At 40.0% G+C, this 72,089-nt stretch overlaps 7 protein-coding genes across 7 annotated transcripts; 2 read left to right on the top strand and 5 right to left on the bottom strand.

The window, feature by feature from the left end:
• The first annotated feature begins 10,126 nt into the window (after positions 1-10,126).
• On the top strand, positions 10,127-11,068 carry LOC103111423 (olfactory receptor 8D1-like). The gene has a single exon (XM_007520701.1). The coding sequence runs from the start codon at positions 10,127-10,129 to the stop codon at positions 11,066-11,068; it is 942 nt and encodes a 313-aa protein (XP_007520763.1).
• A 9,442-nt stretch (positions 11,069-20,510) lies between these two features.
• LOC103111422 (olfactory receptor 8A1-like) lies at positions 20,511-21,482 on the top strand. Its single transcript, XM_007520700.2, has one exon. The coding sequence runs from the start codon at positions 20,511-20,513 to the stop codon at positions 21,480-21,482; it is 972 nt and encodes a 323-aa protein (XP_007520762.2).
• A 10,737-nt stretch (positions 21,483-32,219) lies between these two features.
• On the bottom strand, positions 32,220-33,188 carry LOC103111421 (olfactory receptor 8A1-like). The gene has a single exon (XM_007520699.1). It carries the CDS (start codon positions 33,186-33,188, stop codon positions 32,220-32,222), a length of 969 nt encoding a protein of 322 aa, XP_007520761.1.
• Positions 33,189-43,013: 9,825 nt separating this feature from the next.
• LOC103111420 (olfactory receptor 8D2-like) lies at positions 43,014-43,979 on the bottom strand. Its single transcript, XM_007520698.2, has one exon. The coding sequence runs from the start codon at positions 43,947-43,949 to the stop codon at positions 43,014-43,016; it is 936 nt and encodes a 311-aa protein (XP_007520760.1). The 5' UTR covers positions 43,950-43,979.
• A 10,490-nt stretch (positions 43,980-54,469) lies between these two features.
• Positions 54,470-55,411, bottom strand: LOC103111388 (olfactory receptor 8B8-like). The gene has a single exon (XM_007520668.2). It carries the CDS (start codon positions 55,400-55,402, stop codon positions 54,470-54,472), a length of 933 nt encoding a protein of 310 aa, XP_007520730.1. The 5' UTR covers positions 55,403-55,411.
• Positions 55,412-63,074: 7,663 nt separating this feature from the next.
• LOC103111387 (olfactory receptor 8B3-like) lies at positions 63,075-63,995 on the bottom strand. Its single transcript, XM_007520667.1, has one exon. It carries the CDS (start codon positions 63,993-63,995, stop codon positions 63,075-63,077), a length of 921 nt encoding a protein of 306 aa, XP_007520729.1.
• Positions 63,996-70,130: 6,135 nt separating this feature from the next.
• LOC103111386 (olfactory receptor 8B8-like) lies at positions 70,131-71,066 on the bottom strand. The gene has a single exon (XM_007520666.2). The coding sequence runs from the start codon at positions 71,061-71,063 to the stop codon at positions 70,131-70,133; it is 933 nt and encodes a 310-aa protein (XP_007520728.1). The 5' UTR covers positions 71,064-71,066.
• Positions 71,067-72,089: the final 1,023 nt, after the last annotated feature.

Here is a 72,089-nt window from a genome sequence, read left to right as displayed (position 1 = left end):
AATGAGTGACTGTACTAATAATCTGAATGTTTGTCTCTGTAGTCAGCACAGCCAGGAAACAACAGATAATCTCTACTGTTTTATTTTTATTGCTTCCAGGGTTTTTGCTGGGGCTCAGTGCTGGCACTATAAATCCACCACTCCTGTAGGCCAATTTTCCTTTTTTTTTTTTCTTTATAATTTTTATTAGCTAGGCTAGAGAGAAATCGAGAGAGGATAGAGAGATAGAGAGAGGGTGTGACAGACAGATAACTGCAGACCTGCTTCCCCATCCATGAAGTATCCCTCCCCCAGGTGAGGAATGGGGGCTCAAATCCAGGTCCTTTGTTCAGGTAATATGTGTGCTTAACTGAGTACACCACCACCCGGTCCCATCTCTACTCTTTTATGGTTTTGAATTTTCTGCTTGCCGAAAGACCTTAGTACTTTTCCCCTAACAATCATTTGTATTTTTCTCTAATGAGCTCATTACAAGAAGCTTCCTATTCCAATATGGAAAATAAATAAAGAACAGGGAGAAAGGGTTGATGGGTAGAGAGAAAGATATCGGTTAAAGAAGAGGTGATAGGAAGGGAAGCGGATGTTGGGCAACTAGGGGGATGTGGGAAGAGGGAGGTGGTGGGTAAAGAAGGGGGAAACAGGCAGAGAAGAGGAGGCTGCGTAAGGCAGGGGTGATAGGAAGAGACGGCATGAGGTAGAGTCAAATGTTCTTATTTCTTTTTGCATGGTTGTTCACTTAAGGCATCTGCCAGATTGAACCAGCCACAGCACTACATTTAGGGTCTCATTTCATGGTGGTGAGAAGATGCATACGTCTTTTTTTCTATTTTATTTATTTATGTTAATGGAAGAGATAAAGAGAAAGGGGGAAAGAGAGAGAGAGGCCAGAGCACTGCTCAGCTTTGGCTAATCCTGATCGTGGGGACTGATCCTGGGACTTCAGAGTCATAGGCATGACAATCTTTTTGTCTAATCATTATGCTATCTCCCTAGCCCAAAGATATGACTTTAATTTTCTCTGGCAGAAGATAAGTATTTCCATAATCCTCAGATGGACAGTATTTACTATTATCATTAAAGACCCAGCAAAAATATAAAACCTACCTAAAACTTTCCTGGTCCTAAGCAGAGTATAGTTCCCATTTTTCTGTATTTTCAATCTGATGCCACAAAGTCCTCACTCTATTTGGGCTTATACAGTGATATACATACTATACAGTATAATAGAATAGGATATAATGTATATTTATGGTGTGATATTCCATCTAAATAATTACCCTCCTCCAAAATGGCAATATATTCAGATTCTTCTATAGCAAAGGGGTCACAGTATGTTGGGCTTATAGAGTGACTACATAGAGTCAGCCAGGTCCAGAGAAGATAAGATCAAAGATAGAGTCAACTAAGGATGACAGCACAGAATTCTCAGTTTATCTTTTGGACAGATGAATTTCTTTTTTTTTCTTCTTTTTTTTTTAAATTTCCTTTTGTTGCCCTTGTTTTATTGTTGTAGTGAGTGTTGTTGTTGTTATTAATGTCTTTGTTGTAGGGTAGATAGGACAGAGAGAAATGGAGAGGTGGGGGAAGACAGAGCAGGGGAGAAAGACACCTGCAGACCTGCTTCACCGCTTGTGAAGTGACTCCCCTGCAGGTGGGGAGCCGGAGGCTCGAACCGAGGTCCTTATGCCGGTCCTTGCACTTTGTGCCACGTGCGCTTAACCCACTGCACTACTGCCCGACTCCCTGAGAAATGAATTTCTGAATCTCAGATGAGTTGTGGAGGTAGTGGGTGAAGCAGAACCTCAGTAGCTTCATAACTGTCGTTATTTTGTATTTGTGAGGTAGCTCCAGATTCTTGAGATCAGATTCTTATTCTGGTTCTTGGGGGGTAATGCTTCAATGAGTCACAGTACTGTGTTTTGAAGAGATTCTACCCAATCAAGAAAACATAGCAGCAGTCATATTTTATATTAATTCCACAAATAAATATTTATGAAGTCTTCATTTAGGTTCAGTGCAGTGCAGTGTCGTGCAGTGAAGAAAGAAGGTCCTGTTAGTGAAATGACAGCAAAAGTTCAACAGATACCAAGGAGGCCAGGAATTTTCATCTAATTGCTTCTAATCTAATTAATATAACTTCCTTCAAAGGAAAGTGTTCATTAAAAAAAAATCAACTTATCATTTACAAAAATATATTACAATATACATATAGAATTGGTTATACCAGTTATAAACATTCACAATAAAGATATAATTTGTGTAATTATATAAAATATAAATCATGTAAAACAAATAATTTTATAATGTACAAATATATAACTATACTATTATAAACTATATAAATATATACAACACTACAATAAGATATCTAAGTATATGTATGAGAAAATGAAAAGAATTCTTCCTCCCTTTTACTAATCAAAAACCCTCAAAGTCTGAGAATACATGAATTTTTTACTTTGCTTCCATTTGCCAGCAAATCATGTATGCTGAGTTGACTCCGTGCTCAGGCCTCTCCACAGGAAATGAGTGAGTCATGCAGATGCATTATACAAGGTCTACTAGCACATAGAGTTCTCTTTTGCAATTAGCATATGACATTCAGTTAATGGGTTTATCTTCCAAGTAGCATGACTGCAGCAGGTGTGTGATAATCCCTTCAAGTGTCCTGATTGTGCTGTAATTAAAAATTATCATTCTGTTTGCACACATCTGCTTGTTAAGCTTGGTTACTATCAAATGCACTCCCAAAAGAATGATTTCCTGTCTGTGCAAAGAAAATTGTGTTTCCAAGCTGGCAGACTGAAAGCATATTCCAGAGTGTGCTTAATAAACCAGGAAGGTGACTGCCACTCTGTGCAGTCTCAGGCAACAGGTTCCTTTGATACTATACTTTTCTATAGCACAGAATCTCTACACAATTACAGTCTAGCTGGGGAAGAAAAACATCAAGGCATGGGATGATGTAACTACTATAAACTATATAACTATATACAACATTATAATGAGATAGCTAACTATTTATAGGTGTGAGAGGATGAAAAGAATTCCTCTTCCCTTTTACTAATCAAAAAACCCTCGAAGTCTGAGGATAGATGAATTTCTACTTTGCTTCCATTTGCCAGAAAATCATGTATGCTTGACCTGACTCCGTGCTCAGGCCTCTCCACAGGGAATGAGTGAGGAAACCTGTTGAGGGAATCTGCCAGCTTGGAAACACAATTTTCTTTGCATAGACAGGAAATCATTCTTTTGGGAGTGCATTTGATAGTAACCAAGCTTAACAAGCAAGTGTGTGCAAGTCAGGTTTTCTAAGTCTTGGTCCTACCCTCTTTTGATATCTCTCTTGACAGACCATCTATAAGTAGAAACAGGACATGAGAAGGGAAGACATTTAAAGTTGATGTGATTAGAGTATCTTGTTTTATATTCTCTTTCCTAGTTCCTTTGCAATTTTCATTGTAACAGCTGTTCAACATCATATTTTTAAAACAAATTTAGGTCTTTGCTTAATTTTTTCTATCACATTTTCCTAAGCCTACCTGCGACTGTCCCTGTTTATGATTTGAGAGGCTCTTTATTGTTTTTCTCTTGGTCATTTAAAACAGAATACCTTGAGTCTATCTGTGAGGGATTCATGGGTTTGTTATCATTCCTATATAGACTATAAAACTGCATGTAGAAATGTGTGTGGTGTATATAATATATGCAATATACTGTGAGAGGTGATACATAATATACAGTATAATAGAACAGGCCATATAATGTATATGATGTTCCATCTAAATAATTGTACTCCTCCAAAATGCCAATATATTCAGATTCTTCTGTAGCAACGGGGGTCACAATCATTAAGCAGACATCTAGCTTCACATCTCAGACCCCCAGTCCCTAAAGAGGAAAGTATGCCATCAATGTCAAGTCAGAGAAATAATAAATGCTGGTAGTGTCAAGTCTGTAACAATCTGGAGCTTACTCTGCTCATACTTATGAAATATCCTACTTTCACAGTGATCCTGTTGAAATGAAAATGAAAAAAATCCATAGGCTGCTGGTGGACGTCCACTTCTGAATTCCAGTATCAGCATGGCAGGCTCTGATTGTAGCCAACCTGCCATAACCTTTATTGTCAGCACCTTGATGGGCTCTGTTTGTAACAAAACAGCTGTTTTTTTGCCACCCCCAGTTTGAAACTGATAAAAGCTGGGTGCTATGGGGCAAGCTTGTGCAGGTCTGGTAGGACTCAAGCCTGTAATCCGTTAATGTAAAATAAACCTAACTCCCTGCCCTCCATGTGGCCTCAAGTCTCATTCTTTGGTTACTTTTGAGCTATATTACGGAATTTTTATTATATTTTATCACAGGAAGTGATATGCTTCACTGACTGCTTCACTGATAGGAAGAATACCATTTCAGAAATTACTAGAGAGCCATATTTTCCCATCTTTCAACATAGAGTCTTTATTAAGAATAAAGCTGGAGACTAAGGGCAATGGTTAGGCACAGCACTCAGAATCCTTAAATTTGGTATCTGAGTCATAACTTCTGGCTGATACTCTGAAGTTAAATTTTCTCTACTGAATCATTGACCATGGGACTTTCTTGTTGGGAAATTGTGAGGATGTGGTTGAGCTTGCCAGGACTTGACCTAAGGAGTGCATTTATCCTGTCAGTCTCTCTCTCTCTCTACTGAGAGGTTGAGCAAAAAGGGACAGGAATAACCGTAAAGGTGTGCCTCGTCCTATCAGACTCCCTGCCTCACAAAGCACCTCACATTCCTGATATTATGGCCATTTTTATCTAAAGAAAGGGGGAGATGTCGGGAAATTGTGAGGAGTCTCACAAAGCACCCTGCATTCCTGATACATTGTTTTGCCTGAAAGATCCCCACCCATTCCATTCCTTTGATCTATCTTCTTTCTACCCTTGAGACCCTCCCTGCCTACAGGGTAATATTAATCCTATCAGTTAAAACCCTCACAACAGTTGCTAAGGAAGTTTCTACCTTCCCAGCCCCTTTTGCCTTTCTCCACCCCTTTCCTAGCCATTTCTGTTTCTGACTTGCCACTTCCGGGTCTAGTCTTTAAAACCCTGGGCTCTCTGATCAATAAAGAGTATTGCATTGTCTCACCACGTGTTTGGTTCCTGAGTCATCTCTCCCACATCACTGAGTGAGTAGCAGCCCAGGCTGGCTCCGGTCGAGTTCTCTCCAGCCTAGAGAGTACGTGCCTGGGAAGAGGCACCCCCCCATGCTAGCCTGGCACTTTCTGTTGTTAAAAAAAAATGGCTGTGCATATTCTTTGACTGTTTAACTATTAAGTTGTTTTATCCTTCCTATTAATCTTCATTCATTCATTTCTGGATATTTGTGCTTCAAATAGTTTTTTTTTCCTAGTTAGTAGTCTGTTTTTTTAGTTCATGTAGAAAGCCTTAGTATGTGCTGGGTTTAATGTAGCTACAGCTATGCATCATGTGCTGCAACACAGTGCTGCTTACTTTAGGGACATATAAGTTTTCTTTAATATTATCACCAGTTTTAGATAAATGCACATAATAAACAGATATAAAATAAGGATATAATTCTAAGAGTTTCAAAAACAATGTTCATGAAAGCAACTATATACAGATAGCTCAAAAAAGTTCAGAGTGAAAGAAAATCACCTGAAATTTGGACTGGTCTGTCCAAATGTATTCTTTTTGCTACTTATTCCTTTTCTGCATGGACACTCCTCCTAAAATTCCAACTAACTAAGAATTAAAAGATGTTCCTATGTTTGAAGATGAGAGAATGGATAAGGAAACAGTATTACTGCTGTGGTCATATCAGAGGAGTTCAGTGTTTAATGTGGTGTTAAAAAGACTTGCCCCTTACTTGCCCCTTACTCCCTCATCTCCTTTTTTTTCAGGGAAAAAAGTTTTGTTGTTTTAAATACTCCAGGGAGAAACAGGAATGCCATTATACTGCCAACAAATACTCTTTGTAATTGTTTCTTCCCTTTAGAGTCCAGCTGCTGTGATAGCAATCCCCTAGGGGCAACTCTGGCTCACAAGTATCTGCTTCAGGTGCAAATAAACCCAAATAGCATTGCCTTCAATAGAGGGCTATGGATCAGTAGGATTACTTTTCTTGCTCTGCTTAGTTGGTCTGAAAACACTACTCTTCATCAATATTGCAGAATCAACTCTATTATACTGCCAAATTCAGACATATTTTGACTACTATCATGTAAGTATGTGTGACAGAAAGTGAGTGAATGAGTGAGTGAGTGAGTGAATGAGTGAGTGAGACATCAAAGTTTAGAAACCTCAGGAAGCGGGGGGTTCGGTGGTAGCACAGTGGGTTAAATGCACATGATGCAAAGCACAAGGACCAGCTCAGGTATCCCAGTTCAAGCCCCTGCCCCCCCACACCTGCAGGGGTGTTGTTTCACAAGTGGTGAAGCAGGTCTGCAGGTGTCTATCTTTTCCCCCCTTCTCTGTCTTCCCCATCTCTCTCCATTTCTGTCTTATCCAACAACAATGACAGCAACAATAATAATAACATTGATAGTGATAAACAAGGGTAACAACAACAACAACAACAAAATAGCCTCCAGGAGCAGTAGATTCATAGTGCAGGCACTTAAGCCTCAGCAATAACCCTGGAGACAAAAAAAAAAAAAAAAAAAAAAAAAGAAAAGAAAAAAGAAAAAATTCAGGAAGGACAAGTGTGTTTGGCTTGGTGATAATCTTCAAGTAAGTCACAAGATCCTCTATGTCTTTGATAAGGTGCTGCCATTGTAACTGAATGTTGGGAGGCAGTTAAAACTTCTTTGTAACCATGGCAGTGTTTCACACCAGTGAGGGAAGACTGACTCTTAGTCAGGGAGCATCTCCTTCCTGTTAGATGTGTACTTTGTGATGTGTGGAGACCATTTCCATTTCCTCTGACTCTGTATCTATTCTTCTGATCTATCTCTCTCTCTCTCTCTCTTCCTCATGACCAATCTAGTTACAGTAATAATATCACTTATGCTGAATCATGTATTTACTCAAAGGACCTATTCTGAATCATCTCTGAATTAACAATGGTTCAACCTATGGGTGGAAACAAGCTCCTGACTCCTAGATCACCTCACAAACTTCTGTATTCAAGGTAAAAGCATCATCTTTCCCATGTTTTGTTTTTACAACAAGCTAACCTTAAAAATAAAGACCCAGCACTGTCTCTGGCACCTTCACTCTAGGTAATTTTTTCTGCCTATTCTTCAGGTTGCAGTAAAATTAAACTAGATGTTCTAATACATGGCAAGTATTTCTTTTCTGAGGTCTAGACAGTCCACAGATGTCTTCAAATATGCACACCCCTCATCCACGCCATCATCCACATTCCTCATGTGTACTAAGAGATGCCTGTGAGACTTTATGTCTAATAGTGTGTTGAGGAAAGAAAGATAACATCATTTTTTGTTAGTATCAGGAATATGTTTGAAATACTTGTTGGAAGTGTGTCAGATTTGGAACACAGCATTGTATTAAATCTCGTCCCTGTGTATGCTAGTCATTATTTAAATTTGTCTAAGTAAAGGTAGAAGTTAGAGAATATAAATGCAGTCAAAGCAGAGAATTAAAATGAAATACAAAATATTTCTGTGTCTGCCTAAGTACACTGCTTTCTCTGGAAATTGTGAATAACTGAAAGAATGGGAAGTCAATAGCAAGAGAGCAAGGATAACAGATTTAGGCTGCAGAGTGACCATCAGTTCTCAGGTTTTGTGCTAGGTGTTTCCAATTCACTATGACACATGGCCAGTTGAACTGTAGTTATGACTATATATTATCAGCAGTAAATACACCAAGATGAAAGTAACAGTAAAAGAAAGATGGGGTTCTAAGAATTCTTAATTTCTACCTCAAAATCTGGTAATAACAATAAAAATGTCCAAGCTAAAATTAATTGATAACTTTCTGTATATCAGGCTGTGCTGAAAGGTCTTTGCATAGTCCATCTAGTTCATTTCAACTGGTCCCTGGTTTTAACATCACATATGCACTGATGATGCAGAAAATTATACCCAACCTAGGTCTCTGTGTTCAAGTTTCAAATATTCATTTTCCTATACAGCATATCCTTTATATGCTGTTATATATAACAGACATCTTTTTAAATTTACTTCTCCAGGCCAACTTTTTCTGGGTAGAGACAGACAGAAAGATGGGAAGTAAAGGGGGCTGGGTAGTGGTGCACCGGGTTAAGCACATAGTACAAAGCGTAAAGACTGGTGCAAGGATCCCAGTTCAAGTCCCAGCTCCCCACCTGCAGGGGGGTTGCTTCACAAGCAGTGAAGCAGGTCCATCTTTCACTCTCCCTCTCCCTTCCCCTCCCCTCTCAATTTCTCTCTGTCTTAGCAAAAAAAAAAAAAAAATCAAAGAAATGGTCAAAGGAGCAGTGAACTGGTAGTGCAGGCACTGAGCCCCAGCAATAGACCTGAGGGGCTGGGGAAGATGGGAAGTGACATCACAACACCAAAGCTTTCCCCAGTGCCCAGTCCTCCCTTCCTTGTGATGCTGGGGCTGAAATTAGGGGGCATGCATGGCAAAGTAGGAGTCTTACAATGTAAGCTCTCTTATCAGTCTAAGACAGGAAACCTTAAATGTGCAAAGTAGTAAAACAACCTTCAAACCTGATTCTCTACCACTACCACTGATGCAATCCAAGTTCCATATCCCTGACCTAATTCTTGTCTCTCTTTCCAAGTTACTCATACCCAATTACAGACAAATACTAGCTAATTCAGATTAACTTCCTTTCTTACTGTCTATTATCACCAGCCTGGTCCAAACTATCACATCTTAACTGGGTCACATTTTGTCTCCAGTTTTATTTTCCTAAATATACTCCTTGGGCTTGAACCAGGATCCTTTCCCCAGTCCTTGCACATCACACCATGTGTGCCTAACCTATTTCACTATTGCCAGGGAGGGGAGTGAAGCAGGTCTGCAGGTGTCTATGTGTCTCTCCCCTCCTCTCTGTCTTCCCCTCTTCTCTCCATTTCTCTCTGTCCTGTCCAAGAACAATGACAGCATAAAAAACAACAAGGGTAACAAGGGCAACAAAAATGGGAAAAAACATGGCCTCCAGGAGCAGTGGATTCATAGTGCAGGCAATGAGCCCAGTGATAACCCTGGAATCAAAAGAAATAATTAAAACAAATAATTATAGTTATACTTACTATTTGTGTGGCTTTGGAGTGTGTACATGAGTAAAACAGCGAGCCAAATACAGCCTTTAAATATTTCAATTTAGGGCTAGTAAATCACTTCTCTGTCTCTTAGTCAATCTATAAAACAGATAATAATATCTAATTCAGGGTATCTCAGGAAGATAAAGTAAGGTCACAAATAAAATGAGTTTAACACTGCTCCTGGCACTTAGTAGTTAGTTGCTCAACTAACACAGGCGAAATGTTCTGCTACTGTTGCTCTTCTTCCTTCTCAGTTTCCCTGAGCACTTTGCACCAGATTCCCTGCCTTACTGCCCTCTGCCAACTATCTAGTTTATTCTTATTCCACTTCCACTAGGTAGTAACTTGGGTGAGAGAGTAAGATGGGAAAGTCAGCACCAGTAACTCAGAAGAGAGTTGGAGAGCTTGGAGGAAACCAAAGCTCCCTGTGATTGAAATTAGGACCTAAAGAAGTAAACTGAAAGTCAAAGGCACATGGATAAATCCAGGGATCATCAGTATGGGAGAGTTGGAGCTCTAAAACATCAGAGAGATCGCAGACTTTTGAGACTGAAAACCAGCACAACAGGGCAGCAGTTCTGCATGTTCTCTCTAAAGGTGACTGAATAACAGAGCATTGCTGATTCTTATTTCTAGGAATATAAATCTCAACTTGTGGAGACAAAATGCTGTTGGATTCTAAATACCACAGGGGAGTAATAAAAACCAAAGCCAAATGAAGCACAAAGATCGTCGTAAAAGTTTTCCCTAATAGTCAGTTTCACCTGTTGGTTTCCTAGAATTCTGAGCCAGAAGTTATGTTCTTAATCATATCATGGATCAATGAATCCTGTTAGAGGGCGGTGTGTGTCCTGTGAGACTCTCGTACCAGAACCACTCAGCCAAATACATCTGGGGGGAGAATGGGTACAGGAAATGATTCTTTGGTAACAGAATTCATCCTTGAAGGCTTAACAGACAAGCCAGGTCTCCAGCTCCCCCTGTTTTTTCTTTTTCTATTCATCTACATGACCTCCATGGTGGGAAACATGGGCTTAATCCTTTTAATCAGGATCAGCCCTCAGCTCCACACGCCTATGTATTACTTTCTCAGTAACTTATCCTTCATAGATCTCTGCTACTCCTCTGTCATAATTCCCAAGATGCTGGTAAACTTCGTGTCTGAGAAAAATTTTACTCCTTTTCCTGAGTGCGTGACCCAACTCTTTTTCTTCTGCTTCTTTGGTATCGATGACTCCTACATGCTGACAGCTATGGCTTATGACCGTTATGCTGCTATCTGTAACCCTTTGCTCTATAATGTCACCATGTCCCCCAGAGTCTGTTTAATATTGGTTACAACTGTGTATATAGTGGGGGCATTTGGTGCCTCAGTTCATACCAGCTACATATCTAGTCGGTCCTTCTGTGGAACTCAAGTCATCCATCATTATTTCTGTGACATCCTTCCACTTCTGAACATATCTTGTGCTAGAGATTACACCAAGGAGCTTATGGTGATGATTTTGGTTTCATTCAATGTATTTGCATGTGCAATAGCCATCTTCATCTCTTATGCCTTCATTCTTTCCAGCATCTTGCACATCCACTCTGCTGAAGGCAGGTCCAAAGCTGTCAGTACCTGCAGCTCCCATCTTGTAGCTGTTGGAGTTTTCTATGGCTCCATCATCTTCATGTATTTTAAACCATCTACTAGTGATACCACACAGGAGAAGATGGCCTCTGTGTTTTATACTACAGTGATTCCCATGCTTAATCCTCTCATCTATAGCCTTAGAAACAAGGATGTCAAAGACTCTATAAAGAAAGCTCTGAATGGTAGGATACTTTCCAAGTCTGTGTAAAAAACAAAACTTTCAAGTAAGATAGCAATTTCAATTTTAAGGTTTTTTTTTTCCTTTTGTTTTTGCCTCCAGGATTATTGCTGGGGCTCGGTGCCTGCATTATGAATCCACTGCTCCTGGAGGCTATTTTTTCCCCTTTTGTTGCCCTTGTTGATTATCATTGTTGTTATTATTATTGTTGTTGCTATCAACGTTGGACAGGACAGAGAGAAGTCAAGAGAGAACGGGAAGACCGAAAGGGGGAGAGAAAGACAGACACCTGCAGACCTGTTTCACCACTTGTGAAGAGACCCCCCTGCAGGTGGGGAGCCAGGGGCTCAAACCAGGATCCTTACTCTGGTCCTGGCGCTTTGTGCTATGTGTGCTTAACCCACCGCGCTACTGCCTGGCCCCAATTTTAATGATTTTTTTAAGTTTGCATATTTTTATATTTATGGATATTTTTAGTAGAACTTCAAGAGAGTCAAGTTCCTAGTAAATATGAATAGTACTTTCATAGACTTCCAGCAATGATTATAATAATAAAGTATCTTATCTTTGTTGAGAGGTTTCAAATCTAGTAGGTGATGAAGTAGGGGAATAGCAGAAAGGAACAATGATTTTTAAATAGTAATTTTTGACTAGAATTTAATTTACATATTTGTTTCCAAGTCATTTCATACTTCTTTAGGTTGAATCTCAAGATGACTTCCTATAGGCTGAATTCCTTAGTTCTTCACAATTCTTCTTCCTGCTCACCAGAAGAACCCATGAGACTCACTCTACCACTGTAATTGATTCACCTGGGCAACCAATCAGTAGACATTTGAAAGGTGACTATGTGCTTGGTAAACATAAATTTCACCCATTCATTAAGAAAACATGTACTATATGTAATGGAGATAAGTGCTATATAGTACATTAAAGAACAGAGGACTGGGTGCTGGGCTGAGGGAGATAGGATTCTTATAAACATGAGTGTCAGAGAAATTTGATATTTGAAAAGAAGGTAAAGATGCAAAGGGTCTTAAAGCAAATGTAAATGGTTCAACTGTTTCTCTATGTGAAATGCTAGACCAATGGAAGGCTTTCAAGCAGAAGTGTCTTGATCTCAATAAATGTTTCCAAGTTGAATCCAACAATTAAATGAATCAGACAATATGATCAAGTGGGACTTATTCTACAGATGCAACATGGTTCAGCACATGCAAATAAATCATTGTGATACAGTACAACAGCAAAGTGACAAATAAAAGTATGATCATTTTGATGCAGAAAAAGTTGTTCATACAATTCAACGCTAATTTTTAATTTAAAAACAATAAAATGGGTTTAGAAGAGAAAAACTGTAACATAGTAAGACAAACATGACAAATCTATAGCTAGCATCACACTGGATAGAGAAAACAAATAAGTAAAAGTGATCTTCTAATGTTAGGAACAAGACAAGATAGACAAGATTATTCCTATTATTCCACATGGTACCAGAAGTCCTACACAGAACACACAAAAAATAAAAGGCATCCAAACAAGAAAACAGTTAAACAGTTAAACTGTTGATATTTCAAATATGATTTCATACAGAGTAACCCCTAAAGACTCTACAAAAATCTACTCGAAACAGTGAATGACTACAGTGAAATTGCAGACTGTAATACCAATATATACAAATCATTTGCGATCCTATACACAACAAAGAAAAACTAAGAAAACAATTGTGCTTACAAACCCACCTAAAATAGTAAAATGCCTAGGAATAAATTTAATCAGGAAGCTAAAATACATGTACACTAGAAATTGTAAGACACCATGTAGAGAAAATGATGTAAAAATAATTCTTAAAAGTTTTAAGCTCAGTGGGGGTATAGCATAATGGTTATGCAAAGAGACTTTCATGCCTGAGGCTCTCAAGTCCCAGGTTCCATCCCCCACACCACCATAAGCCAGAGCTGAGTAGTGCTCTGGTAAAAAAAAAAAAAAAGTTTTGAGTGCATGGACTGGAATAATTAATATTGCTACAATGTCTATTTTACATACTGTAATATACTGACTGGATAATATGATTAGTAAGTTACTCTTACTCTTCTCATTGAATTGGCCTAAAAACCACTAAGTCAAGGTAGCAAAGACAATTTAGTGATGATTTGGTCCCTAAACATTACATCCTTTACCTATCAGGACTTCCTGGAGAAAGGCAAGTTCTAAGATGAGGTATATAAAATTCAAGATAAGCCTAGAATACTTTATTTTTCCATATGGTACATAAGTCCTTACATTTCATGGAGTTATACCAAAAGGAAGGCAGATTTCTTAAAGAAAAATTATTATTACCTTTGCTTATTTATTGGATAGAAACATCCAGAAGAAGAGGGGAGATAGAGAGGAAGAGAGACAGAGAGACACCTGTAGCACTGCTTCACCACTTGTGAAGCTTCCCCCTTCAGGTGGGGATCGGGGACTTGAACCTGGGTCCTTGCACTGTAACATGTACGCTCAATCAGGTGCATATCACTTGACCCCAGAAGGCAATATTTTCTTTTTTGCACAAAATGGATGGCTTATGCTAGTCTATGACTACTTACAAATATAAAATTCACTATGACAGCAATAAAATGTGCGTGAAAAGGGAAAACTCCTTTCTAGAGAACAACACCAACTAATACATGCAGTAGGGATGACAAAAGTAGAAAATCATCCCATTGCAATGAACACAACAATAACTGATTTAGATCAGATCATAAATGCAAAATAAAACAAATCTTGTGGAAATAAAACAGATACACAATGTTGAACTATCATGTCATCCACAGATTTGCTTATCAGGAGCCAAGGACAGAGAATCCTAGTAACAGTGAAACTTAAAGGAAATAATATTAAATTCAATGTCAATGGTGGGATAGATACACATCACATGCCTTTTAATGTAACTTTCTGGTGAAAAGATGACACAGTGTCATCTATGTAAGCACCCAAGTTAAAAATTTAATGTGAATTTAAACTTGGCCTGAGGATAGTCCCAATCACATTACATGCTCCTATCTTCCTCACAGGACATTTACCCTGCAAACAGACAGTGCCAAATCTAGACAAAAAATCTAGACGATGGACTAATGCTGAATATTACTGGTGCTCTCTGTCTAGTGTTAGAACTTTAAATGTCAGAGGAGTCTCATTATAGAGGACTTAGAAAACTGGGTAAGTCTCCAAAAACAGCAGCGTGGTCCTGGTCCTGGACAGCTTTCTCTGGATTGTTAGTTTTTTTCCTTCCTTCCTTCCTTCCTTCCTTCCTTCCTTCCTTCCTTCCTTCCTTCCTTCCTTCCTTCTTTCTTTCTTTTTTTTACCATCAGAACACTGCTCAGCTCTAGTTTATGGTGGTGCAGGTGAAATGAACCTGGGATTCCTTGCATAACCATTATGCTACCTACCTCCACCCAACTAATTATTTTCTTATTTCAAGTTCCTAGGAATTACTACATAAGACCTTCTGTATTATGATTTTATAAAAACCTACCTATCTCTTCATAACACTGAGGCTTTAATTCACACTTAATTTTGACAACAGTAAGAAAATCTTGTCCATCCCTCCAGAATGTAAGTTTCATGTCACTATGTATGTGTTGTACACCATTCTATCTCTAGTACCTAATACAATGAATGGCATATAATTGTTCCAATACTATTTACTGAATATACTTTTTATTTTTATTATCTTTAATTATTGGATAGACACAGCTGGAAATCGAGAGGGAAGGGGATGATAGAGAGGGACAGAGACACCTGCAGCCCTGCTTCGCCACTTATGAAGCTTTTCCCCTTCAGGTAGAGACTGGGGACTTGAACCTGGGTCCTTGTGCTCTGTAACATATGTACTCAACCAGGTGCACCACCACCTGGCCCCCTGAATACATTTCTATAAATGGAAACTATAAGCCAAGGACATGGACACAGAGTGCAGTAGAACACCAGAATGACATGAAGCCTAGAGGCCCCAGGTTCAATTCCACCATAAACCAGAGAGAAGCAGTACTCAGGTCTCTCTTTCATGAAAATAAACCTAAAAAAATAATTTTGAGGAATAAAATAGTAACACTGTGTATACTATGGTGATAAAGTCCTAGATAACACATCCATCTCCTGTGGGAATGTCCCTTTTAGTCTTTGGCACTCACAACTTTACTTTGGTCCAAAAAGGTCTCCTGGCTGCCTGAACAGGAAGTATGCAGGTTTCTAGACACAGAGCCAGCAGGTGACTGGCAGGAAGAACCAGTTCTTATTCAGCAGGTGAGTTTCAATAATAAGAGTAAACACTAATTCAATTCTAATATATTAATGCATATTCATTACTAACTGGTGAAAAAGTTATGCCCACCAATAGTTTTATATAAGTTGTCTCGTCCAAAAGTCAAAATTGGCTTATTTTTCTCATGTTGTATAACTGGGCAATTCAAACTCCAAGACGCTAAGTAGCTTGTCAGAGTATGTGTATCTTTTAATGAGCAAAACAAGAATAGATTCAAACCATTACTGTGTGCTTTCAGAGTCCAATTTTCTGTATCAAATTGATTAAAACTTGGTTGTTTTTGTTTTAGAAAAATTAAAGAAATTCCTTTAAACTATTTTATTGTCTATCAAACACCCAACAAGTGGTAAAACTAGAATTTAAACTCACATTTTTTTAATAGTCAGGTCCAGGAATGCTTCCACTATACCACACTGTCTGTAAAGCAGAGCTCATAACCACCACTGTCATACTGACAGGGCTGAACACAAACTTTTACAGAAGGGTCACAGTCAGTAACACATTTCATCCTAAGTAGCCACTGACCTACACTGTGTAAATTCTTAGTCAGTAATGCACCCTCATCCATACACCCATGCATCAATGTTCTTATTATTTTAATTTTATTTTATTTTATTTTTTATTTTTTTACTAGAGCACTGTTCAGTTCTGGCTTATGGTGATGCGGGGGCTTGAACCTAGAACTTTGGAACCTCAGCATGAGAGTCCGTTTGCATAACCATTACACTATCTACCCTCTGCCTGAATCAGTGTTCTAAACACACAGTCTACTGGCTATATCCCAGATCACTAGAAAACTTTTAAAATTAAGAACATCATATTTCCTAATAACATAGAGGAACCAGATCATCAGTCTCACATATGCAATGACAGACAATAGGATCCCACACAGGCACACCCAGCACTCCAGTCTCCACACACCTCTCAGGCCACTATTCTCAAACTTCTTTATTCATGCTGACAGGTTTCTTGCTGAGGTTTCACACTTACATAATTCTACTGCTCCCAGTGACTTTTTTTTCCAAATGGGGAGTAAAAGGCACAGCAGGAAAGAAATAGAGTCAAAGACAGATACCAAAGTATTTCTTCACTGCTTCTCCACAGTACAATGTAAAGATTCCTCACAGTACAGTGCTCCCACTTGGAGACCAGGGACTAGAACTGCATCCTCATGTATGGCAAAATGAGCGCTATCTCCCAGCCACCTTATCTAACTTATATTTCAGCTATCTGCAATGCTTTAGTATCCTAAACCAAGACTGTTACATGACAGTAATTTGATGGTGGTATTCCATCTTAAGTTTCACCTCCCCCCCAAAAAAAAATTACCTGACACTTAAAGTGATCTCACAAATCCCTACCAGTTTGGTAGTATGTGTGTATATATGCATATGCACCTTCTATTAGTACCACACAGTTGATTAACTAATCTGTTCTTATATCTTTATGTGAGGTTTATGAAGGCAAGGATTTGTGTATTTATTTATGGTTTTTTATCTTTATTTATTTATTGGATAGACACAGCCAGAAATTGAGAGGAAAGGAGATGGGGAACAGAGGGAGAGGGAGAGGGAGAGGGAGAGGGAGAGGGAGAGGGAGAGGGAGACCTGCAGCACTGCTCCACCACTTGTGAAGCTTTCTCCCTGCACGTGGGGACTGGGGACTCGAACCTGGGTCCTTGCTCACTGTAACATGTAAATTCAATCAGGTGCACCACCACCCAGCCCCTTATTTATGTTTAATTATCATTTAATTAAAGAAGTGTTGGTATACAGGAGTTTTCTCATGGATGTAGTTTTACATCTCCCAAGACATATGTGCACATCTCTCTGACTACCAAACTTTCATCTCCCTTAATTATAACTCTTCTTGTGCTTTCAGCTTGGATCTGCTGAAATACACAGCAGTTTATTGATGCTTCTCCTGGTATTTTCCTTCCTTTATTTCTTAAGTCACACCTATGAGTAAGATAAGCCAGTATTCATTCTACTTCTGGCTTGCTGCACTTAACATGGCTTCCTCCAGTTCCACTCATGTTGAAGCAAGAGGGATGATCTCAACTTTGATTAGCATTCCACTGTGTGCATAGATCACAACTTCCTTAGCCATTCATCTGCTCATGGACACCTGGGTTGTTGCCAAATCTTGTCTTCTACAGATAGTGCTGCAATGAACATAAATAGGCACAGATCTCTTTAGGTAAGTGTTTTTGTGTTCTATGGATAGATAGCTAGGAGAGGAAATGCAGGGTCCTATGGCAGGCATACTTGAATACTTGCAGGAGTTTCTAGACTGTTTTCTTCAGGTTTAGCCAGGTCCACAGCCCCACTAACAATGTAAGAGCACCTTCCGGACCATACTGTCTCCAGCACTTGTTACTCCTGTGCCTCCCCTTTGTTTTTGCCTCCAGGGTTATTGCTGGGCTCAGTGACAGTACTACAAATCCACTGCTCCTGGCAGGCTTTTTTTTTTCTCTTCAATTTTATTGGACAGGACAGAGAGGAACTGGGAGGAGAAGGGAAGACAGAGAAGGAGAAAGAAAGACAAACACTTGCCGATCTACTTCACCACTTGTGAAGTGAATCCCCTGCAGGTGGGGGGCCTGGGACTCGAACCAGGATCCTTGCATAGGTCCTTGCACTTTGTACCATGTGCGCTTAACCCACTACCCTTATGCCCAGCCCCCTTCCTGTCCCTTTTAATGTATAAAATTCTCACCGGTGTGAGGTGGTATCTCACTGTTATCTTGATGTGCATTTTTCCAATAACCAATGAAACTGAGCATTTTTCATGTGCTTGTTAACCACCTCAATCTCTATCTTTTCTTTTGTCTTTTTTTTGTGTGTGAAGAGTCTTAATAAAGCTGTTTGTGTTTAATTGCTGAGTTAATTGCTGAGTTATAGACTTTGGTTATTAGCACATTATCTGATGTGTGGTCAGTACAGATCTTGTGCCATTCAGCAGAATCCCTTTATGTAGACGATGATTTCTTTTGTTGTGCAGACATTTTCTAGCCTGATGTAATCCCATTGGACTATATTTGCTTTTGATTTCCCTGCTGCTGGACCTGAGTCTCCAAAGACTTTGCTGAAGCAGGCATTGTGGAATGCTCTGTCAAAGTTTCCTTCCACTTCTTTATGGTTTCTGGCCTAACAACTGGTCTTTGATGTACATTGAGGTGACTTCAGTGCATGAGAATATGTGGTGATGCTAATGCATTGCTCTCCATGTAGCCGTCCAGTTTTCCCAGCATCCCTTACTGAGAAGACTCTCCAGTTTACAGGAATCTAAAACAACTTAAATGTGTCATTAGCATAAAGCATCTAGTTTTTTATCACAAGTCAGATGGGATCATTGAGCGGCCCCTATAAACTCTGGTGATAAGGTTGCATCAGACCCTATAGACTATATTGAGAGGAAGGGAGGCCCTTCCTAATTGGGTCAAAATTGATACTGCTAGAATACACACTCACTACTGGAGAAGAATAGATCTTAACGGACTTTGATGAAGACAAAAGAATTAGTTATCTAAGAACAATTATGGATTGTATCGTGGAAGTGAGATTGAAACTTCTGCTCATTAAAGTATCAAATGTAAAAAAAACTCTCACTAAATTGCTACAGATATATTTTATAAAGACTGTACAGTCCCAGGGGGTCAGGAGGTGGCACACTGGGTTAAGCACATAATATGACGTGCAAGGCCCTGTGCAACATTACTGTTCTCTGCCTGCTGGTCTGGTTTAGCCTCTACTAATAACACCTATCATGATAAAACGGCACTTATTGGAAATGGAGAAGTCTTGTTGAAGTGAAGCCAGCCCGGATAAAACAACAGAGAAGAAACCATCCCTGCCTCCACCCCCTTCTTACCATTTCTAAAGCAAGTCCATATGCCAGGATTCCAGTTTGAGCCTCTAGTTCCCCAACTGCGGGGAAGTGGTGAAGCAGGTATGCAGGGATCTATCTTTCTCTTCCTCTTTATCTTCCCCTCCCCTCTCAATTTCTCTCTTTACTATCCAATAAAAAAAAGCCACCAGGAGCAGTGGATTCATAGTGCAGGCACTGAACACCAGTGATAACCCTGGAGGCAAATAAATAGTAACAATTTTACAGTTCCCCCACCAGCAAGGGGAAAGCTTCACAAGCTATGAAGCAGCGTTGTATCTCTTTCTTTCTCTCCCTCTCTATCCCCCTTCCTTCTCAATTTCTCTATGTTCTATCAAATTGAACAAAAAAATTTGAAGACTTTGAAAAAATTATACAGTCACTCCATACTGGAGTCATTTCTATGTCCCATGGAAAATCTTCATGATTCAAGAAGAAAGATCAGATATTTTATTCTAGACACTGATAATACTACCTGTGTGCCATTATTCTAGATGCAAACATAACATATTAATTGTCTATTATTTTCTAAGGACACTTTCACCTCTAAGCATCTTCCCTGAGTGATGTGGTCCTCAGAGAATACTGTACTCACTCATCCCATGGAGGTCAAACACCTACAAACAATGACTTACAAAGTATTCCCTTGATTATGAAAGGTAGCATAGGATATGGGAATGGTAAGGGATTTCATTATCACTTACTCCGTGTCATTTAATTTTGGAGCTATAAGAGATCTTAGAGAGCACTATCCCTGCTCTGTCATTTATAGGCAAACATTGGTGAAGAGTCTTTCCCAAAGTCACAGCTAATTAACGACATAGCTGGCGTATGGACTTGCCTTTAGAAAATGGTAAGAACGGGGGTGGGGGCAGGGGTGGTTTCTTCTCCATTTCCAATATGTGTCATTTTATCAAGATAGTAGGTGTTATGGTAGAGGCTAAATCAGACCAGGAGGCAGAGAACAGTAATGTCTTCCGTAGAACTGACAGTATGAATCTCATATTACAAGAAAGGAAGTACAAACTCTTGACTCCACTCAAGTAAGCACATAAAGTATAAAAATCCATTTTCAAATGCATTCACTGTGAAGTAACATCCGGGTAATTACAAGTTTATATTGCATAAAAATCCTCAGCTGGCAAATTTTCAGCAACCTAATTTTGCTGGCATTATGTTTCTGCTGTGACTAATATTCTCAACTATCAATGACAGGCATATACATTTCTTACTACCTATCATCTTTCTTTGTTCTTACTTCATATCCCCTGCTTCATGAAGGAGATGGCCAGGTGCAATTCTTCCTCGGTGACTGAGTTTGTCCTTGAAGGCTTGACACACCAGCCAGAGCTCCAGCTGCCCCTCTTCTTCCTGTTTCTGGGCATCTATGTGGTCACTGTAGTGGGCAACCTGGGCATGGTCCTCCTGATCTCCTTCAGTCCCAAGCTCCAGTCACCCATGTACTTTTTTCTTGGGAACTTGTCACTCATAGATCTGTTTTATTCTTCAGTCACTACCCCCAAACTCCTGGGCAACTTTGTGCTTGAGCAGAATGTTATTTCCTACTCTGGGTGTATGACTCAGCTCTTTTTCTTCTGTGTCTTTGCCATTGGGGAGTGTTTCATACTGTCTGCCATGGCATATGATAGGTATGCCGCTATCTGTAGTCCTCTGCTCTACAATGTCACCATGTCCCCGAAAGTGTGTATTATGCTGGTTATAATGGTCTACGCCATGGCTGCATTGGGAGCTTTAGCTCATACAACTGCCATGCTCAGGATTTCTTTCCATGGAGATAATATCATCCAGCATTACTTCTGTGACATATTTCCTCTTTTAAAGCTCTCCTGCTCCAGTACCAACCTCAATGAGCTTATAGTGTTACTTGTAGGTGGATTTGACATGCTGGCAACCACTGGAACCATCATCATCTCTTATGTCTTCATTATTGCCAGCATTCTCAGAATGTCTTCAGCAGAGGGCAGGTCCAAAGCCTTTGGGACCTGTGGCTCTCACTTCACAGCTGTTGGGATATTTTATGGCTCCATCACATTTATGTATTTTAAGCCATCTTCTGGCAGCAGCAACCTGGTCCAGGAGAGGGTGTCCTCTGTGTTCTACACCACAGTCATCCCCATGCTGAACCCCTTGATCTACAGCTTGAGAAATAAGGATGTAAAAAATGAGCTTGGAAGGATGATGGGAAAGATGTGTGGACTTCTTCAGGGTACATGTCTAAACCAGTAAAGGTATTGCTTTCCTTTTCTGAAAACCAATGTCTGCTTCTGAAAAGTAACTTCCCCATCCTTATCACCTGTTACAGCTGTCAGATAATAACTTTTTTGAATTGTTAGGAAAACATAGAAAAAGAAAGGAATTCAAATACATATCATTACAGCAAAATTGTAGATGGTATTTGATCCAGAATGTGACCAATGACGTTGAAGGAATTTATTTTCAAAGATTATTCTCAGGTGAACCTTCATGTCTTTTTTCCACCTAAGTGAGAGAGTCCTGAGCAGAACATCTTTCTTAGAAGTGGATGGATTACTTCTGCTTCACATACCTAGTTATATAACATACACTGGAATTTGCAGTAGGCTAGTCCTTGACAAATAAGTAATTGTATTAACACTTGATCATGAGAAGATTTAAATAACTGAGCTCTGTTGCAGATAGCTCTTTCACTGGCACCACTCCTTTTTGTTCTGCCATATATCTTCTAAAAAGTATACTTCCTAACTAAATGAGCCATCATAAAAATGATTTTTAAATAATTAACAATAAAATTCCTTTTTAAAAAAAAAAAAAACTACAGAATTCCTAGCCCAATGTAATTCAATGACACTGAGTTTTTTTTCTTTTGAAAAATAAAATAATCCTAGCAAAAAACACAGGAAACTGACAGTTTTTCAAGTCACCTCTAGAAATAACAGGAATTCCTTGGAATTTTTACTATAATGAAACCATAGACAAATACCAAGAGAAAGAACTAACTAGTTCACTCCTACACACCTCTTCCTTCTCTTCCACTTCTAGACTGAAATACCACCCTAATCTTTCCTTCCCATAGGAAGGAAGAACAAGTGCTTTCAATCTCACTCATTTTGTACAAATTAAGCCATTCAGTAAGTACTCCTTTGCATGGGCTTATTGTTCTCAGCACAGCTATTCTGAGCACCATTTACGCTGTGTATTTTTCTTCAGAATGTGCATATACTGTCTGCCTATCAGGTGATCACATTTGGGAGCCTCTCCAGCTGGGAGCTATAAACAATAAAGATATTATGAGTTTTTGTGAGCAAGTAATTGTGTGAGTAGATGCTTGCATTTTCCTTGACTTGAGTAAGTGCATGAAGGTGGTTTGACGGTCCTAGCCAGCACTACGTGGCCTATCTATTGCCTTCTTAAACTCTGAGACAGCAGGAACCTTCCCCATTCTCTATAAACCCCGTATTTCTCCCGGTCCTGGAACCTCCGGGGTACGGCTTGTTTTCCTACATGCTTCTCTCGATCCACACCATTTGATACTGCATCTGCTGATCTCAACCAAATCAATGCAGCCAGATTTCACTTCAGATTGTGTCCAGAGATGCCAACCCATTCAGCTCCAGAACTCTGATGAGACCGTTCCTAGCTTATAGGACTCCTCAATTCCATTTCAGGTGGTATAATTCCTAACAAAGTCACAAAACCGAGACCAGGCCCATGTGCATATATATTCATAAGGTAAAGGAAAGTATAGACCTTAAAGTAAAAGTGCACAATAGTTTGCACTGACTCCGTAAGTGCAGCAAGCAAATAGAAAGACCTGAAAAAGACACTTTTAAAAGTACCTACTCGAATAGTTTCTACTTAGACCTAGACGCCCTCCTCATCTACTTCCTATTTCACTTCCCTCAATCACTTCAAGGCTAACCTTGTCAGACAAGGTAAGGACCACAAAAGTTGGATAAGGGCAAGAGACTGGCACACTTTAATGATGGTTCTTTCAGTCACTACCAGACCACCCCTTCCAGAGCCCTAGTCAGGGAATCTTGAGATTCCCACATATACATGATGGGCCTAGAACTCTAACAGATCCCTCTCTCCACTGTCACTTGTCACCTCCATCAGGAACAACATAGTGGACCCTCTTGTGAGCCTCTACAGGACCTTACCCTCAAAGTGGGTCAACAATGGTAGGGACTGCCCCATTCTCTGAAGGGAGGTTGTGTCAACAATACTTTGCCAATTGTGGAAGACGGGTTTTGCAATGAGTACAACCTAGCATGTTCCTAGCTATGACTACAGAATGTGAGCTCAGACATACAGAGATACAGAGGTTACATAGGCTCCTGCAATAAATATGGGTCCCAGAGCTAATCAACAGGGTTTACAATTAACAATATGTATATACTTTCCCCATATTTGGGAGCTATTCTCTTCCCTGAGCCAACTTTCTTAGTCCTATTTCCAACTTTGACACCATCTCCTCAGAGAATATCTTTATCCCACCTGCATGTTAGCTGTACAGAGCAGGCAAAAATTAGTAAAGTCATGAGCCCCTTGGAATTTACCTAAAATAGACCTACCAGCTTTTTCCAAAATGGAGACCCGAAAACTTATCTGCTATATTCTTGCCATTAGTTTCTTGATAATTAAACAATTTATTCTGATTTATATATTAATGTTTTTCCAGCCACCAAGTTGCAGATGTTACCATGATAACAACCTGACTTCCCTGGGAAGAGGACCTTACCAATGTGTCCTGGAGCCCTCCCTCCCCAGACCCCTGCCCCACTAGGAAAAAATAGAAACAGGCTGGGAGTATGGATCAACCTGTCAACACCCATGTCCAATGGAAAAGCAATTACAGAAGTCAGACCTTCCACCTTCTGCCCCCTTAATGATCCTGGGCCCATGCTCCCAGAGGGATAAAGAATAGGAAAGTTTCTAATGGAGGGGATGGGATATGGAACTCTGGTGGTGGGAATTGTGTGGAACTGTATCACTATTATCCTAAGGTCGTATCAATCATTATTAAATCAAAATAAAAAGAAACCTACTTTTATAAAACTGCTTTTAATGAGTAAACGAAAAAAATTCTTGGAGTCACGCAGTGGCATACCTGGTTGAGTACATATGTTATTATGCACCTGGGTTAAAGACCCTGGTCCCCACCTTCAGAAGGTTTCGTGAGTGGTAGAGCAAAGCTACAGGTATCTATCTCCTCCTTCCCTTGCAATTTATATGTGTGTGTGTGTGTGTGTGTGTATTTAAGACAAAAATCATTCTTTAGCTGTGGCCCATGAGCTGCTGCAGTGGGTAAATCATTAAGACTAAGAGGTATGGTAAGATCCTGAAATCTACCTATAGCATGGAATGTACCAGAGTAATGCTTATCTTTCTCCCCTCTCCTTTTTCTCTCTCATAAATAAATACTGTCAAAAATTCTCAAGCTTCATAGCTATCTAGAAGTGTAGGACAACTGAACACATGAAAATATACATGCATATGAAAATATGAATAAAATGATTTCTATAAATCATCAAGAGGTCAGGGAGCTACCTCAATGTTAGAGCACAGGACGTGAATGCATGAGCTAGACCCCTGGGTTCAATTCTTATTCCCACAGTAAGCCAGAAATAAGTGGTACTCAGGTCCTCTAATTCTCATAAAAATAAAAAAATTTTAAATTAAAAGTTTTTTCATTAGAATCCTATAATAAACCACTTAATGTTAATAAATGAAAGAAAAGGGAATCCTATCAAAGTCTCTATAACACACATACGACTAAAATAAAGCTTCATTGTACTTAATATAAAATAGAACCAACACATAAAAAGGAAAATAGAACCAAACAATGCTTCCTTAACATACTTTGTTTGATTTTATATTTTTGCTTGATTTTATACCATTTTGGATTATTTGTTTTATCCTCCAGGGTTATCGATGGGGCTCGGTGCCTGCACTAGGAACCCACTGCTCCCAGAGGTCATTTTTTTCTCTTTTGTTGCCCTTGTTGTTCACTGTTGTTGTTGTTGTTATTAGTACTATTGTTATTGTTGTTGGATAGGACAGAGAGAAATGGAGAGAGGAGGGGAAGACAGCGAAGGGGAGAAAAAGATAGACACCAACAGACCTGCTTCACCACTTATGAAGTGATTCCCCTGCAGGTGGGGAGCTGGGGGTTTGAACAGGCATCCTTGCACAGGTCCTTGCGCTTTGTGCCATGGACGTTTAAGCCACTGTGCTACCACCTGGCCCCGATTTTATACCCATTTTGCAACTACTTGTCATAATCAATTTTACTTTCAACTATATCCCATCTATACACACACAAAAGCAACTTTTCAATAAATACTGAAGAGTCATAGTTGGTTTTAGGTGCATGTGTGTTAACAAAATTCTCAATCACTTATCTTTTTTATTTTTATTTTTATTTTTTTATTTATAAAAAGGAAGCATTGACAAAACCACAGGATAAGAGGGGTACAACTCCACACAATTCCCACCACCAGATCTCTGTATCCCCGCCCCCCCATAGCTTTCCAATTCTTTAACCTTCTGGGAGTATGGACCCAGAGTCATTGTGGGATGCAGAAGGTTGAAGGTCTGGCTTCTGTAATTGCTTCCCTGCTGAACATGGGCATTGACAGGTCGGTCCATACTCCTCAATCATTTATCTTTTACTACAACTGTACAAAATAATACTCAATAATCTATAGCCAATATATTATCTAGCATATTTAAAATATTAACATAAGCATCCCTCCCTTTGTATAGATCATTTTTCTAGGCTAGCTAACTTGTATTTCCCTAAGTACGCTAATTCTAATATAGACCTGTCTACATCTGGGTGTTGTGTCTTCAGGTTCCTGAGAGCACGAATCTAGTAAAAAGGAACAAAATTGAATGGTGGAGCCAGACAGTAGCAGCTGGTTGAGCACATATGGTATGAAGCCCAAGGACCTGTGTAAGGATCCTGGTTCCAGCCCCTGGCTCCCCACCTGCAGGAGGGTCACTTCACAAGAGGTGAAGCAGGTCTTCAGGTGTCTGTCTTTCTCTCCCCTCTCTCAATTTCTTTCTGTCCTATCCAACAGCAATAACAACAATAATTTCTTCTTCTTCTAGCGTTTGCCAACAACAATAATAATAACAACAAAGACAAACAACAAGGTCAACAAAAGGGAAGAAATAGCTTCCAGTGGATTCATAGTGCAAGCACTGAGCCCCAGCAATAACCTTGGAGGTAATAATAATAATAATAACAATAATGGCACTACAAATACTTCAATCTCATCTGATCTTTTTTATATAAAATGTGAATACAGTGTACATCACAGATCTTTGTCCCTTGAATTAGGCTTAATAAAGATTTTTTTTTCTTCAAATATCTAGAAAAACTAGACTTATAAGGAAAGCCAACTCTATGTGCTAGGCACTTATACATGTTTGCATTCAACTTGAGAGAATAGTATTAAAAATCACTTGATTCTATAATCAGACATTCCTGAGCTATACAGAGAAGTTCAGTGAAAAAGACAACCTTTATATACCCCAATTTGAAATTCCCTCAACTTCTTCTTTTTTTTTTTTTTTTTGCCTCCAGGGTTATTGCTGAGGCTCGGTGCCTGCACTACGAATCCACTGCTCCTGGAGGCTCTTTTTTTCCCTTTTGTTGCCCTTGTTGTTTATCGTTGTTGTTATTATTGTGGTTGTTGTTGTTATCACTGTCATTTTTGTTGGATAGGACAGAGAAAATGGAGACAGGAGGGGAAGACAGAGAGCGGAAGAGAAAGACAGACACCTGCAGATCTACTTCACAGCTAGTGAAGTGACCCCCGCTTCAGGTGGGGAGCTGGGGGCTCAAACTGGTTTCCTTATGCTGGTATGTGCATTTTGTGCTATGTGTGCTTAACCCTGCACTACTGCCCGCCCCCCTCAGCTTCTTTAGGTTAGAGAGATAACTCTGACAAGACAGTGAAAAAGAAAGTAACTTAGGAGCCAGATGGTGATGTACCTGGCTAAGCACACATAGTACTATGCAGAAGGACCCAGGCAAGGACCCAGATTTGAGGCCCCACTATAGGTAGCTGTCTATCTCCCCCCCTTTTTTTTTGCCTATAGGGTTATCTCTGGGGCTCAGTGCTGCACTATGAATCTGCTCCTGGCAGTCATTTCCCCCCTATTTTATTGGATAGAACAGAGAAAAATTGAGAGAGATGGGGAGATAGAGGGAAATAGAAAAGAGACACTGGTAAACCTGCTTCACCACTTGTGAAAGGGACACCCTGGAGGACGGGAGTGGGAATTTGAACTTAGAACCTTGCACAGGTCTTAACGCTTCTTAGTCTGCATGCTAAACCAGGTGTGCCACCACTAGGTCTCCTCTCTCTCCCACTCTATCTCCCCTTGAGCTCTCAATTTTTCTCTGTCCTACTGAATAAATGATGGGAGGGGGGTGGCTGTAGGAGCAGTAGATTCACAGTGCCAGCACCGAGCCCCAGCAACTGGAAGTCATAACATAACATAATAATAAAATAACAGCATAATATAACATGTAACTCAAGAGTAATTCAGGAGAAGGGTCAGCAATTTTTTTCATATATATAATTTTTATTTATAAAAAGGAAGCACTGACAAAAACCATAGGATAAGAGGGGTAGAACTCCACACAATTCCCACCACCAGAACTCTGTAACCCATTCCCTCCCCTGATAGCTTTCCTATTCTTTATCCCTCTGGGAGTATGGACCCAAGGTCATTGTGGGATGAAGAAGGTGGAAGGTCTGGCTTCTGTAATTGCTTCTCCGCTGAATATGGATGTTGACATGTTGATCCATACTCCCAGCCTGCCTCTCTCTTTCCCTAGTGGGGCAGGGATCTGGGGAAGCAGGAGCATCTTTTCTGCTCAGTGGGAAGGCAGGTAAGGAAAATGTTGGATTGTAGGAAGAAGAAAACAGAATCCAAGGTAAAGTTGGGCAAAAGAACTTAAAGTCTGCTGAAACTCTAAACAGTGCTTGCAGGAAGAATTTTTTTTGAAAAATCCTATCTATAATGGAGCAAGCAGAACATAATTTGCAGAGAACTAGTTTGCCTCTTAGGAATTCATCCCTGGTCTTAGCACTCCAAGATGACTAAGAAATATTTGTCATGATCTGCCGGGATAGCCTGAGGGTGCTTCTTCCTGAGCAAGTGCTCTCTGGGTTGGAGAGAACTCAGCTGGAGCTGATCTAGGCTGCTGCGTAGGAGAGGGATCAGGAACTCTCAGGAGATACACTCTGGAACTCGCTGAGCCGGAAAGCAAGTCCAACTGTTTTTACTCAGAAAAGCAGCTTATATATATATATATATATATATATATATACTAGCCAAGTAGGGTGTAAACAGGGTGTGATGTAGAGAGGGTGGAGCGAAAAAAGAGATTGGTGAAAATCAGGGTGTGACAAGGAGAGGGGGCGGAGCAGGCGAGAATTCTACCACTGAACCACCAATGCCCTGGAGGGAGGGTGGAGCTTAGTTAACAGTGGTTTATGTAAATAGACGGCAGCTTTGAGTGGGATCAAACCGATGCCCTGCAGGCATGCCGGTGCTTAGTTGAGCAGGATTAGAGACAGAAGCTTTAAGCCAGGGGAGCTGGCATACTACCCAACAATGACCCAAGTGAATTGTTGAAAAACACAACTATACAGGTTCTTCTGACTTTTGCTAGGATAAAGTTTCCTTATAAACAATTATTCACTGAGAGTAATAGCCTAGATATTTGTTCTTAATGGTTTCTATCTTTTATTTTTGGAAGGTTTCAATTAATGCAATAAACTTTTAAGAATAGAAACAGTATGGTGGTACAAATACAGAAGAAAATCTTTAAAAGGGCCATCAAATCAACCAAATATAACTATTATTCTTTAATTCTCCATAATTTAAGATTATTGTTTGGTGATTAATGGTAGACTAGAACAAGGAGCACAAACAATAAGAGGAGAAAACATGGACATGGGAAAGGAGAAGGCAAAATGGATTAGCCAATGTTGATGAAGCACCAATTTTAAAAAGAGGTGGCACAGTGGATAAAGCACTGGACTCTCAAGCATGAGATCCTGAGTTTGATCCCCAGCATCACATGTACCAAAATGATGTCTGTTTCTTTCTCTCCTCCTATCTTTCTCATGAATAAATAAATAAAATATTTTTACAAAAACCTTGTAAATGCTCTAAGTTAGTCTAGTGCTCATAGTAGCCCAAGAACATTCTCCAAGGAAAGTAAACAACTTGTCCAGAAATTTGTGTGGAGTTACAGGAGAACTACAAACTGCCAGACCACCCAAATGGATCAAGGACGTGGATGTTAGACTAGAAACTATCAAATACTTAGAGAAAAATAGTGTCATAACTCTTTTACGTCTAAATTTTAAAGACATCTTCAATGAATCAAATCCAATGACAAAGAAGACTAAATCAAAAATAAACCAATGGGACTACATCAAATTGAGAAGCTCTGTATAGCAAAAGAAACCACCACTCAAACAAAGAGACCTCCCACAGAATGGGAGATCTTTACATGCCCTACATCAGACAAGAGACTAATAACCAAAATATATAAAGAGCTCACCAAACTCAGCAGCAAGAAAACAAATGACACCATCCAAAAATGGGGAGAAGATATGAACAGAATATTCACTACAGAAGAAATCCAAAAGGCTGAGAAACATATGAAAAAATGCTCCAAGTCATTGATTGTAAGAGAAGTGCAAATAAAGACAATAATGAGATACCACTTCACTGCTATGATGACTGTCACACATCAGAAAAGATAACAGAAACAAATGCTGGAGAGTTTGTGGGGACAAAGGAACCCTCCAGCTATGCTGGTGGGAATGTAAACTGGTCCAACCCCTGTGGAGAGCAGTCTAGGGAACTCTTCAGAAGGCTAGACGTGGACCTACCCTGTGACCCTGCAATTCCTCTCCTGGGGATATATCCTAAAGAACCAAACTTACCCATCCAAAAAGATTTGTGTATACTTATGTTCATAGAAGCACAATTTGTAATAGCCAAAACCTGGAAGCAACCCACATGTCCAACAACAAATGAGTGGCTGAGCAAGTTGTGGTCTATATACACAACTGAATACTACCCAGTTACTAAAAATGGTGATTTCACCATTTTCAGCCCATCTTGGCTGGAGCTTGAAGAAACCATGTTAAGTGAAATAAGTCAGAAACAGAGGAATGAAAGGGGATGATCTTGATCACAGGCAGAAGTTGAAAAAGAAGATCAGAAAACACTAAGCAGAACTTGAAATGAAGTTGGTGTATTGCAGTAAAGTAAAAAGCTCTGGGGTGGGTAGCACGGAGCATTCAGGTCCTGGAGCATGACAGTGGAGGGCCCAGTGGGGGTTGTACTGTTATGTGGAAAACTGGGAGATGATACATATGTACAAACTATTGTGTTTACTGTCAAGTGTAAAACATTAATCCCCAATAAAAATTAAAAAATAAGAAGAATTTGCTAATTAACCTTATCATGGTGAACATTTTGCAGTATCACCTATAGCAATAATTTTATTGTATGACTTAAACTTATATGATAATATATAGCAAGTACATCTAAATACCAGGAGAAAAACTGAAGTATTGATAAACTGGAATTCATAGAATTGAAAAAGTTCTTAAATAGACAATGAAAATAACTTCAACCTTGGAGATAAGTATTTGCAAGTCAATTATTTGATCATTGGCATACTGTATAATATTGTCTTCAATACTCAAAAGTTAGAGAATAAAAAACACATGGGTACTTTTGCAACTGCCTAATGGAATATACATACATGTTGGAGTCGGGCGGTAGTGCAGTGGATTAAGCATGGGTGGCACAAAGCGCAAGGATTGGTGTAAGGATCCTGGTTCAAGCCCCTGGCTCCCCACCTGTAGGGAAGTTGTTTCACAAGCGGTAAAGCAGGTCTGCAGGTGTCTATCTTTCTCTCCCCTCTCTGTCTTCCCCTCCTCTCTCCATTTCTCTCTGTCCTATCCAACAACAGTAATAATAACTACAGCAGTAAAACTATAAGGGCAACAAAGGGGAATAAATAAATATAAAAAAGAATATAAATACATGCCAACAATAGTTCTATTATACAATTTATATAGGCATCTTTCTTTCTTTTTTTACCAGTGCACTGAGAGTCTCAGGCATGAGACTCTGTTTGCATAACCATTATGCTATTTCCTGCCCTTAGAGATATGTTTCTTGAAAGTAAATATAATGAAACAAAACAAAAATAATGAAGACGAGAATAAGCATAAGAGTTAAGCATGATCAGTTCAACCTAGACAACATAGTTGTAGGGTGACTGGGCAGAGGAGTTACTGAAAATAGAATTTTATTTATTGAGATTATAAGAAGGAAGAAGGACAATTCAAAACCTTGCTTAAAGAGTAGTGTGTGTGTGTGCGTGTGTGTGTGTGTGTGTGTGCATGTGTGCGCACACACAAACACACAGGCACAAAGCATACCCATTAAAATATATTATCTTATAGAGGTCCTTAGAGGGAATAAGAGAAGATGTTTGCTGCTAAAAGCCAAAAGTTCTGTTACTTTTTTTTTTTTTTCCTCCTCCAGGGTTATTGCTGGGCTCGGTGCCTGCACCATGAATCCATCACTCCTGGAGGCCATTTTGTTTTTTCCCCCTTTTGTTGCCCTTGTTGTAGCTTCATTGTGGTTATTATTATTGCCCTTTTTGATGCAATTCGTTGTTGGATATGACAGAGAGAAATGGAGAGAGGAGGGGAAGACAGAAAGGGAGAGAAAGATAGACACCTGCAGACCTGCTTCACCGCCTGTGAAGTGACTCCCCTGCAGGTGGGGAGCCGGGGGCTCGAACCGGGATCTTTACGCCGGTCCCTGCGCTTTGCGCCACATGCGCTTAACCCACTGCGCCACCGCCCGACCCCCAAGTTCTGTTACTTTTAAGAAAGTTGAGCAGCATGGCCACAAACTTTACTGGTTTAGACTTGTACCCTGAGGAAGTCCACACATCTTTCCCATCATCCTTGTCAGCACACTCTTTACATCCTTATTTCTCAAGCTGTAGATTAAAGGGTTCAGCATGGGGATGACTGTGGTGTAGAACACAGAGGCCACCTTCTTCTGAGCCATGCTGCTGCTGGAGGATGGCTTAAAATACATAAATATAATAGACCCATAAAATATCCCAACAGCAGTCAAATGAGAGCCACAGGTCCCAAAGGCTTTGGACCTGCCCTCTCCTGAAGACATTCGAAGAATGGTGGTGAGTATGAAGACATAAGAGATAACGATGCTTCCAGTTGTGGTTAACACATTGAATCCACCTATAGTCACCACTAAAAGCTCATTTACATAGGTGCTGGAACATGAGAGCTTTAGAAGCGGAAGGATCTCACAGAAGTAATGGTGGATGACACTGTCCCCACAGAATGAAAGCTTGACCATGGCAACAGTATGGGACAAAGCATCAAATGTTGCCCAAGCAAAAACCCCAGTCCCCAGGGCATTGCACACTTTAGGGGACATGGTGACACTGTAGAGCAGAGGACTACAGATAGCCACATACCTATCATATGCCATGACAGACAGCATGAAAGACTCCCCAATGGCAAAGACACAGAAGAAAAAGAGCTGAGTCATACACCCAGAGTAGGAAATAACATTCTGCTCAAGCACAAAGTTGCCCAGGAGTTTGGGGGTAGTGACTGAAGAATAAAACAGATCTATGAGTGACAAGTTCCCAAGAAAAAAGTACATGGGTGACTGGAGCTTGGGACTGAAGGAGATCAGGAGGACCATGCCCAGGTTGCCCACTACAGTGACCACATAGATGCCCAGAAACAGGAAGAAGAGGGGCAGCTGGAGCTCTGGCTGGTGTGTCAAGCCTTCAAGGACAAACTCAGTCACCGAGGAAGAATTGCACCTGGCCATCTCCTTCATGAAGCAGGGGATGTGTAACTACGATAAAGAAAAAAAATCATAGTTTTAAGAAAGGTAGGTTCTCATCACTGTTAGTATCTTTCACTGTTATGAGAAAGAAAAGAAACTCATCATACAATTAGATATTTATTACAATGTTGTGCTAGTCATAAGTTTGTAAGTATGATGCTTCCATGTTGATGTGCTGTGAAAGGTCAACAGAATGTATAACTAAATGGAATGTGTCTGTAGTGTCAGTGAATAGCTGACATCACAATGCAGGCCACAATATGTGCCTTCAAAAATCAACTTGGTGTCTTGAACAAACAGAACACAGCAAGTATAGATGCACTGGAGCAACAGCTTCCAGTGCCATGCTGCTGGTGACATCTTTTTTTTTTTTTTGCCTCCAGGGTTATTGTTAGGACAAAGTGCCTGCACTATGAACCCACTGCTCCGGGTGGCCATTTTTTCCATTTTTGTTGTTGTTAGATAGGACAGAGAGAAATTGAGAGAAGAAAGGAAGATAAAGAGGAGAGAAGATAGACACCTGCAGATCTGGAATTCCTCTAAAATTGCAAAATGACTAAGCTAAACAACTTGTCTGAGACTCTGAGGTCTCTGGTTCAATCCACCTGCTGCCAGCAGAAGGCAGAACAGAAAACTGCTTTGTTTTAAAAGAAAAAAAGAAAGAAAAACAGCTGGGAGCAGTGAGCCTACATAAACTTGGTCATGATCAGAAAAACAAAAGGAAAAGGAAAAGGAGGAGGATAATAGAAGAATAGAAAGCTTAAATTTTGTGTAATTACTTCAATAAAGCCACAGGTTTTTGTTTTTCTTGGACATACACAATACCAGTCTCTGGCAGCTCTTATGTTTCATGTCTTGCTGAAAAGCATTACGTGCCTACCAACACTGTCATGAGAAAAACCAAATGGCTTCTACTGGAAATAGAGAAGAAACAACCCCCAGCCTTACCATCTCCAAAGTCTGGATCTTGCTCCAGCTGTGTCATGAATCACTTTGACTTTGGGAATGGCACTCCACCTGCACTTGTCTATAAATAGACTGAGCCGGATAGGTGCTCTTTAAAATCTGCTTTAGCTGGAGGGCTGAGTGACACTGAGTGAGCAGTAATGAGATCTCCTTTAAGACCTAAACCAGCCTATCTTCTCGAAGCAAGGGAATATCTGAGCTTTTGTTCACTGACTTCGAACTCCAAGGAGATGAAGGAGTGTCGTATTCTCCTAGGACCACATGCCAAGGGAGATTCTTAGAGCTGAGAGCCTCCAGAGAAGGTGAAAAGCAATTAGGAAAATTATATTTATATGAGGAATGGTGGCACCCACCAAATACTAAGACCAACAATGTAGAGAATTAGACACCTGATCCACTTCTTGGAAAGTTAAAACTTTGTGTAGAAGCAGGCAGACTCCCGTGGGGAATCACAACAGGGTGGACACAAGCAGACTTGCAGCAGTTTGGTGAAGAAGTTCTCTCACACTCCAATGCAGGTTCTAGCTCTCTCATTCTCTGTCTCCAAAAGTAGAGCATATTTCCTCTTGGTTTCAGATTTTCACCTCTGTGTCCCATCATTAAGGTCTATTAGATGAATTCCCCTGGACTCATCCTGAATACTAAGCCTGACAATAGAAAAGATATGAATAAGAGTCCTCTTCTTCCTAAATGTATTTGTCTGTGGTTTGACAGTTTTCTTAAGTTATTTTATTTTATTGTTTTATTTTGCCTGCAGGATTATTGCTGAGGCTCAGTGCCTACACCATAAATTCACTGCTCCTGGAGGCCTTCCCCACGCCCCCCCACATTTTTGTTATCCTGTTGTTGTTGTTATTATTGAACAGAGAGAAATTGAGAGAGGAGGGGAGACAGAGAAGGGGATAGAAAGACAGAAACCTGCAGAACTGCTTCACTGCCTGTGAAGCAAACCCTCTGCAGGTGGGGAGCCGGGGGCTTGAACCGGGATCCTTACACTGGAACTTGAACTTCGTGCCACGTGTGCTTAACTCACTGCACCACCACCTGGACCCAATTTTTTAACATTTTATTTACTGGATAGAGACAGAGGGAAATCAAGATGGAGAGAGGAGACAGAGAGGAAGAAAGTGAGATGCCTGCAACACTGCTTCATCACTCATGAAACTTCTCCCCCTGCAGATGGGGAACAGGGGCTTGGACTTCACCTGGCCCCCTGAGTACAGTTTAATATTTTATTTATTAGTAAGAATGACTGGAGGAGAGAGAACTAGTGCATGACTCAGGTACAAGTGTTGTTGGGGACCTTGTGCTTGAGAGTACCACACTTTACCCACTGTTTCACTTCCTGGACTACCAGACACAGTTTGTAAGGAAGTCCTCACTTAGCAGACTACTCTCAACTTCAGGCTGGCAAGACAGCTCACCAGGCAGAGCACTTGTGCTGTGCAGGAGCCAGGTTCAAGTCTATGTAGACGTACTATGGCACATTGATGTTATGGTGCCTCTCCTGTTGTCTGAAAAAGTTATCCTGGAGTGTTGTGGTCACCTGTGTATGTTTGTCAGAGATCATTCATAATGTTCTGATTTGTTGCTATTGTTTTGCCTCCAGAGTTATTGCTGGGGCTCGGTGCCTGCACCACGAATCCACTGCTCCTGGAGGCCGTCCTTCCCATTTTGTTGCCCTTATTGTTGCCTTTGTTGCCATTGTCATTGCCATTGTTCTCACTGCTGTTGTTGTTGTTGTTGGATAGGACAGAGAGAAATGGAGAGAGGAGGGGAAGACAGAAAGGGGGAGAGAAAGATAGACACCTGCAGGCCTGCTTCACCGTTTGTGAAGTGACCCCCCTGCAGGTGGGGAGCTGGGGTTCTAACCAAATCCCTACACTTGTCCTTACGCTTTGCACCATGTGCACTTAACCTGCTGCACTACTGCCTAGCCCCCTCCATTTGTATTTTATCTGTCATGTTTGTATGAGGTATGGGGATAAACTCATATCTCATTTGTGCAAGGTATTCACATCATATTTTTATATATTTAAATAATTCAAAAAGATTCAGAATGGAAAAACATTTCATTTCCCTTCTCATCTGCCCTCTAATTTCCTGTTCTCAGAGACAATCTCCTTAGCAATCTGTTCACTTTGATCTCTGACTTTTATATGGAATTTCTATTCAACTATCAATTTTATTTTGCCCTTGCTTACTAAGAATATTAAGTAAAAATCATAAAAGTAAATGTCAACTGTAAATAAACTCTTCTAGAGACTAAAAGTAGAGAAAATACTCATTCTGAGTGAAGTTAATACCTGCTAATAAACCTAGGAAGGAAATTTCAAGATGAGAAATGTACAAGGAGATAACCATTCTGCAAACATGGACAGCATGACCAAGGAAGAGTCTCAGAGGTGAGAGTCTCTGGATAAGGAAAGCAATTAGCACCAATAAAGCAGAAAGAAAACAAATACACAGAAGACTGGATAGAAATTATTTTGTTACTATGAAGAAAAAATATATCCTAGTGAAAAGCACTGTCAAGTGGTATAGTTTTCCTGGTGTCTTCATTATTACAAGTTATAAATATTTTTTTACTTAAAAAAGCATTTTTATAATCATGGTTGTGAATCTCGGTTCTTAGACAAATCACAGTGACTTGACACAATTAAAATGTATAGTTGTTGTAAAAAAATCTTATAAATGCTAAAAATAGGGGGCCAGGAAGTAGCACAGCAGGTTAAGCACACATGGTGTGAAGCCAAGAACCAGACCAGCATAAGGATCCTGGTTTGAGCCCCCAGCTCCCCACCTGCAGGGGAGTCGCTTCACAAGCAGTGAAGCAGGTCTGCAGGTGTCTGTCTCTCCCCATCTCTGTATCCCCTCCTCTCTCCATTTCTCTCTATCCTATTCAACAACGATATCAATAATAACAATAATAACTACTACAACAATAAAAACAACAAAGGCAACAAAAGGGAAAAATAAATAAATATATAAAAATATTTTTAAAGAAGAATAAGAATGAGAAGGAGAGTAAGAAGGAGGAGGAGGAGGAGAAGGAGGAGAAGAAGGAGGAGGAGGAGGAGAAGGAGGAGAAGAAGGAGGAGGAGGAGGAGAAGGAGGAGAAGGAGGAGGAGGAGAAGGAGGAGGAGAGGGAGGAGGAGGAGGAGGCAGAGGCGGAGAAGGAGAAGGAGAAGACGAAGAAGAAAAAGAATTATGTTCCAAGTTTCACCCTAAGTATTTCATGTTCCAGAGTGAGGCTACAATTTTCTTTTATGAATAAATAAACAAATAAAGACTGGATGATGCACACCTGACTCAGTGCCTCTATTACAATATGCAAGGGCCTAGGCTCAAGCCCTTGGTCTCCAGTTCCTACCTGCAGAGTGGAAGCTTCACAAGCAGTAACACAAGGCTGCAAGTCTCTCCCTATGTCTCTCCATATCTACCCCTTCCATCTCAATTTCTTTGCCCCTATCTAATACATAAATAAAATATTTAAAAAGCAAATAACAAAATAATGTCCGACTCCATAATATTACATATAATTTAATCAGCACAGATAAAAAGCAAAATATCCCAGTTTTAAATGGGAGGAACTATTAGCTTCAGTGTTGTGACCCCAACAGGAGTTTGGGACTATTAGCATACAAATAAAGTCACCCAGAGGAGGCGCTTCAGAGAAGGGAATGTATAAAAGCAAGAGACTTTGAGCATGTTGCTCTTTTTGGCTGCTGCCTCTTCTCCTGGTCAGAAGTGGAGATACGCCATGGCTACTTCTCCCGGGAACTGAACATGTGTGACTCTGCTAGCTGGTAAACTTTTAGACCCCTCTACAGCCATGAGCAAACTTTACCTCAGCTGATCATTGTTTATCTTGTGGGGCTAAACCTTTGATAACTATACTCAGACTTTATGGACCTAGCTCCTAGCGTACTCTTAACCCTTGATGATAAGTGCTTATTTTACCTTTTACCTGTTTCACCCTAATAAACCTTATATTGTTTAACCAGTCCCCAGCTCCCCTCTGTGAATACTTTCACACACTGCAGCAGCCCCCACTAAACCCTTTTAAGGTAAATAACAGCAAATGGCGAGTAACAACACTTCAGATGTCAAGTTTCCCAGAAGATTCACATGCCTGGTCTTATAAGACATCCAACTTTCAGGTCTCTACTGAACAAGGAACCTGCCGTCTCTCTAGAGACAGATGTTCTTGGGCCTGTGAGGTTCTTCTTGACTGTAGGTCAAAACTGGTTTGTCCCTGTTTTCTTCTTCCTTGCCACTCTCTGTAGAGCAACGGTGTTTGGTGTGTCATCTTTCCAATTGCCCATTTCTAATTTAGTCAGTTCTTTTTTTTTCCCCCTTTCTTTTATTTGACAGTACACAGAGAAATTGAGGGGAGAGGAGAAGGTAGCGGTGAAGAAATGGACAGTTTGTCCTCACAATGGGATCCAGGACCCACATATACTCACCTCTCACTCCTGCAAGTAGGGAGTCAGGCAGGGCTTAACCCTGGGTTTTGCACATGGTAATAAAAGCACTCTAATGTGTGTGACCACTCAACAACCTAAATCAGTTTCTTTGTTATGTTGTTGTTTGGTTTTTATTTTTTATTGCCAGCAGAGTTTTCAATGGGGCTCAGCACCAGTACTACAAATCTACTGCTCTCAGAAGTCATTTTGTTCCTCTTCTTTGTAATTTTATTGGATAGGACAAAGAGATATTGAGAGGGGGAGACAGAGAAGGAAAGAGACAGAGAAACACCTGAAGACCTGATTCACCATTTGTCAAGCATCACCCCTGCGGGTGAGAGCAGAGGTTCAAATCTGGATCCTTATGCATGGAAATGTGTGTACTTAAGTGGGTGCACTGCAGCCCAGCCTCCTCAATAAGTTCTTCACACTTGATATACCAAGTATCTGAATTCACAAAGAATCCTTTTTCCAGATTAGCTATTTGTGCTCACCTCTGAGGTTTAACGTAAGAACTTGTTCTGTTTATGCATTTTTCTTTAATCTGGCCATGTGGGGGCAGAGTAGAGCACAGAAATAAGGGATGTGTGTCTTCTATTTATGAGATGGATAACATGCACTTTTCTGAAGTTGTGGGTTTTTTTGTTTTGTTTTGTTGTTTTGCAATTTGGAGGAAGGATTGTGTAGCACTAGGGTTATATTTGGAGCTCAGTACTTACATGATTCTACCAATACTAAAGGAATCTCTATTTTTCACCAGAAGGCAAGAGAAAGAACAGAAGCCACAACACTGCTCTGTCTCTTGTTTCACAGAATCCTCCATGCAGGTTCTCTCATGTGGTGGCTGGGGGCTCAAACTCAGGTCTTTGCATATAGCAAAATCAGCCCTCTACTGAGTGAGTTACCTTTGAAACCCTTGATGCTTTAGACTCATCTCACTTATTGACACATGGAACTTATACCTCTGGGGATAGTCTCAGATTCAGAACCTGATAGATACATTCCATATGGAGCTCAGACTGACAGGGATTCAGAAGTTAGACAGCTTCCTGTGCTAAATATGAATAGATATGAGCCCTGGACCAGACTGTGAGGATAAACAACTGTATTCATGTATTTTCTTCAAGTTTGGGAGCTTCTCTCTACCTTTATTCAGCTTTCTAGCCCTATTCTCAACTCTGACACCACCTTCCCAGACAATATTTTTAGTCCACCTGGAAGTTAACTATCAAACTCAAGCAGAAATTACTAAGGTCATGGGCCCCTAGGAACATACCTAAAATAAAATTCCTAGCTTCTTTCTGCCCTAAGACTCCTATTCTCATCTGTTCTGTTCTTACTTTTTGGCTCCTGTTTATTAATCATGTTGTTCTGCTTTATATCTTATCGCCTTTCAGCCACCAAGTTGCAGGTGCTACTATGATTCCATCCTGACTTCCCTGGGCAGATGACCTCACCAGTGTGTACGAAAGCCTCACTATTCTAGAGGAATAGACATTAATAAAATTAAATGTTTAGATTTAAGTTCTATGGATATAAATAGGTTCTGTGCATTCATATTTTAGGAGCCCTTACGTATTTATTTCCCAGGGAATAGGAAGTAAATAATCAAACTTAGAGAATCAGAATTCCAGAGTTACACAGACATCTAAGTTATATTACAAACTGTTTTGGAGCAGATATGTCCAGATTTCTAAAGTCCCAGTTTAATTATCTTCTCCAGACAGTTTGCAGAATAAAGAGTAAAACAGTAAGGGAAGAGCACATTATTTGTTTTCTCTCTCCACCCTGTTTTCTACAATGGTCCACAGTTTAGTTTAGTTTTTTGTTTTTGCATCCTAACTTGCATGCAGAAGAGTTCTGTGTTGAATGTGGTGACTACTTAACTAATGTATTTCCTTCAGAAATGCAGAAGCATGTGTGTGCTTGGATCTCTCTTCAGCCTTCAAGTACTTACTCTGTGTGGGGAAGTTCACTCTCCTCTCTTTCTTGAGATATAGAGCTTTTCCACTAATTTATGGCAACCATTTATTAATATGACTGCCACCATGCAAAACTATATAGACAACTCAAAGGAGCCATGTGTCTAGTGAGCCATGACCACCACACACTCAGCCCAGCTTCTCCCACAATTCTCCACATATTCAAAACCTGCGACTCCTCAAAGGAGCCATGTGTCTAGTGAGCCATGACCACCACACACTCAGCCCAGCTTCTCCCACAATTCTCCACATATTCAAAACCTGCGACTCCTCAAAGGAGCCATGTGTCTAGTGAGCCATGACCACCACACACTCAGCCCAGCTTCTCCCACAATTCTCCACATATTCAAAAACTGCGACTCTCTCTCTCCAGCTGCCTAAACAAAAGTCATCAAAGCTAGCCTTCATTACATTCTTCCCTTAACAAGAGAGTTAGTTAATGCTCTGCAAATTTGTCTCTCATCTCTCTCAACCAAGCAGCTATCTTCCCGGGGAAATTTACTCTGTAAGCAGCAGTGGTGGAGGTGCACTTTTTGGCTAAGTGATTCTGTTAGAACCCAAATCATCTGATTAAAATTATGAAAATCAGATAATGTAGCAGTGTCTCTGTTTAAAATCAATTCGATAACTCAGTTCATGAGCAGAGATGAAATCACTGTCAACAGCTATAACCTACACTTGCCTTTAGGAATGTCCAGGGTGGAGAATATGAAACAAATGTATTGTTTTTATACACTGACAGAACTGCTACCTTGCACTTAATGAACATTTTTTTGTAAGCAAAGAGAGAGACAAGATGGGAGTATGGATCGACCTGTCAATGCCTACATTCAGCTTACAGAAGCCAGACCTTCCACCTTCTGCATCCCACAATGACCTTGGGCCCATACTCCCAGAGGGTTAAAAAACAGGAAAGCTATCAGGGGAGGGGAGGGGATACAGAGTTCTGGTGCTGGGAATTGGTGTGGAGTTGTACCCCTCTTATGCTATGGTTTAGTCAATGTTTGCTTTTTATAAATAAAAAAATTTAAAAAATAATTTCTGAAATGATTAACTTCAGATTTTTTTTATTCCTTTCACTCAATAGGACAGAGAGAAATTGAGAGGGGCCAGAGAGACAGAGGGGGCTGGATGATGGTGCACCGATTTAAGTACACATAGTACTAAGCACAAGGACCCCGAACAAGGATCCCCACCTGTAGGGGGGTTGCTTCACAAGTTGTGAAGTAGGTTTGCAGGTGTCTATTTTTCTCTCTCCCTTTCTATCTCCCCTTCCCCTCTCAAATGCTCTCTGTCCTGTTGAATAAAAAAAACAGTCACCAAGACCTGTAGATTTGTAGTGCCAACACCAAGCCCCAGTGATAACACTGAGGCAACAAAAAAGAGAGAGAGAGAAAGCCACCTGAGTCTACGGCCATACCACCCTGAACATGCCTGATCTCATCTGAAAAAGATGCCTGAGAACTTGAACCCAGATCCTTGTGAGTATCCCTGCACATAGTACTATGTGTGTTTAACTGGGAGTGTCACCTTCTAGCCCCCTGAAAGTGTTTTAAGACTTCTTTGTTCTTTGTCTGTCTCTCACGCACAGACACACATGCACATGTGTGATAGTCTTCTACAAGTTATTCTTCACTCTAAGCTCTATGTTCCTCATAATTCCATCTCCATTTCCTCAATAAAAGTGCTTGAAACTGAGAACAAGCCCTTCCCTTAAAACAAATTTTAAAAGGTACCTTACTTTCTTTTTTAAAATTATTATTTTTTAGTTATTGGATAGAGAAATCGAGAGGGTGAGGGAGATAGGGAGAAAAGTTCAGAGAGACACCTGCAGTGCTGCTTCACCACTTGCAAAGCTTCCCCCCTGCAGGTGGGGACCGGGGGCTCAAAGCCGGGTCCCTGTGCACTCAACCAAGTGTGCCACCAGCCAGCCCCGGCATCTTACTTTCTAACCTTCACAAATTCTGAGTCAATTCACATCATTCCTTTTCACGCACCACTCCAATGTATCCTCAATCAAGAAAGCACTTTCAAAACTATGTTCAATACATTACTTTGTATGTTTTCCTCCTCTTTTATGTTCTTCCCTATTCTGCTAATTTCTTCTGTATGCAAGTAAAAATTCTAAAGATAATATTATCGGAATATCTTACTGATTAATAGTTTCAAAATGCATTAGCCACTTTAAATACAATAGGGGTGTGGGGGGAGAGGGAAAGAGGGAGAGAAAGACACACACACACACACACATATATATATATATATATATATACATATATATATATATACATATAGAGAGAGAGAGGTGTGAATTTTTCATACTGAAGGAGGAAGAATTACATCGTGTCCACATCTTTTCCTCTGGTTCATTTTTCTTGTTCCCTGTGAGATGCCCTTTGTCAGGATGCTGACTTTTCCCCAACCAACCTCTGCAGTGCGTATTTCACATCCTTGTTCCTCAGGCTGTAGATAAGGGGGTTCAGCATGGGGATCACTGTGGTATAGAACACAGAAGATACCTTCTCCTGATCCATTGTATTGCTGGAAGGGGGTTTGAAATACATAAATGTAATTGAACCAAAAAAAATACCCACGGCCATGAGATGAGAACTGCAGGTGCCAAAGGCTTTGGATCGACCCTTGGCAGAGCGAATACGGAGGATGCTAGAAAGGATGAAAGCATAGGAGATAAGCACAGCCAGTGTGGGTGCCAAGGTGTTAACCCCTCCAATAATAAACAGCAGAATCTCATTGATGCGGGTGCTGGAGCAAGAAAGCGCCATCAAGGGGAGGATATCACAAAAATAGTGCCGGACAAGGTGAGGCCCACAGAAGGATAGCATTGACATGTGAGTTGTATGGACTGTAGCCCCAAACAAACCCAGGGAGTACACGACAGCCATCATTATGGAGCAGACCTTATGGGACATGACAACATTGTAAAGCAACGGGCTACAGATAGCGACATAGCGGTCATATGCCATGGCTGTGAGAAGGTAGCCTTCAGCAATCACAAAAATAAGGAAGCAATAGAGCTGAGTCATGCACTCAAGAAAGGAGAGGATGTTCTTCTCTGACACAAAGTTCACCAGCATCTTTGGGGTGATGACAGTGGAGTAGCAGAGGTCAATGAAGGACAAATGACTGAGAAAGTAATACATTGGGGAGTGAAGCTGAGAAGTGATGGCAATCAAGAGAATCATGCCCAGGTTGCCCACCACTGTGACCACATAGATCCCCAGGAACAAGAGAAAGAGGGGCAGCTGGAGCTCTGGATGCTTTGTTAACCCTTCAAGGATAAAGTAAGTCATTGAGGAATGATTCGTAGTAGCCATTTCCAACAAGATGCTATCTGTAGACAGAAATAAAAGAATATGCATTTACCGGCATTATTTCAGATCACCAAAGCAGAATGATAAGCCATATAATGGTTGGTTCCAGTCCTAAAGGCTCATTCATGACTAGACCTCTGTGAGGGACACCTTAAAAGTTCAAGAAAATTTCCTTCCAATGGATGAGGAGGGGATATGGAACTCTGGTATTGAGAACTGTGTGGAATTATACCCATTATCTTACAATTGTGTTAATTATTATTAAATCACTAATAAAAAGAAGTTCAAGAACAAAGACCAACATACTCAAACACTACTCTTCAAGTGAGAGATTCATTGTGCTTCCACGATTAAGGTCTCCTTCACTTTGAATGAGAACACGCATTTGAAAGACACAGATGGTTTTTGTATTAATGTTCATTCTCTTTTTCTGGGCAAATAATAGACTTATACTTTAGATGGATGTATCTAGATGTCAGGATTACAGGAGATCTATGTCAGAGTAAGAGAAGCCCATTAGGGTATCGTAGGAAGTCCAAATATGTGGAGGAGAGCTGTAGATAGGCTGCAACACCTCACTTACCAGGAGATATTGATCTACTCTACAACTGGTAATATTATCAAGATATAAAATATAAGTAATAAAAAAGTTAAGACAATAATGTAAATATTACAATATTCATTGATTAAAGTACATAAACTTATCCATCCACAGTGGTATTCTCTTATGCCACACTTTTCCCCTAAATATATATATGTGTATATATATATATATATATACATATATATATTAACTAGAAGAAGCTAGATGAAGCTAGAAAGCTTCATCTTAAAAAGGAAATGAAAAATTTAATAGTTAAAATAATTCTCCAGACAGCTGTATTTGAAGAAGAGAGAAAAGTCGTCAAACTGCAGTGCTGCCCAGGATGCCTGGAAGGAGACCTGAAAGCATACTCACGATAGCTCAAGCCACTTACCCTCTAAACCATTATTTCCTCATCTACACAAATAGTAGTTATAAAGATTAAATATCAGTACTGATCTTTTGACAACTTTAAGTCACTATGAATCAGACATTTGGCCTATTCTCTTTTTCTTTTTTTTTTTTTTTAATATTTTATTTATTTATTCCCTTTTGTTGCCCTTGTTGTTTTTTTATTGTTGTAGTTATTATTGTTGTTGTCATCGTTGTTGGATAGGACAGAGAGAAATGGAGAGAGGAGGCGAAGACAGAGAGGAGGAGAGAAAGACAGACACCTGCAGACCTGCTTCACCGCCTGTGAAGCTACTCCCCTGCAGGTGGGGAGCCGGGGTTCGAACCGGGATCCTTATGCCGGTCCTTGTGCTTTGTGTATTCTGTTTTTCTTACATCTTTAAAATAGTTTCTGAGCTCACACTGAAACACTTCCAAACAACTGGCACCCTGGCCCATAGAGCATGACTGGGAATGTGGATGACCCTATTCAGAGAAGAGCAGGGTTTCATTCTTGTGTGTCAGTCATTGAGAATACTCTTTCACAGCAGACAATTTAGCACTTTTACTCTGAGGTATATTGTTTCACCTGCCAATGCCCATGTCCAGTGGAGAAGTGTTTACAAAAGCCAGACCGTCCACCTTCTGCACCCCATAAAGAATTTTGGTCCATACTCCCAGAGGGATAAAGACCAGGGAAGCTTTCAATAGAGGGGATGGGACATGGAACTCTGATGGTGAGAACTGTGTGGAATTATATCCCTGTTATCTTAAAATCTTGTTAATTATTATTATATCACTGATAAAAGATATCCTTTCAATGAAGTTAAATGAAACAAACTCCAAATTTATCTATGAAAGCATACTACAAAAACAAACCAAGTTCATTTTGCATATTAGCTAGAAGTCCAGCAAAAGTGTCAAAATCCTAATTTGTTAAACATGGTATTAAATATAGAATTATAAAGGAAATCATATTTGTTGACATCTATAATTCCATCTAGTAGCAGTTTAACTCAAGATAATATTAGAAATTATGACAAGTGGTGACATCTACCATGGCATCAGGAAATTTCTCACCAAATTATTATTTGGTATAATTTTATTTGTGATTCTCCTCTTTAAGTCCAGAGTGACTGATTCAAAAGAAATGAGGTAGGATATTTGGAATATGTGGAATCAGAGACTAATCCTCTTTTATTAAACCTATGAAACAGGATTAATTATTGTGTGAAAATTAGGAATACATGTAAAATACTCACAGAGTATCTGATATAGGTGTTCAATGAAAGTAACTTCTTTTTTATATTTACTTATTTATTTTCCCTTTTGTTGCCCTTGTTGTTTTATTGTTGTAGTTATTATTATTGTTGTTATTGATATCGTTGTGAAAGTAACTTCTATGATTGGGAGGGGGGAAAATAACCCTTTCAACAAGATTTAGAAGTTTTAATATAAGAAGCAAAGATACCAGATAATTCTGCTGTGACTGTGGCAGAATTATCAAGAGTTGGATCTTTATTGGGCTATGAATAAATTGGACCCCATACTTAAAGAAGGAGCTGTACTGCCAATTTTCCTGTCTTAGGAAAAGCCTAGACCAGTGTGGGCTATGAAGCTGTCACTCCAGCTTGTGACTGTTCCATATTTTAATATTTTCAGCCCTTTTTTTTGCCTCCAGGGTTACTGTTGGGGCTCAGTACTTGCACCACAAATCTACTGCTCCTGGAGGTTATTTTTTCCCTTTTTGTTGCCCCTTTTAAAAAATTGTTGTTGTGGTTGTTATTGTTGTTATCTATGTTGTTGTTGGTTAAAACAGAAAGAAATGGACAGAGGGGTAGACAGAGAGAGGAAGAGAAAGACAGACATCTGCAGTGCAGCTTTACTGCTTGTGAAGCAAGCCCTCCTGCAGGTGTGGAGCCGGGGGCTCGAACCAGGGGCTTGAACCAGAATCCTTACGCTGGTCCTTGCGCTTCACACCATGTGCGCTTAACCTGCTGCACTACCGCCTGGCCCCTGTTTTCAGCCTTCTTAAACATTGGCATCTGTGGTAAAAAGTCCAGACATAATTTAAAACTGACAATTTGGTATAAATTGCAAAGTACACCTTTGATTAGAACATTTAACTTATAAAAGCCAGCTGCACAAGAACTGTCTCCAGGTAAGCCAAAGTTAACATTTCAAAATTATCAACAGATGGCACTGAAGAACTGTTACCTGGATTTAACAAAAATCCAGAAACTGAAATGCAGATCACAATGCAAGGAGGGGGGAACCAAATCAAGGAAATGAAGTAATTCACTGTATATACATAAGTAAGTACAGAAGTAAGTGCAAAATACAGAACTTCTTTTTCTCCAGGCTGTTTTCAGAGCAGTTGGTCTGTTTTATAAATCAGCACTTGCAATCATTAAAAAATAACTGAATACAACTTCCATTTTCTTCATATGATGCTACCACACCCTGGAAACAATCACGTGAGTCCCATTCAGTAAGTCAAAATAAATGAGTGAATACAATCTTTCTTTTAAGTACACACACAAGATAGTGAGCAAAGCAAATATGAGCCCTATCTTTCTAGGACCAAATCTGGGCTTTGCCATTAACAAGTAGATGTCTTTGAATATATCAGCTATGACCCAATGCCCTCATCTGTAAAACCTATCTCATAGTACTATCTTTGAATTAATATATTTTCAAAAAAAACTTACTAAAGAACTTTTTGATGTTGTTAATTTAGTATCTTTGAGAAGTGACTAATTAGAGAATTTAGACAGAACCACACCACACAACAGTTTTTCCTATGACCTGTTGAGAAACTGACATCCACTTACCCAGTCTTTAGACTCTCAACAACTGGGTCCTGTTGTTAGGTGGAAAAGTTGAGACAGGGCTTAGTATAAATAATCACCAATTCTCAAAGGTTTACAAATCTCTCAGGCTTTTGACTGTGTGTACACAACTAATGAAAAACAAAATTACAGCTCTGAATGATCTCAAAAGATTGCATCACCCAAGGGATTTGCATCTGTTAGTATGATAATAAAATACACTTTGTCCTATCTTACTTTAGAACTGTCAGAGAGTTCTGTCAAGCACTCCTGAGCAAAATGTTTTGTCTGGAGCTCCAGTTTCTTTCTCTCAGACAGCTGCCAAAGAGATATTGTGTTAGGGAAAGTTCCAGGATACTCCTGGTTTGTCTGGATTTTATCATAAAATCTTAATAATACATATCTTCTTAAATACAGTTGTTTCAGGGAGTCAGGCAGTAGTGCAGCGGGTGAGGCGCACGTGGTGTAAAGCGCAAGAACTGGCATAAGGATCCCAGTTCGAGCCCCCGGCTCCCCACCTGCAGGGGAGTCCTTTCACAAGTGGTAAAGCAGGTCTCCAGGTGTCTATCTTTCTCTCCCCCCTCTGTCTTCCCCTCCTCTCTCTATTTCTCACTGTCCTATCTAACAATGATGACATCAATAACAACAACAATAATAACTACAACAATAATGAAAAAACAAGGGCAACAAAAGGGAAATTAAATAAATATTTAAAAAAATTAAAAATATACAGTTGTTTCTAGAACAAATGTAATTAAAGTAGTCATTGGGATACAGGTAAATACTTTCATTAAATTAGACCATATCTTAGGTCCACTTAAGTGGACCTGGTAGAAGGTGCAGCAGGCATGAGCTCCCAAGTTCATTTGATCTTCACCAGAGGGATAAAAATGGCATCTCCTGCCCCCCATCCAGTAGAGACCACCCGTTCAAATGCTAGCTTTATATTTTGTGAAATATACCAAACCATTTCAATATTTCTTTTTTTTATGTTTATTTTATTTATTTATTCCCTTTTATTGCCCTTGTTGTTTTATTGTTGTAGTTATTATTGTTGTTGTTGTTGTTGGATAGGACAGAGAGAAATGGAGAGAGGAGGGGAAGACAGAGAGGAGGAGAGAAAGATAGACACCTGCAGACCTGCTTCACCGCCTGTGAAGCGACTCCCCTGCAGGTGGGGAGCCGGGGTTCGAACCGGGATCCTTATGCCGGTCCTTGTGCTTTGCGCCACCTGCGCTTAACCCGCTGTGCTACAGCCCGACTCCCCATTTCAATATTTCTATTTCTATAACACAGGATAAAGAGTAAATTTTCTGACTCTACTAGATAGATGAGATTTCCCTATTAACATTTCTTTCACATGTTACCCACTTTGGTTGAGATGGCAATGTTATTGCAACAACTGGAAAAAAAACTATCCTTCTATTTCTGCTCCTCATACATTTCTTATATATATCATCTAATTTTGTAACTATGTTGGAACCTACATGGAAAAATATCTTAGCAGTTTTGGAAACATTTCTGAAAGAATAGAAATTGCAAACTGTTAATCCCCGCAATAAAGGAAAATAAATCAGCGGGGAAGCAATTACAGAAGCCAGACCTTCCACCTTCTGCACCCCATGATGACCCAGGGTCCAAGCTCCCAGAGGGGTAAAAAGTAGGAGGACTATCAGGGGGAGGGGTGGAATACGGAGTTCTGGTGGTGGGAATTATGTAGAACTGTACCCCTCTTATCCTATGTTCTTGTCAGTGTTTCCATTTTATAAATAAAAATTGGAAAAAAAAAAAAAAAAAGAAAGGAAGGAAGGAAGAAAATGACATGACCATCAGCTGGAGAAAGAAAAGCCATTTGAGGAAATTCAACACCCTTCCACAATAAAAGTACTCGGCAAACTAGGGGTAGCATGTATGTAACTAAATACAATAAAGAGCAAAGATGCTTCTTCATGACTCACTGGGCAACTGAAAGCCTGAAATCAAAGTGAAAGGGTCAAAACTAAGACTCTGCCTCAGTAAAAATTAAAGGTCAAGTCAATGGGGTTTACAATCAACAGTATTTATACACCTTTCCCATATTTGGGAGCTACTCCCTTCCCAGATTCAGCTTTCTGGTCCTTTTTCCAGCCATGATATCATCTCCCTAGACAATAACTTGGATCCACCTGCATATCAGATGTCAGGCTCAGAAAAAAAAAAAGTAGTCTAGTCATGGGCTTTTTGGAATATAACTAAAATAGGACTAACTATCTACAAAACAGAGACCCTCCAACTCTTCATATAAACTATTCTAGCCTTTAGGTTCATGATTAGTCAACAATTTGTTTGACTTTATGTTAACTCTTTTTTTCAGCCACCAGGTTCCAGATGCTAACATGATGCCAACCAGACTTCCCTGAGCAGACAACCCCACCAATATGTCCTGGAGCTCCTATTCCCCAGAGCCCCACCCCACTAGGGAAATAGAGAGACAGGCTGGGAGTATGCATTGACCTGTCAATGCCCATGTTCAGAGGGGAAGTAATTACAGAAGCCAGACCTTCCACCTTCTGCATCCCACAATGACCCTGGGTCCATACTCCTAGAGGGATAAAGAATAGGAAAGCTATCAGGGGAGGGGGTGGGATATGGAGTTCTGGTTGTGGGAATTGTGTGGAATTGTACCCCTCTTATCCTATGGTTTTTGTCATTATTTCCTTTTCATAAATAATAATTAAAAAAGAAATTATCCAGAGTGCCAAGGACTATAAAAAAATGAAAGGAGAAAATGAATCAGTTTCCCTCCTAAATTGCAGGGTATAGCTGAAAAATAAACTTGTATATTTGTCATACATGCCTGATTTTATAGTATTTTTCATGTTTAACACATTGACCCATCACTGTGTGTTAAGTGCACAACAATGTGAATCATGATTACAAATTCCCTTGATTCAGTTCACATTCAAGCATACTTTCCACCAATTCACACAACTAACTGCTTCACCAGATCTACCCAACTTCCCTCTGTGACAACTTTTTCATTTGTTCCTACAGTCAAAGAGGCTTTTATCACTACACTACTTTTGCTAATCTTCCACATTATGAGTGAAATTTTACAGTGTGTTTCTTCCTCTTATTTAAAGTAAATAACCTCCAGGGCCAATCTTCACTCCACCCCCAGAATACTACTTTCAAGAGACATATGTATCCTCGTTTATCCACAGCATTATTCATAAATACAGACACAAAAAGACAAATACTCTATGATCTTACATACATGAATAACCTAATAATCAAACCAATATAAGGTCAGTGAGTCATATATATATACACCAAAGTAATGCTATAATTTGTCTCTTTTCTCTCATAATAAATGGATACATTCTTTTTCAGAAAAACTATTCTTGTAACTCAAAGAACATTTCAGCTAAATTTTGCCAAATCCGAAGAAGAGTAGCCTTTGAAAGGGTGTTTATTACATGTAATGTCATTTTCTAAAATAGATATGTGTATTCTGTTTGTCTTTTGAGGACCCGCACGTGTAAGATTAGTGAACAGGCTTAGCTCCACAGTGACTGAGTGACAGAGCAGACACACTGCTGAGATATCTACAAAGGTTCTTAAATAGCACAGGTTTGTTTTCTTACTGACACACTTCTACACTGATAGAAAAACAACTTTACCAAAGGAGACAATAAATCAAAGCAAATTAAAACTCTACTTTATCTTATCTTTTTTAAGGGGGGAAGTATCCTTTATAAAAATTTTTATATATTTTTTAAAATATTTACTTATTTATTGGATAAACACAGCCAGAAATTGAGATGGAAGGGGGTTATAGATAGAGTCACCTGCAACACTGCTTCACCACTCATGAAGCTTTCCACCTGCAGGCAGGGACCAGAAACTCGAACCTGGGTCCTTGCACACATGTGTGCTCAACCAGGTGCACCACCACCTGGCCCCTATCTTCTTTTTTTAAAAAAAATTATTATCTTTATTTGCTTATTGGATAGTAGAGACAGCCAGAAATTGAGAGGAGAGGGAGAGAGGCAGAGAGACTCCTGCAGAGCTGCTTCACCACTTGTGAAGCTTTCCCCATACAGGTGGGGACCAGGGGCTCGAACCCAGGTCCTTGTGCACTGTAACATGTATGCTCAACTTGGTGTGTCACCACATGGCCCCTATTTTTTCTTTAAATAAACAAACCAGTTATCCTAAAATTAATATATTTTAATCTCAAGTGAAGGTCAGGATTCTGGTAAAAGTAGTGTTAAAATTTGTCACTCTATTCAGGAAGGAAAACTTCTTCCCAACAGAATTCCTTTCATTTAATCCACTGTGTGAAAAAAAAATGTTTTAGTTATCACTTGATTGAGGATTACAGGCAGTCATCTCTTTAGTTATTTTCCCAAAAGAAAAGTCATATCACTGTACTAGAGAAAAGCCATTTGGACCAAGAGAGTTCCCCCTGGACAGTGCGCCCCCTTTGCTATGCCTGACACCCAGGTCTGAACCCAGCCCCCTTGCTCTAGGGCACGTATCTGCACTGTCTCTACATCTCTATCTTCCTACAGGAGAAAGTCAGCTCTGACTGGTGATGTCATCTTTTCAGCTTTTTGCTCAATAGAAAAACAACTGCACACACAATTAAAGGAAAAGAAGCTCATAGCTTGGTTTATTCATCCGAGGTCATTTTCAAGTTGTCACTGTTCTTCCAGCTGCAGTTGAAGGATTTCTACTTAAAATCATCACAGGCATAGAAACTGGAACCAACACAACAAGGCAGTTTCACTATTTTCTGGTCATTCACCCCTGAGATTTGGACACTTTTCATATCAAATAGCTCATTTATCCTATCTAGAGAAATCCTCTATGACCATTATCTGTTAAAAAAAAATCCCTTCATTTTATTTTGATATGGCAGAGTAACATTGAGAGGATATATATATTATATCCAGCACTGTTTCACTTCCTGTGAAGCTTCCTCCTGCAGGTGGAATGGAATGGTGACATTGAACATGGAAATATTGTGCACAATGGGGTGTGCCACTGCCAGGCCCTTCTCAATCATCTTTTTAAGCCTTTCAAGGAGAAGACCAGAGTTACAGAAAGAACTCTTCCCTTATCACTTTACTTTCTAAATCCTTTCCTGCTTATCTGGGTTTTGATATACCACAGACTGCCAATCTCTTGAAATGTTCTGTTTTCGTGGTTCTGTAATAATGTGGTCACCAGTTTTTTTCACTCTTTCCCCAACTAATGTATGGTCATGATGCATTACAACCAGTCTTATAAACACTTTCTAGATGGTATAGGATAACTACAATGACCTCAGAGAAGTGCAAATGCAGGCTAGAATATAGTTTTAAGCTTCACTGTCTTTCTCTACAGAGATCTTATAGGTTATGCTGCTTGTCCATTTTTTCCCCATTTTTTTGCCCTTGTTGTTGCCGTTATTGTTATTATTGTTGCCACTGCATTTTCTTGTTGTTGGATAGGACAGTAGAAATCAAGAGAGGAGGGTAAGACAGAGAGGTGGAGAGAAAGACAGATACCTGCAGACCTGCTTCACCACCCGTTAAGTGATCCCACCACAGGTTGGGAGCCGGGGGCTTGAACCGGGATTCTTATGCCGGTCCTTGCTCTTCATGCCACGTGTGCGTATTTACCTGCTGCGCTACTGCCCATCTTTGTTTAACACAAAGTCTAATGATTTGTGGCTTACTCCTGATAACCCAAGCTCTATTACAAGTACTTACAAACATTCTAAATGATATTTTAACACCTTCACAAAGTAAGCCAGGTCCCTGTTTGGTCCAATTATTCTTTAGCTATTTTACAATTCAGCTATTTTATAATCTCTTCAACAAGTAAACACGCATTAACTAACATTCTGAAGCAAAAATAAGAACAATTATCTCAGATGTGTCCCTACATAATTTAACAGCAGAGTCAACCATAGAGGAAAAACTTTCTCTCATTTCATGATAACTGAAATAAAAATAATAAAGGGATGCGATACACCTCATTAAGAGGTTAATAGTTGAGGATGTCAATAAACTAAAAATAAATCATCAACTTCTCTGGACTTCAAAACTGTATAATAAACACAGGTGGCTGAAACTGCAGGTTTCATACTTACAGTGTAAATTTTAAAACTGAGAAATCTGTGGTGTGTAGGTACTCCCCTGTAGTCTTATAATCTTGCAAGCTAATATTAAATCACTAACAGTGTATTCAGCTGCAAACTGCATATTACGGTGATTATAAAAGATGTCATAGGAGTGTAACGCTGGCATTTAAGGGAGGCATATCCCAGGTCAGTAGAGGATGCAAAGTCAGGAACAAAAACATATTATCTGGTTCATGATGTCAACAGAACATTATGAGTGGTAGGACACAGTGCCACCCCAAAGTCAAAGTCTTGATCATTCATAGAGCTGATCATTTTTTTCCAAGTTAAAAAGAAAATCAAGACTCATAATGGCAATAAGAAACACAAGGTATATTTAAACACTACTGTAAAGTTGTAATATGACAACTTTAGTAGAGGAAAAGAGCATGAACTGGCAAGGAGAGAAAATGGAAATGAAGTGACTAAGGACGCAAGCTTCCTTCAAGAAGTTGTCAAGGAAATGAGTTCCAAATGCTCTCACCTGAATCATTTTGTAAAAAAAAAAAATTAAATAAGTATAATCTACCAGTTCTTTAACTTAATGCAGATCAACACAGTACACTCAAAACTTCCTCCTACTCAGGGTTTTTCTAAGAGCCAATTTCACATCTTTATTCCTCAAACTGTAGATCAAGGGGTTCAGCATGGGAATCACATTGGTGTAGAACACAGAGGAGATTTTGCCCTGGTCCATGGACCCAGCAGAAGATGGTTTGAGGTACATGAATGCACCTGAGCCAAAGAAAAGGGCAACAGCAATGATGTGGGAGCTGCAGGTGCTGAAGGCTTTGGCCCTGCCCTCCTTGGAGCTGATGCGGAGGATGCTGGAGATGATGAAGCCATAGGAGACAAAGATGGTGACACTGGGCACAGTGATGTTAATTCCCACCACAACAAAAACTACCATCTCATTGACATAGGTGCTGGTGCAGGAGAGCTGGAGGAGAGGAAGGATGTCACACAAATAGTGGTTGATGGTGTCTGCATCACAGAAAGTCAGTCTCAGCATACAACCTGTGTGGGCCACGGCACCAGAAAAAGCCACCAGATATGAACCAAACATAAGACTGGAACACACCTTGGGGGACATGACACTGTTATACATAAGTGGGTTACAGATGGCCACATAGCGATCATAGGCCATTACTGTCAGCACATAGCCTTCAGAAATGACAAAAAAGCAGAAAAAGAAGAGCTGGGTCATGCACCCATGGTAGGAGATAATATTCTTCTTTGATGTGAAGTGAACCAGCATTTTGGGTGTAAATACAGAAGAGTAACAGAAATCCACAAAGGATAAGTTAAAGAGAAAGAAGTACATGGGGGTGTGCAAGTGTGAATTCAGACCAATCAATAACATCAAACCCACATTCCCCAACACAGTGACTGTGTACATTGGTAGAAACAGAAAAAACAGGGGAAGCTGGAGATCTGGCCAGTCTGTTAAACCCATGAGAATAAATTCAGTTATGGAAGTGCTATTTCCAGGAGCCATTTTCCTCTCTGACAATCTGTGGACAGAGGAGGAAAGGGAACGTTAGAGAACAAGCCTGAGGACTGCTCTTCCTGCACTTTCCCCTCTGACAAGAGCATGTGCAAAGTGAGTGCCCGAGCCCTGCAGCAGACAATCTGCTCTGGCTCTGTATGTAAGCAATTTCCTCAATGGAACAAAATGCATCGAAAAAAAAATGCCTGCTGTGGGATGGCAGTGCTATCAAATGCAAACATGACTGAGCATAATATGATTGTGGGGAAGTCTAGAAAGATATGGAAAATATCTGGAGAAATGGATCCCATTGCCATGTCTTTGTTTGCATGAGCATTGTTTTATCCTCCAGTAATGTTGGAGACAGATGCTCTCTATGACTGTTAACACTCACTGTCCTTGATGGAGTGGGAAGCAAGAGCATGGTCCCTAAACCAAAACTAGGGGAGTAGAGTCTATGAGAGGTTGATTTACTTATTAATGGATAGATGTGCAGCAGCACATGTATTCCCTAATGTTTCTGAACATTTCCAGATCCCGCCAGTACCTCCTCTATCTGCTTCATTTGACTGTCAGAAGTGCACAAAATAAGAGACAAATAGGCATGTCTTCAGTCTTTGTACTACCATCTCTGAACAAGGAACATGGGATTATTGATTTAGAGTGGCCTAAGCCTCTAATTCAGAAACTCACCACCACAGGCCAGAAGACTCAGTGCTCCCTGATTGTTGGTAAGGTACTTATATGGTCCAAGAAGGGTACCTTGAGTCTTATGATTCTAACAGGATGCAGCCCAGACATTCTAGAAGTTTTCTGAATCCCAGATCATGATTTCTGATATGGAGTCCTCTCAAGCAAGAGAAAACAAAAAGATCTCTTATTAACAAATTTGCTATTAATATTTATCACCTTGTAAACAAGGTTGAAGTTAGCTCAGTTTTCTCCACAAGGATTAGAGTAGATACGAATAAGGGAATAAGGGAATTACACACTCTGGTCCAAAGTCTATAGCTCCTTAGGGATGCACTGTTTCATGTCTCCTCTTTACTCAAGGGAATGCACAGCCTTCGATGCAGATCTAAAGTAAACTCCCACCACCCTATTATATTCATCACTGAGGGGAAATATGCTGTGTTGTTTAGTTCCTTTTATTCCCACATCCTAAAAGGAAATTATTCTGAAAGTGTACTTCCTTGAGGCTTCCTTACTTCCTCAGATTACTCACTTCAATTGTTCTATCTCCTATAAAACCTCTAAAATATTATACAATGTTGTCTGTCTTTCAAAGTTTATTCTTTTCTTCCACATTACTGGAAGAGTGGCCAGTGAATTACACAGATGTTGACACATGGGTACAATTTCTCATCTCCCTGAAAAATACCCTCAGCCCCAAATGACGCTGTGTTGCAAAATTATACACCAGGATGCCAAAGTCTTCCCCCAGCTCCTTCCCTTCCACTTCTTCCCTAGAGTACCTGGAGTTTAGCCCTTTATACACCTAAAAGAGAACTTCTGACCAGACTATCCTGCTGGGTTATTACATGTAATAATTCAGTCACTCAAGTTATAGGTTTCTCTTAGAGAGGAAAGAGTAGAGGCTGGTGGGGGAAGGAATGTATGTGAGAAGTGTCCCCTTCCTATTTCTACTTTTTTTTAAAGAGAGAGATGGAGAAATTGAGAGGAATAAAGATTATAGAGACAGAAAAATGAAGACACTGCTTGTGAAATTTCCCCCTGTAGGTGGAGACTGTGGGCTTGAACCCGGGTCCCTGTACATTTTAGCATGTGTGAAAGTGTACCACAGCCCAGCACCTGTTTCCACTCTTACTAATTTACAGATCTTGGACAAGTTGCTCAGTCTATCTCTTCCTGTAGCTCATTTTTCTAAGTAGGGGTAGCAAACATTACATCTTTTCCTTGGGTTGTTCCATTACTTAGGTGAAAATAATGTAAGTAAAATGGCAGGAGTAATGCCTGGCATGAGGGAAGTAATCAATAGGCACCTCTGTCATTGCTCATTGTTTCATATTCTCCATCATGACATTCATCAGATACTATTTTCCTTAAATTCTGTTTTTTCTATGAACAGTAGGGTTCAATAATGACAAATACCTCTACTGTCGTACTAGCCATTTCTTATCTGGAGCTAACAAAAAACCCTGCAGAAGGAACTCAGGAAATAATCCCAGCATTTTTGTTCCTTCAACAAGAAAGCTGAAGAGCTGTTCTACATTCTTCACATACTAAGCAAGAACATGTACAATAACCATGTACCCTGCCTCTGTAAATCCTGTGCCTTTTTAGGGCAAATGAACTACACTGCTGAATACTAGTGGCTCCTAAATATTACTCGAGCATTTTCCCACATACCAACTCTTTTTTTCTTTATTGGGAGATTAATGTTTTACAGTTGACAGTAAATACAATAAATTGCACATGCATAACATTTCTCAGTTTTCCACACAACAGTATAAGCCCACTAGGTCCTCTGCCATCCTGCTCCAGGACCTGAACTCCGCCCACCCACCCCAGAGTCTTTACTTCGGTGCAGTACGCCAACTCCAATCCAAGTTCTGATTAGTGTTTTCTTTTCTGATCTTGTTTTTTAATTTCTGCCCGTGAATGAGATCACCCATATTCATCCTTCTGTTACTGACTTATTTCATGTAACATGATTTAATCAAGCTCCATCCAAAATGGGCTGAAATGGTGAAGTCACCATTTTTACTCTGAAAATGCCCAATAGTTCTAGTTTACCTATCTCTTCATTTAGCTCCTTCATTTCTTTATTGATTTTTTTTTGGCTGGATGATCTGTCAAGTTGAGAGAGGGGGTTGTTTAGTCCCCTACTACTACTATGTTGCTGTTAATATATTGTTGTAGCTCTTTCAGTAGATGTTTGATGTATTTAGATGGCTTCTCACTGGGTGCATAAATGTTGATAATCATTTAAATCCTCTTGATTGATTGATCTTCTGAGCACTAAGTAATGTCCATTCCTATCTTTTTTTATTTTATTTACTGTAAGGTCTGTCATGTCAGATATGAGCATAGTTGTTCCTGCCCTTTTTTGTGGTCCATTTGTCTGTATGGTAGTTTTCCATCCTTTCACTTTGACTTCTGTGTTTGTCTTGTTTAGTTAGGTGGGATTCCTGCAGACAACATATGGTTGGGTTGTATTTTCTGGTCCATCTTCCTATTCTGTGCCTTTTTTTTTTAAATTTTTTATTTAAGAAAGGATTAATGAACAAAAACATAAGGTAGGAGGGGTACAACTCCACACAATTCCCACCACCCAATCTCCATAACCCACAAGTGACAAGCTTCACTTAGGTTGTTTCTCTATTTTAATAGTGTAAATAAAACTTCAGTAAAAACAAGGATGCATGATTTTTTTTTACATTCTCTGAATAAATACCCAAAAGTAGACTAGCTGGAGTATCTGACAGGTACACAGAAAGACATTCAGTATCACTATTTATTAGAAAAAAGGTAAGCCAGAACAACAATGAAATAACACCTCACACTGCTAGAATGGCTATTATCAAAATAGCTAGCATTCGAGAGGATATAAGACAAACAATCACTTAAGTACTCTTGGTGGGAATGTAAACTGTACAGCTACTGTGGGAAACAGTCTAAGCATTACCCACCAAAATTTATAAGGAACTAACTAAAGCAGACACAAGATGGCAGCATTGGAAAAATTTGAACTTACCTGTCCCCATGGGGAGACACACACACACACCTGAAAATAAATTTACTCAGAGTAGAAACAATTTTTTTTAATTTCTTTATTGGGGAATTAATGTTTTACATTCGACAGTAAATACAATAGTTTGTTGTACATGCATAACATTTCCCAGTTTTCCATATAACAACATAATCCCCACTAGGTCCTCTGTCATCCGTCTTGAACCTATAACTCTCCCCACCCTCCCACCCCAGAGTCTTTTACTTTGGTGCAATACGCCAATTCCAATTCAGGTTCTACTTGTGTTTTCTTTTCTGATCTTGTGTTTTTAAACTTTTGCCTGAGAGTGAGATCATCCCATATTCATCCTTCTGTTTCTGACTTATTTCACTTAACATGAATTTTTCAAGGTCCATCCAAGACTGGCTGAAAACGGTGAAGTCACCATTTTTTACAGCTGAGTAGTATTCCATTGTATATATATACCACAACTTGCTCAGCCACTCATCTGTTGTTGGACACCTGGGTTGCTTCCAGGTTTTGGCTATTACACATTGTGCTGCTAAGAACATATATGTACACAGATCTGTTTGGATGGGGGTGTTGGATTCCTTAGGATCTATCCCCAGGAGAGGAACTGCAGGGTCACAGGGTATTTCTAGCCTTCTGAGAGTTCTCCAGACTGTTCTCCACAGAGGTTGGACCAATTGACATTCCCACCAGCAGTGCAGGAGGGTTCACACAACCTCTCCAGCATTTGTTGTTGTTACCTTTTCTGATGTATGACATTCTCACAGGAGTGAAGTGGTACCTCATTATTGTCTTTATTTGCATTTCTCTGACAATCAAAGTCTTGGAGCATTTTTTCATGTGTTTCTTGGCCTTCTGGATCTCTTCTGTGGTGAATATTCTGCCCATGTCCTCCCCCCATTTTTGGATGGGGTTATTTGTTTTCTTGTTGTTGAGATTTGCAAGTCCTTTATATATTCTGGTTATAAGCCTCTTCTCCTATTCTGTGAGGGATCTCTTAGCTGTGCAGAAGCTTTTTAATTTGATGTAGTCCCATAGGTTTATGCTTGCCTTAGTCTTCTTTGTAACTGGATTCGTTTCATTGAAGATGTCTTTAAAATTTATGCAGAAAAGAGTTCTGCCAATATTTTCCTCTAAGTATCTGATAGTTTGTGGTTGAACATCCAAGTCCTTGATCCACTTGGAACTTACTTTTGTATGTGGTGAAATATAGTGGTTCAGTTTCATTCTTCTGCATGTTTCAACCCATTTTTTCCAACACCATTTGTTGAAGAGACTCTGCTTTCCCCATTTAATAGTCTGGGCACCTTTGTCAAAGATTAGATGTCCACAGGTGTGGGGCTGTACTTCTGGGCTCTCAATTCTATTCCACTGGTCAGTGTGTCTATTTATGTTCCAGTACCAAGCAGTTTTGATGACAATGGCCCTATAATACAGTTTGAGATCTGGGACTGTGATGCCTCCAGTTCTGTTCTTTGTCCTCAAGATTGTTTTGGGATTCTAGGTCTTTTCTGGTTCCAGATAAACATTTGTAGCATTTTTACTGTTCTCCTTAAAAATGTGCTTGGGATCTTGATGGGGATAGCATTAAATCTGTATATGGCTCTGGGTAATATATTCATTTTGATGATGTTAATTCTTCCAACCCATGAACATGGAATATCTTTCCACTTCTTTTTGTCTTTTTCAATTTCTTTGAGTAGTGACTCATAATTTTCAGTATACAAGTCTTTCACTTCTTTGGTTAGGTTTATTCCTGGATATTTTTATTGTTGTTGTCGCTATAGTAAAAGGAATTGATTTCTGGATTTCAACGTCTTCTAACTTAGTGAAACAAAAATTTTTAAAAGGGACTTTCTACAACAAAGAAAGAAACTGCACTGAAACTTATAGGAGATAGTGAGATATACCCTTTAACTTGGCATCAAAAAGGCCTACCCAGGTGTTTGAATGTGTTATCAGAAGGGATCTTGATGGTGTCCATCTCTTACTGGGGAGCAGAGAGGATGATATGCCCTACAGTGGGCACCCCACCTCTTAATCTTGCATAGAAAAATCAAGACTTCAAAGCTCCAGATCTGAGGCTCCCAGATCTGAGGATCAATGGGGACCATGCCAGAAAAAAAGCAAAGACCAGCTAAGGAAGAACCCTCCTTTAGAGGGCCTGCACAGAGATCCACTCACCCAGGGGCCCAACAGGGCCGCACAGGTGATGAGAAGCACCCAGACCAAAAGGGAATAAACTCCACTTACCATTTTCATAGAATATATTGAGAGGCAACAGACTAGGGATGTAAGGGTCAGAATGGAAATACTGATGGGTGCCATACTGGCAACCTCACACAATCTTGTTAATGCCAGTAGTACACATAAGTCTGGCAATGACTTTGTTCCAGTTTGATGTCTTTAACTCAGAAGGAGAAATATTGCTGTAGAAGCTGGGCAGGTGGCTGAGTAATAAAGCATAAGGAATGCATACAAACTCCATCTCCAGAACCCCATATGCCAGAGCGATAGTCTGACTCTTCTGGAACATCTGCCAGCATTCCACAAGGGTGAGGACTGTATCTGGCTCTCCCCATAATATCAAAATCCACATCTACTTCCAGGGCTTCTAAAAATATATATATTTCTACTGAATCTGATGGGTAACAGTAGATTTAGTCCCTCATAAGACAAGACAAGTTTCTTATCCTCAGTGAATATATATCTATCTAAAGTGGTGAGAAAATGTGAAGTCTTTTTAAATTTCATTTTCTTCTCTATATTTGCAACATAAATGTTATGAAACCTCATAACATGAGGTTTTGTTACATGCCTTAATGTTTGCATCTCTGTTTTCTGAAAAGACCTACTCATTTTAAAGGGGAGACATCCACTTTGTGAAGACTGACACACAGGTGTAAAAATCAATAGTAATCAATTATGATATATCTATAGCTGAAGCAAAGACAAAGAATATACCAGGAAGCCACCCCACCTCCATTGTCTAAGAGAACCAATAAAGTCTCCTGAAGAGAGAGGATAAACAACAGAAAAGAAAAAGTGAAAGCAGTCATTTCAGGCAGAGGAGAAAGAATGAGTCATGGGTCAAATTTTTATCAACTACAAAACCAACTTTCAGACAGGTTAAAGATAATTTTTCATGCCAAACAGTTTAATCCACAAATAATTATATAATACTTAAAAGCCCACCACTTAAAGGCAGGGGTAGATAGCATAATGGTTTTGCGAAAGGGACTCTCATGCCTGAGGCTCCACAGTCCCAGGTTCAACCCTCCCACCAACACCCCACCACCATAAGCCAGAGCTAAGCAGTTCTCTGGTAAAAAATAATAAAAATAATAAAATTTATACATCACTTTTTTTTTTGCCTCTAAGGTTATCACTGGGGCTGGGTGCCTACACTATGAATCCACTGCTCCTGCAACCATTTATTCAATTTTTTTGGACAGAACAGAGAGAAACTGAGAGGGGAGGGGGATATAAAGAGGGAGAGAGAGAGAGAGATTCACCTGCAGACCTGCTTCACCAGTTGTGAAGTGACCCTCCTACAGGTGGGGAGCCAGGGGCTCCAACTGGGATCCTTGCACTTCAAACGTTGTGAGCTTAGCCGGGTGCACAATGGCCTGGCTCCCTCACTTAATGTTTAAATGAGCTCCAATTCCAAAGTTCAGTTTCAACAAGATTAAATCTCAATGATACCTCCACCCAAATTTTGAGCTTCTTTGAGCTTTCCCTGAAAAGCAGGAACAGAAGATATAGTCCAAGTGGTAAGGAAAAAAGAACATTGGGCATAAAGATGAGAATTAAACAATTGACAAAGACTCCAGTTAACTTGACTATGGAAAGAAAAAACAGGTAAGAAGGCTGACACTAAAAATATTTTAGTTAAACACATAAGATCTTTTGTTATGTAATGAAACCAAAGGAAGCTACTGTGCATGGTCATATATTTCACCTCAAGATTTTTCTCAGGGCAAGTTTAACATCTTTATTTCTCAAGCTATAGATTATGGGATTCATTAAAGGAACTGTATTGGTATAAAACACTGAGGAGATCTTTCCCTGATCCACTGACATAGGAGAAGACGGTTTAAGGTACATAAAAGAAGCTGATCCAAAGAAGAGAGAAACAGCCATTATGTGGGAGCTGCAAGTACTGAAGGCTTTGGACCTGCCCTCTGTGGAGCTCATGCGGAAGATGCTGGAGAGGATGAAGCCATAAGAAAAAAAGATAGTGAACGTGGGCACAACAATATTGATGCTCACCACAACAAAAACTACCATCTCATTGACATTGGTGCTGGTGCAGGAGAGCTGGAGCACAGGGAGGATGTCACAGAAATAGTGGTTGATGGTATTTGCATCACAGAAGGTCAGTCTCAGCATGAATCCTGTATGGGCCATCGCACCAGAAAAAGCCATAAAATATGTACCAAGCATCAGACCAGAATACACCTTAGGGGACATGGCAGTGTTGTACAGCAGTGGGTTACAGATGGCCACGTAGCGATCATAGGCCATTGATGTCAGCACATAACATTCAGAAATGGAGAAAAAGCAGAAAAAGTAAAGTTGGGCCATGCATCCATTGTAGGAGATAATATTCTTCTTTGATGTGAAGTGAACCAGCATTTTGGGAGTAAACACAGAAGAGTAACAGAAATCTACAAAGGACAAGTTAAAGAGAAAGAAGTACATGGGGGTGTGCAAGTGTGAATTCAGACCAATTAATAACATCAAACTCACATTCCCTAGCACAGTGACAATGTAGACTAGTAGAAACAGAAGGAACAGGGGAAGCTGGAGTTCTGGCCGGTCTGTTAAACCCACCAAGACGAATTCAGTCACAAAAGAACTATTTCCAGGAGCCATTCTTCTCTAAGAAAATCTGTGAGCACAAGAAGGTAGTGTTACATAGACATCAATTAAGTTTTCCCTCAATTTCTCCTCTCACTGCAGTGTAATCACTAATAATATCTGAGTGTAGAACTAGAACCCATACGATTATTTTGGTATCATCATGAAATCAGCCACACAGACTTCCTTTTAGCAGAACTTTTATTAGAGTAGGAAAGAATATCAGGAATTAACTTGCAGAATAAGTGGAACCACTACCAAATCCAAGTTTAGGATTTAAAAAAGGGGGGGGGGGTAAGAGAGAAATGTTGAACAGGAAGCCACTTCCCTCTCATCTGACCATTTCTAATTTCTTTGAACCCTCTCCTCACCAAAATAATTACAGATATTACCCATACCTCCTAACAATGAGCATCTAAGGCAGACTTAATGTGCTGACAATCAAGACATAATTTGAATGCAAAACCAAGGGACCAGAATCTAGGAGAGGTTACTGCCTGGTGTCACTGAGCACACATGTAAATATAAATGAGAGTTCCACCCATGGAGAAGAAAACTACTGATAATATAATAATACCTTTTGAGCTCCTAAAATCTCCAAACATTTCTGACCCCTCCATTCCTCCACCCCCCCCCAAAAAAAAAAAAAAACAGAATTCACTGCTAAGTTGTCGTAAGTCTCTGAACGGAAAAACAAAGGATAAAGCATTCTATCTTAGATCCCAGATTAACATTTTAGATTTTACCTTATAAATGGAATTCACAAGGTCACCCACCTTAGCTAAGAAACTTGGAGCTATCTCATCAGGGTTATCACCCCTGTGGTACTAGAAGAATTCCGGTTCCAAAGTCTTTCTCCTTTGAAACTAAGAGAAAACAGTCATAGTTTCTAAATGCCCCTAGAAATATGTCAGGACTACAGATCCTAATATCAAATTATTACTTTTAGCCTACCCAGCAGCAAATAGAGATATATTTTTACTATTATCATGTTTGCCCCTTTGTAAGTCAAAAGATTTCATGTGATGTAGTAACATAACTTGCTCACTTATAAGCAGTCTCTTCCCCAAGGAAATTTGGCAGGTGTAATGGGGAACAAAGGGATTACATTTACACCCTGGACCTCACCTCCTCAAGGGCTTGACAATTCACTTGACTTTTCTCCACTGTGGTGTCTGTACATTCCCAAAGGAAGAGCTGAAATAAACTATTTACGTTTCAGCAGGAAGACAGAAGAATATCCTGAGGTCTCTGAGGTCCCAGGTTCAGTCCCCATCACTACCATAAGCCAGATCTGAGCAATGCTCTCGTTAGAGGGAAAAAAAGCAGAAGATGAAGCTATAGTCTCTCCATCCTGATATGAAAGTATAGCTCAAAAGATTTGTGTTTTGACTCCCTTTATAAGAAACTAATCTAGACAATCCCAGACACAGCTTATACATGACACCAGATGCAGGACCTACAGAGAAAGTCAAGACACGTGTGTGTGTGTGTTTGTGTGTGCACGCACGCGCACACATGTGTGTACGTACACCTAGCAAGTGCAATACCTTGTGAAGAGACAAAGACACATATTTCTGTAAGCAACTAACTAAACTCATAAAATTAAAGTGTAGTGTTAGAAGTACGAGGTATTCATTTTACTACATCTGATGATCTCAACCAATTCAGTGCCACCAGTGCCAGCTCAACATGTTTTGCTTCAGACTGTGTCCAAAGATGCCAGGCCAGGGATGTCAACCCTCCAGCTCCAATATGCTGGTGAGGCCTTTCCTAGCTCCTAAGTTCCAGTTCAGGTGGCGCACTTCCTAGCAAAGTTAAAGAACCTAGCTCTAGACCAGGGCCCATGAGGTAGGGGCACATGCACACGTGTCTGTAAGTTGGGGGAAAACATATACTTTACAGTAAAAGCACACAATGGGGGGTTGGGTGGTATCACAGAAGATTAAGTGCACATGGCACAAAGGGCAGGGACCGGCGTAAGGATCCTGGTTTGAGCCCCTGGCTCCCCATCTACAGGAGGGTCGCTTCATAAGTGGTAAGATGATTCTGCAGGTGTCTGTCTTTCTCTCCCCTACTATCTCCCCTCTTCAATTTCTCTGTATTATCCAACAACAACAACAGCAATGACAACAACAATAATAATGGCAACAACAAGGGTAACAACAAGGGCAACAAAATGGGAAAAATGGCCTCTAGGAGCAGTGGATTTGTAGTGCAGGCACCGAGTCTCAGCAATAACCATGGAGGCAAAAATAAGTAAATAAATAAGTAAATGAAGCACAATAGTCTATAGTGACTCAATAAGTACAGCAAACAAGTCGGAAAATAAATAAAAAAAGATACAAGGTGCTTAATCAAATAGTTTCTACTTAGATCTAAGTATAACCCTGACAGATAAAGTACAGACTGTAAAAGCTGGATAAGAGCAAGAAACCAGTACACTTTAATGATGGTTCTTTTGATTACTACCAAGCCATCTCACCACCTGGGGCTGCGGTCAGTCAATCCTGGGATTCCCACACAGATATGATGGGCCTAGACCTCTAACAGATCCCTCTCTCCACCATCACTCATCATCTCCATCAGAAACAAAATCAAAAACCTGCTTGTGGACCTCTACAGGACCTTGCCATCAATGTAGAACAACAGTGGTAGAAATTGGCACACTCTAAAAAGGGAGACTAGTGAGGCAGGGCTCTGGAGAAGCGGGGCTACAGGCAACATTAGTGGGGTCATCTGCCCAGGGGAGTCTGGTGGGCACCGTGGTAGCATGTGGAACCTGAAAGAAGAGTGGTAGCTGAAAGAAGAGTTAACATATGAAGCCAAATTGTTGACTAATGGGATATGGAGTTCTGCTGGTGGGAATTCTGTAGAGTTTTACCCCTTTTATCCTATGGTTTTTGTCAGTGTTTCCTTTTTTATAAATAATAATAAAAAATGTTTTAAATTAATTTTTTAAATTTTTTTATTAAAAAAAGGATGTGGAGAACACTAGGCCAACATACTCTGCCACTCAAGGAGGCCTGGTCCTGAAATGAGAACAGCCTAGAATGTTCCCAGCTGTGACCATGGACTACAAGCTCAGACTGACAGGGATGCAGAGGTTACACAAGTTTTTATGCTAAATGACAAATTATGGGCCTTAGGTCAGATCAGTGGGGTTTACAGTTAATGATATTTATATATTCTTCCCATATTTGGGAGCTACTTTCTGCCCTGATACAGATTTCAGTCCTATTCCCAACTCTGACACCATCTTCCCAGACAATATTCTTAGCCTACCTGCATGCTAGCTCTCAGGCTCAAGCAAAAACTATAAAGTCATGAGCCCTTTGGAATATACCTAAAATAAACTTCCTAGCTTCTTTCAACATGAAGACCCCAAATCTCATATGCTATATTCTTACCTTTAGGTTCCTGATTATTAAACAAGTTGTTTTGTTTTATATCTTAATGCTTTTCAGCCACCAAATTGCAGGTGCTACCATGACACCAACCTGACTTCCCTGGGCAGATAACCTCACCAATGTGTCCTCGAACCTCACCTCCCCAGATCCCTACCCTACTAGGGAAAGATAGAAACAAGCTGGGGGTATGGATAGACCTGTCAACACCCATGTCCATCAGGGAAGCAATTACAGAAGCCACACCTCCCACCTTCTGCTCCCCATAAAGATCTTTGTCCCATACTCCCAGAGATAAAGAACAGGGAACATTCCAATGGAGGGTATGGGATACAGAGCTCTGGTGGTGGGAATTGTACCCTTCTTATCCCAAAATCTTGTCAATCATTATTAAATCACTAATAAAAAAATTTTAAATGTTGAATCATCTTGGGCAAAAATGACCAAAAAAAAAAAGTGTATATGAGGCATATGCAAAAAAATTCCTGAAATGTTTTGTGACCTATTCTGAAGAATTTGAGGAAGATGAAGAAATTGAAGTCCTAAATAAGGAACCTGTGGAACTTGGGGGAAAAAAAGGTATTTTTATAAGCCCCATAATAACCACAAAGAAAATACCTCTCGCAGTTATACAAAAGAAACATAGAAAGTGATTAAAACTTACCCATATGCAATCAACAGAAGACAAAGGAAGATATCAAAGAAGGAAGGATGGATACACAGACTATGAGAAAAAAATAAATGCAATAGTAAATTCTTCCTTATCAATAATTACTTTAATGCAGAAAGATTGAAGTCGTCCATTACAACACATAAACAATGACAGAAATTCTCATTTTGGAAAAACAAAAATGATCTGAACAAGAGAATTCTCTAATGGAGACCAGTGGGTGGCCATCAAGGACTTGAGAAGACGCTCAGCATGACTTCTCACTAAGGAAATACACAGCAAAACCAGTCAGAGCTCACCTCCTCACACCTGTCAGAATGGATAATATCAAAAGGACTAGAAATAGCAAGTGTTGCCAGAAGCACAGCGAAAAGGGAACCTTCACATACTGTTGGTAAGAATATAAACTGCTGTGATTTATATAATAGAAGAAAATTTTGTGCAATTATTGTGCCTTCTCTTTCAAATGTCCTTGACTGTGAGAAATGCAAAGAAATGAGTTCCAAATACTCCCATCTGAGAGAAATCTGGAGAACCCTCACAAAGCTAGAAATGGACCTTCCTTATGACCCAGTAATTCCTCTCCTAGGGATATATCCTAAAGAGTCAAACACACCCACCCAAAAAGATATGTGCATACCTATGTTCACAGCAGCACAATTAGTAATAGCAAAACCTGGAGGCAACAACAACAACAGATAAATGGCTGAGAAAGCTGTGGTATATATACACCATGGAATAATACTCAGCTATTAAGAATAATGAACCCATCTTCTCTGACTCATCCTGGATGGAGCTAGAAGGAATTACGTTAAATAGGTCAAAGACAAAGACAAGTATGGGATGATCGCACTCATAAACAGAAGCTGAGAAGAAGAATAGAGGGGAAACACAAAGCAGAATTTGACTGATTTGGGGGATGCGTTGGATCGACCTTCTCGTGGTGCATCCCGTGAGTACCCATTCATTGGGGAAACTGACAATCCTTCCTAGCTGATTGAATCCACATGGATCCCAGTCACTTTCAAAGCGAGCAACAAGCAGCTCCTGACAGCTTTCAACCTGACGCTGTTGACTGGCTACGGAAGAAGGGCAAACGCTAGAAGAATAACTGCACCAAAGTAAAAAATTCTGGGGTGGAGTAGGGCAAGCGTAGATTTCTAGCCCTCCATTATAGGGGATCAGGTGAAGGTAGGGGCAATGAGTTTTGGTGGCTAGAATGGTGTTAATATAAACTATTAACTTACAGTCTTAAAAGTAACTACTCAATCAATATGAGAGGGAAAAAATGGATTGAATGTCTCGAACCTCTTGATATATAGATCCCAGTTCTGAATATATATTCCTTAAATTAAGTATTTATGGTTTCAAATTGGTTACTGGACTGAACTTTTTTTTATAAAAAGGAAATATCGGGGAGTTGAGCGGTAGCACAGCGGGTTAAGCGCACATGGTGCAAAGTGCAAGGACCAGTGTAAGGATGCTGGTTCAAGCCCCTGGCTCCCCACCTGTAGAGGAGTTGCTTCAAAGGCGGTGAAGCAGGTTTGCAGATGTCTATCTTTCTCTTCCCCTCTCTGTCTTCCCCTCCTCTCTCCACTTCTCTCTGTCCTATCTAACAATGATGACATTAACAACAACAACAATAACTACAACAACAATGAAAAACAAAAAGGGAAATAAATAAATATACAAAATAAAAATAAAAAAGGAAACACTGACTAAACCTTAGGATAACAGGGATACATCTCCACACAATTGCTGATTTTTTTTAATATTGGGTTTTTTAATATATTTCATTATTTATTTATTTTTGGACAGAGACAGAGAGAAGCTGAGAGGGGAGCAGAGGGTAGAAGAGGGATAGAAACAGACACCTGCAGCCCTGCTTCACCACTCGTGAAGCTTCCCCCTGCAGGTGGGGACCAGGGTACCCCCTGCAGGTGGGTACCAGTGCACCTGACTGAATTTTAGCAGTGGGCTTAACTTGTTAATACATTTCCAAATGCTCCCATCTAAAGCATTAAAAAAAAAGTATAATATACCAGTCTTTTAACGTAGATCAACACAGTACATTCAAAACTTCCTCCTACTCAGGGTTTTTCTAAGAGCCAATTTCACATCTTTATTCCTCAAACTGTAGATCAAGGGGTTCATCAGAGGAATCACATTGGTGTAGAACACAGAGGAGATTTTGCCCTGGTCCATGGACCCAGCAGAAGATGGTTTGAGGTACATGAATGCACCTGAGCCAAAGAAAAGAGCAACAACAATGATGTGGGAGCTGCAGGTGCTGAAGGCTTTGGCCCTGCCCTCCTTGGAGCTGATGCGGAGGATGCTGGAGATGATGAAGCCATAGGAGACAAAGATAGTGACACTGGGCACAGTGATGGTGATACCCACCACAATAAAAACTACCATCTCATTGACATAGGTGCTGGTGCAGGAGAGCTGGAGCACAGGGAGGATGTCACAGAAATAGTGGTTGATGGTGTTTGCATCACAGAAGGTCAGTCTCAGCATACACCCTGTATGAACCATGGCTTTAAAAAATGCTATTATATATGAACCAAACATAAGACTGGAACATACTTTGGGGGACATGACAATGTTATACATAAGTGGGTTACAGATGGCTACATAGCGATCATAGGCCATTGCTGTCAGCACATAGCATTCAGAGATGACAAAAAAACAGAAAAAGTAGAGTTGGGTCATACACCCATTGTAGGAGATATAGTTTTTTGTTGATATGAAGTTTGTCAGCATTTTGGGTGTAAACACAGAAGAATAACAGAAATCTATAAAGGACAAGTTAAAGAGAAAGAAGTACATGGGGGTGTGCAAATGTGAATTCAGACCAATCAGAGTTATCAAACCCAAATTACCCAACATTGTGACCAAGTACATTGCTAAAAACAGGAAGAACAAGACGATCTGGAGGTCTGACCTGTCTGTTAAACCCAACAAAATAAATTCAGTCACGAGAGAGTCATTTCCAAGCGCCATTCTTTTTTTCCAAGAGTATCTGTGAGAATAGGAATGAAGGCTACATTCGCGGGAAACCAACACTTCCCACAAAGTATAGTCCTACAAGAGTAGGCATTTCTGATACAGCTAGGAGTAGCCCATCTGGCCCTGTATTACACCATTATTAATATCCTAACACTCAACACTGCAAACTTTGTTTCAGTGGTATCTTTATAAGAGTTTTAAAAAAGCAAAATGCACAGGTCCAGGAGACAGTAAAATATTTATGCAAATAACTTTCAAGCCTTCATCTCTGAGGATCCAGACTAAGTCCAAGGCACCACCATAAGTCAGATCTGTGCTCTAGTATAAGGAAAACAAGAGAGAATAGTCACCTACAACTTGGCGAACAGAAGCAAGACTAGAACATACATGTATGTTGAAATCTGGGGATGAGAGGCTAAAGGAAAGAGAAAAATGATCGGGCAGATATGTCCTCACATCACTATTTAGACATTTCAATTATTTTGCTCACCCAATAAAGTATAGCAAGTAACAAAATGTCTTAAACTGGCAACTAATAAAGATTAGAAGCAGTGGGAAGGGAAACAAGATTACATGTAACCTCAAACTAAGGGGCCAGAGTTGAGGGGGATGGCATGTCAGCACACAGAATGCACACTGAATATGAGGCAGCAAGCGCTCCTCCAAGCAGAGGCAGCGAGCTGAGATACACACATCCTGAGACTCTCTCTGTTCTGTAGTGACTCGTGTCCCAGAAGCAAATGCTATGAAAGCAAATGGCATATACTCCTTCTCTGGGTCTCCCTCTTTCCAGATGGATATTTCATGAGCAATCTCAGGACTCACGCACCTCAGACAGAAGTTTTCAGCTTCCTCACCGCTGTCTCTCTCCTGTAGTCCTGGAGGACAAATTCAGCTTCTGAGGCTGTGCTTCATTTGATTCTAAATGGACACTGCAGAGACCAGACTGCAGTGAGCTCTGGAAGCCTTGCTGCACTACAGATCAGTTTCTGGTTCTAAACCAGGGTCTTCTCTAGCAGC

The sequence above is a fragment of the Erinaceus europaeus genome, chromosome 20, assembly GCF_950295315.1.
Source record: "Erinaceus europaeus chromosome 20, mEriEur2.1, whole genome shotgun sequence".
NCBI classification, from domain to species: Eukaryota; Metazoa; Chordata; class Mammalia; order Eulipotyphla; family Erinaceidae; genus Erinaceus; species Erinaceus europaeus.
Note: the sequence above shows the minus strand (reverse complement) of the source record. Positions and strands in the feature narration are given on the sequence as shown.

What these genes read in the sequence shown, in the direction of transcription:
- LOC103111386 (XM_007520666.2), bottom strand. Translation starts at nt 71,063, where the DNA reads ATGGCGCTTGGAAATGACTCTCTCGTGACTGAATTTATTTTGTTGGGT.
- LOC103111423 (XM_007520701.1), top strand. Translation starts at nt 10,127, where the DNA reads ATGGGTACAGGAAATGATTCTTTGGTAACAGAATTCATCCTTGAAGGC.
- LOC103111421 (XM_007520699.1), bottom strand. Translation starts at nt 33,188, where the DNA reads ATGAAGGAGATGGCCAGGTGCAATTCTTCCTCGGTGACTGAGTTTGTC.
- LOC103111388 (XM_007520668.2), bottom strand. Translation starts at nt 55,402, where the DNA reads ATGGCTCCTGGAAATAGCACTTCCATAACTGAATTTATTCTCATGGGT.
- LOC103111420 (XM_007520698.2), bottom strand. Translation starts at nt 43,949, where the DNA reads ATGGCTACTACGAATCATTCCTCAATGACTTACTTTATCCTTGAAGGG.
- LOC103111422 (XM_007520700.2), top strand. Translation starts at nt 20,511, where the DNA reads ATGAAGGAGATGGCCAGGTGCAATTCTTCCTCGGTGACTGAGTTTGTC.
- LOC103111387 (XM_007520667.1), bottom strand. Translation starts at nt 63,995, where the DNA reads ATGGCTCCTGGAAATAGTTCTTTTGTGACTGAATTCGTCTTGGTGGGT.